We start from the raw sequence: 72,089 nt of genomic DNA on the forward strand, positions 1-72,089 counted from the left end.
GTTTTAAATACATTGTAGTATGAAGATGACATGATTTTATTAAATTCCTTTTTAAATGAAGAAAACCCGATTAAGCCTGTTTATTTGATGGCGAAAAAATTGAAGAGTCACAATGATGCGAGTGGCACAGAACTGGAGCTAAAGTAGTCAGGTGTATACAAACAATTGATTAATTTGCACGTTTCATTAATGTTTTAGATATGCTGTTTGGCTTAACTCCGTGGAATGATGCCATCCATTCGGTAGTTCTTTTCCCACATCGTACCTCTTTATATATGTAACCAGTATGTAATTGAAACTGGTCTGTATGCCTGGTTCTACCTTCCATATAAATACTACTCGATGCACCTCGTTTTTCAGTCACTATCTAACATACATAATGTATGTAATTAAAACTATTCGGAATCCCTCTATATACATCATGTACAGTGTATTTGTTTATATAGATTATTTGGTACTTATATATGTCTTACTTTACATAATAAAAAATCCAGTATGTTTTATGTCTTATCGTACATATGTATTGATTCTTCCAATACTTCTTTTCATTTGTTTTTGTTTGTTTTGTTTTTGTTTTGTTTTGTTTTTATTATTATTATTTTATTTTTTTTCTATCGTTCCTGGTACGTGGATTTTGATCTGAGGTAAAAACTCTAAATGTTCAAAATTCGTAATTCAAACCCAAAATTGATGTAATAGAACAAAATTGGAATTTAAAAAAGGAAGGGGGTTCCGAAGGATAAACATCCTCTGCTTTATCGAATGTGAGTAAGATTAATATTTTTAAATACTATATAACAACCAAATAATTTGATATCGCACTTAACTTCAAAATCATCATCTTCATTCCACATTTCAGAAAAATAAGCCATTTGAATAGCTCATTACAAACTGACGACGCTTCAGACATCTTCGACCAGATCTAACTTATAACACACATGCATCCTTATTTCGAATATACCATAATCATAACTATGATAATTAACTTTCCCTAACTATTCAGAAGATAAAAGTTAACTTCTTCAAGTTTTATTTGAATATTTAAACTATCCGTCAACATAGAGTTCAGGACATCAAAGCTACCATAAGTAAGAATTACCTCGATATAATACTTAAACTGTCCTTAGTACAGAGTTCTGGAGATCAAAGCTATCTTCAGTAAGTATAACTTCAGTGTAATACTTAAACTGTCCTCAACATAGAGTTCTGGACATCAAAGCTATCTTCAGTTAGTATGACTTCGGTGTAATACTTAAACTGTCCTTAGTACAGAGTTCTAGACAGCAAAACTATCTTCAGTAAGTATGACTTCGGTGTAATACTTAAACTCTCCTTAACACAGAGTTCTGGACATCAAAGCTATCTTCAGTAAGTATAACTTCGGTGTAATACTTAAACTCTCCTTAACACAGAGTTCTGGTAATCAAAACTACATTTTGTAAGTATTCTTGGATATATATTCAGATTAATGATCTCATTCTGGCTTTTTTATATTTTATATAAAACTACTGTGTATTTATTTTTTTAACGTAACTTGATTCTACATCTACATTTATATAAAAGGCAATAAGTTCATATACGTTTTGTAAGCATGAGCAGTTTTTCTCTTGTATTTTACACAGGCATCATTCAATAGTATCAGGTCATATATAAATCATGTATATTATGTGTATTCTTACAGTACCTCAAACCTTCACTAGTGCTTTGTGGATTAACAGAACATCCATTTTGATTGGCTGATTCACTTTCTCCTACATCAAGAGAAATAATATCGAGGTTCCAATTAAATTTTCTGTCCATTTACTTACACATGTACTTTATTTTTAGTTTAAACAAAGATGTAATATGACTGAACAAATCTCCATTGATCATGAATGTCTTATGTAAAGAAACAAAGGTGACTTTCTCAAGTGAACTTATATACTTGGAGAGTTTTACAATAAAAGATAAATGAATGGTGAAGCTGGATGGAATAAGATCTCTTTTATATTTATTTTATCTACACAATGGATATTTTTGGAACTGTTTCTTTTAATCAGTATTTCAAAAAGTACGAAGTATACACATTGAGGTCATATATGTATAATTGTAAATAACAAGTCGTTATTAGAAATTTATTTTTACATTCAGATGTATAACCCACAGACTCCTATACCGAAATTTTCTGGAATCAACACTGACGAAATGGAAAACAATATCACTTTCGTGACAGCGTACTTCTACATCGAGACGTTCCTAAAGGGTACACACAGCCGTGGAATACAACATTATCAGGCATGGGTAGAAGAATTCTCTAAACTTGAAAATGATTTGATTGTTTTTACAGATTCACATGAAATAGAAAATATAATATGGAGAGCGAGAAGCCATCTTCCTATGCACAAAACAAATATTTATTTCACAAACCAAGCGGATTTGTGGGCATTCAGCTTTTCAATTCAAATTAAAGAAATATTCGCGCAGCCAGGCTATCCAAAGCACCACCCAAACACAGTGATAGAACAGTACGCTTGTGCCATGCACGCCAAATACGAGTTGATAGAAAGGGTGATACGAGAGCGCATGTTTCGGACAAAGTATTTGGCGTGGATCGACATAGGCTACTTCCGCGTCAGATTTAAGAAACCGTTCCAACTCCAAATTCCGCCAGACTTCAAAGATGATCACATCGCATTTAGTCAGATGAATGCATTTCAGTCGCACAGTGCTTTTACAATCATTAGCGAAGATGCTGTTTGGGTAGCAGGCGGTATGTTTATAGGAAGACCGGAGTATTTAAAAATATTCGTTGAGGACTACAAGCGATTAGTTGAATTAATGATCGCGAGGCGTCTGATGGCTACAGACCAAAACTTGTTGTATATAATGTACACAAAAGCAGAACACGTGTTCCCGCGGGTACCCTTGCAGACATACAGCGCCCCTTGTAAATGTGACTGGTTCTATCTTGGAAACCATTGTCGTCATGTTTATCAGATGTCACAAGTAGTACGTCGTCGGAGGGCTGCAGGGAGAGGACAACTTCTTAGTGTTTATCAGCAGTATATTTAGTTTGTTAATCAACTAGTTTTGTCAGCATGTAGTATTATTGTCAACAGAATATGTAGTTGTTTTGTCAGCATGTAGTATTATTGTCAACAGAATATGTAGTTGTTTTGTCAGCAGTATATGTAGCTGTTTTGTCAGCAGTATATGTAGTTGTTTTGTCAGCAGTATATGTAATTGTTTTGTCAGCAGTATATGTAGCTGTTTTGTCAGCAGTATATGTAGTTGTTTTGTTAGCTGTATATAAGATTGTTTTGTCTGCAGTATATTTAATTGTTTTGTCAGCAGTAGATGTAGTTGTTTTGTCAGCAGTATATATTGTTGTTGTGTCAGCAGTATATGTAGTTGTTTTGTCAGCAGTATATGTAGTTGTTTTGTCAGCAGTATATGTAGTTTGTTAATCAGCATGTGGTATTGTTGTCAAGAGAATATGAAATTGTTTTGTCAGCAGTATATATAGTTGTTTTGTCAGCAGTATATATAGTTGTTTTGTCAGCAGTATATATAGCTGTTTTGTCAGCAGTATATGTAGTTGTTTTGTCAGCAGTATATGGAGTTGTTTTGTCAGCAGTATATGGAGTTGTTTTGTCAGCAGTGTATGTAGTTGTTTTGTCAGCAGTATATATAGTTGTTTTGTCAGCAGTATATGTAGTTGTTTTGTCAGCAGTATATATAGTTGTTTTGTCAGCAGTGTATGTAATTGTTTTGTCAGCAGTATATATAGTTGTTTTGTCAGCAGTATATGGAGTTGTTTTGTCAGCAGTATATGTAGTTGTTTTGTCAGCAGTATATGTAGTTGTTTTGTCAGCAGTATATGTAGTTGTTTTGTCAGCAGTATATGTAGTTGTTTTGTCAGCAGTATATGTAGTTGTTTTGTCAGCAGTATATATAGTTGTTTTGTCAGCAGTATATGTAGTTGTTTTGTCAGCAGTATATATAGTTGTTTTGTCAGCAGTATATGTAGTTGTTTTGTCAGCAGTATATGGAGTTGTTTTGTCAGCAGTATATGGAGTGGTTTGATATCAGTATATTTTATGACTTTGTTTTATTGACTTTTTCATAGGCACACATGAATGTACTTCGTCAAAAGAAATCCTTGAATTTATGCATAGATTTTTTCTAAAGTATGTACCAATGTTCACAAAAACAAACGGTGGTATAGTCTAGGATTACCTTTATTAATCTGATGTCCTACCAGGCACCTAACCTGCTTCATCACACGGTACAAGTCCTGGTAGTGTAGAGGACTGTAGTGCTTCATGCGTGTTCATTATTATATCACAGTGTTGGCTGTCTGGTCGGAATAACGTTAAAGAGAGTTCCATGGTAATCCGAAACAGTATTACCGCCGTTAACGTTACATACATGGTACATTTGTGTGCACAATTTGATTAATGTATTCGTCTTTTAATTGTTTTTGATAATAAATCTTTTAATATTATTAAACAATCGAGTGGTTTTGGATTCGTAGCAAACTGTTTTTTTTTTTTTTTTTTGGGGGGGGGGGGGGGGGAACGTTTTGTCATGTTTCCAAAAGAAAGTTACATACAATCTGGCTTTATCCTGAACGTAACTTAAACTTGAAGATATATATGTAACTGTTAGTAGACAACACTTTCGGTACTTTTCGGTACTTGTGTTCTGTATACACGTGTAATAGAACGTGCTTTTGCATTACTTCTCGTGCAATCGGAACTCCTCAGTGGGTATCTCATTATTTGCTCTGTTTACATAATTTCTTACATTTCGGGGTGCCAGTAAGTGATGCAGAAGTGAACACATTTGTGGTAAGTTTCGACATATGTCCGGTAATGCTGATATGGTTAAATAGCGTATGTGTGCTCCTCTAACATAGCTCTATACATGTAGACTATGTGTATCTTGTTATACGCTGGTGCTTGATAACAGCAAATCACTGCCGCAACAGAATGTGCGTCGTTCATATTTTCCATCAATGGTCGCAGACGGAACTGGTTAAGGAGGGACCATCTCAAAAGTGCATTGTACATGTATAATACTGTATGTTTATTATTCACTTCAGAACGTTACGACCGACTTAGAAAGATTGACAGCATTGCAGTCGAACTGATATCATAGAAGGTGACATTTAAATAACTATATATTTTAATATAAATAATATTAAAGTGAAAATTATACTAGCCTCATAAATGTATACTCCTAGCCTTGGTCGATGATTAACACAGTCTGACCCTAATCATTGTCACATTCATGAAAACATCATATGGAATTTCATAAGTAAATTGATTTCAAGTTGAAGACTTATGTATGTATAACTTTGAAATATTCGAAAGTTCTACGGCGATTCGAAATGGAATTAAGTCTATACCGCCTTATGATATTAATTGCTAATGAACAACCTAATGGAGAAATCTGGAAAAACACTTGTCTAGTTTAAATACATTTATGTTCACTTTTCATTAAATTATGCCTGTTTGGAACACAATACACTAACCAATGAAATACCTCCTGACGTCATAAACTAGTATCGATATTTCTTTGAAGATTTAAATCTTTACACTTAACAACGTCACTGTTTGTATTGATTGCTAAAGTCGCATTGTGATTAAGTAAAGGGTCTAGTAATTACAAATGAACGATGCTGCTTTCGAACCAAACTTTATTAAGTGTGATTGTATAAGAGACGTGTTAGAAATCTAGATGTAGTGTTACATTAAAGATCTAAATAAAGTACAATCTATTTTTGATCGTGTTCTCTTGGAAATGATTTGTTGCTGCTGTTGTCAATCACGTGACTATCTAATGTTTCTGGTATAATATGACTGTTCAATTGAACTCGCCGCTTTTCTAATGATGTGTATAAAGTAACTTTTTGGATTTTTACAAAAAATCTATTATCAATTTTCTGTGTCTGCATCTAAGTGTGTTTACGTTAAGGTTGGTACGTTCACAGGCACTCGAGGCCAGGACATTATTTTTTAAACATTGATTTTTGTTTTAGCACTCATAACTGACGTTATTTAAACGAAATATCAGCAGAATTCAAGTTTATGTGCCGGTTGACAAATCCGAGGTCCACGGTCATTAAAAATACACAAGGCAAGCAACTCCAGATTTTAAAAAATCGACCCCTCGCTTGGAAACTGGCTCAAAAAAAGTAGTTATGATAAGTTCCTTGTAAAACAATATGTATCCGTAGGTAGTGTGTATATTTACCTTTTATTTGGTGCATAACATTACAGGCAACGAGAAATTCACAATACGTACATGAGATTAACATCTCAATAATCGGAGATTATTATCGACCATGTAATTATCTTTGACGGAAGTAACATGCCATTTCAAGGGCGGTCACTCCGACTTTTTGGGAGAGGAGTTCCGGATAGCACTATACCAGTGAACAGGTAAGAAAGGTTCCGATGTCATTACGCGCGTAACTTCAAAATAAAAAAAATAGAAAAAAAAAATCATTTAATTTCCAATTTCTAAGTTAATATATTTCCCCCACGATATTTTTCATAAATTGCGCCCTTTTTTCATTATCTGCATGATTTTTTTTCTATTTTTTTTTTTGAAAAAAATTCTCATTACCGCCAGCTTGATTGAAAGTTGATGCATTCTGTATAATCCCTTACCATGATATTGTATCCGAGTTGGCAACACTTTCTAGTTGCCCAGCCATTATTTTTCCATCCCCGCAAATGTATTTGTAGAAATAAAAATATCTATTTTGAAGTTACGCGCGAAATGACATCGGAACCTTTCTTACCTGTTCACTGGTATAGTGCTATCCGGAACTCCTCTCCCAAAAAGTTGGAGTGACCGCCCTTGAAATGGCATGTTACTTCCGTCAAAGATAATTACATGGACGATAAAATCTCCGATTATTGAGATGTTAATCTCATGTACGTATTGTGAATTTCTCGTTGCCTGTAATGTTATGCACCAAATAAAAGGTAAATATACACACTACCTACGGATACATATTGTTTTACAAGGAACTTATCATAACTACTTTTTTTGAGCCAGTTTCCAATCACGTGATTTTTTAAAATCTGGAGTTGCTTGCCTTGTGTATTTTTAATGACCGTGGCGGATTTGTCAACCGGCACATAAACTTGAATTCTGCTGATATTTCGTTTAAATAACTTCATGAGTGCTAAAACAAAAATCAATGTTTAAAAAATAATATCCTGGCCTCGAGTGCCTGTGGGTACGTTAACTAGAACAATCACTCAAGTGACTCATACTTAAGGAATGCTTTACCATCGTACATTTGGAACCTACATTCACAGGCACTGCACGCCACCAGGATACTCTCGGTTGAAAGTATTCTCAAAATTAAGCATCAAGAAATTTAGTTAACTGGTTAGTGCTTCAAGACATTCACAAAACTTGTCGCGCTACAGCGAGTTATCAAACGCGCAGTTATTGTGACGTTGACGTTTTGTGTCCTTGGTTATATGTTGTGACATCATGGCATTGGTTGGCGTTAAAAGCTGTGTACTTGGAGCAATAAAGAAATTTTAATTTGATGCCAATATTTAGTTAAAATTTAAAGTCAAACAAATTCAGGAAAGTGAAAATGCTGTTACAGTATTTTTTTATTAACAGTGTTGCAAAGAGATACCTTTGTATTATACGTACCGATGGATTCCTTGTCATTGCGTACACTACATATATATAGATAGAGAGAGAGCAGAACTTAACAGTACACGCGTTTCCATCACTTTTATTAATACCTCCGTTCTGTCTCTAAAAAGGAAAATATTGAGTAAAACTGTACATTTGATAGCAGCATATGAAATGTACATGACTAATGACGCCAGGTGACCGTGCCTTCGGAGTCAACGTGTCTAAATAGTCTATGTCTAGAACATATGTGTTTATAGTGTATGATTTTGGTTTTGGTATCACCTCACGCATGTATACATTTTTTAAAGGATAGGATTTAAGTTTTTTCCTCATCGCACTTGATAGGATTTAGCTGCCCAAACTCTGGAACATGTGTGCGTTGTGCCAAAATTACATTTTAAGATGGCGAAATCCCAATCTTTAGTGCGTATTGCATAAGAACTTTAACGATCTGTGAAAATAACACATGATACCTCTCCAAGATATGTTTCTGCTAACAAGCAATTACATATATCTCACTGAAATTACCTACCCTATTTCGCCGAAAAAGAAAACTATTTTTTCCATTTTATTGTAGGTCACAACTAGGTCGAATCTGGCGGATACACGCCATACCTGTTTCTAAAAAGTCCAGGTAGGCATTAAAAAAAACATTTTTTTCATAATCATGTATCATCTTGTAAGCAAAATAAGTCAGTCTTTATCTGATTGATTTACTATCTCCATAGATACTACAAACACTCTCGTGATGTATTACTCATATGGTGGCGACAACGAGGAGGACGATCAGGAAGAGGAAGAGGAGGAAGAAAACGACGATGAAGAAGAAGAGGAAGAAGAGGAGTACGATTATGCTATTGAACTTTACAGGGCAATAGAGAAAGATGACAGGAACGCGTTACGCCAACTTCTTGACAATGGAGCCGACCCGGGGTTGAAGCCTTTCGAGGACAAGTCGAGGGCTCTCCTTCATATCTGTTGCGACAAGGGACACATAGAATGTGCTAAAATTTTACTGGATTATGAAGCTGCGATCGCTGTGACGGATGAATGGGGTATGACGTCACTGATGTATAGCACGGTGAGGCAGGACATGGGGATGACAAAAATGTTATTATCACGTGACTCAGAAATGGTGCATTGTCGTGACATTGAAGGAAAGTCAGCTTTGCACATGGCCATTGAAACAGGGCAACCTGAACTAGTGGAACTCCTACTGAACAATGGCGCAAACGTGAACGCTTCTACAGACAATGGAATCTCACCACTCATGGTACTGTGTATGGACTCGAACATTGAAAATAAAGTGAGGTTATTACGCATTCTCATTGATGCAGGTGCCGATGTTTCTCTGAGGGATTACAAGTGTAAGCGAACCGCTTTGCACGTACGTATATCACAGCGTCTCTAAAACGTTTGTCAATAATATGAACATCAATCAAGATGATGAATCTCAATCAAGATACTGATTCACTGGAAATAATGCATTGATCACGAACATGCTCAGAATGTGCGACAAACGTTTTGTGAAATACCCGACGATATATACGATATATTACTGAGAAAACATCTTTATCCTTTGTTACTTTCACTTTTCCCAATTAAAAATTAAATTGATTAGGAAATCAGACATCGCATACATGACTTCAGTACAATAAATGATGATTATTGCACGATATAGTCCTAGTGTATTGCAGCATATTTTACTATGAAATAAACGGTTAAATATCATAATGTTGTATTTGCCACACCCATTATCTATTGGACGAGTCACACCAAGAATAAGTAATATTGTAGATGTAATTTCTGTATCGTTGTATTACAGAATGCAGTCATCAACGGCAATTTCGAACTGTTTGAAATCCTATTATGTGCAGGCTCCGACCCAAACTTACTAGACGTGACAGGAAGGAGTCCATTGACAAACCTCATCTGTAGGCATGCGCGGATCACAGAGCGACAGCCTGACGTCAGTGATGACGTCTTGACCGCCGCCATTCAGTTAATACAGGCGGGAACAAATCTGAACAACAATTTGTGTGAATACAGCAACCCTCTGGTCAACGCAGCGTTCGTCAAGGCTTCGAAGTTGGTACGGGTTATCCTAGACTACGGAGCAGATCCAGATGTCACATGTGAGTAAATTAACTTCTTTGGGGGTTTTTATAGTTCAAGCATTACCATGGTGCAACATTTTCTAGAATGACATTTATGTTACCATGGTGCAAGATTTTCTAGAATGACATTTATGTATAATGATAGTTTGAACGGGTAGTGGATCTGACCTGATTGGGCATGTTATTTTTGATACAAAATCCAAAATGTTGTTTTGGAGTAAGATTTTTAAAAATGAGATGGGAGAAAGGTTCATCAATTTACGTGGTTGATCCACTGTTACGATGGAAATAGGATACACCTGGAGCGGTCCATTTGGACTAGGCCTACCTCTCGAAATACAAGGTGACCTTTGTCCACCGATCAAGACTGTCAACTGTCCCAGCTTTCCAAAAGGCAATTAACTAAACATTTTATCAAGGGCCGCACTCCACCTCTTTCACGTGACTGGTAACAAGAAATCACTTACAAATTCTTGTAAAGAAATGATAGTGAACAGTCTTCGAACTTTGTAATCTTAGCTGAAATTGTTGTCATTCCTGGTTGAACACATTTCTGAAATGCAAAATAACCCACCTTATAAAACCAGTGCACAGATGAGCAACAATAGAATGGTTGGAGTCAGTCTCTCTCTCTCTCTCTCTCTCTCTCTCTCTCTCTCTCTCTCTCTCTCTCTCTCTCTCTCTCTCTCTCTCTCTCTCTCTCTCTCTCTCTCTCTCTCTCTCTCTCTCTCTCTCTCTCTCTCTCTCTGTTTAACACATGCGGCTCTTAATGTCGTATGTGTTATGTACTTATTATGCTTCCTTTTTAATTCAGTTCGGAGTGGCACAACTGCCTTGCTGGTGTCGGTGCTGAAACGTGACTTGGCATGTATTCGAGCGTTACTTGAATGGAACTGTCGACTTGACATGAAGGGACGAGTCGCCTTCAACAAATATGACGAGCTGGAACTGGATCCGATGGAGTTAGCTATTGAAAAGGGATTCTGGGAGGTGGTAGTGATTCTAGTTTCTGCCGGATATAGAGTTAGTCGTCTGCCATACCTGAGACTTGATTTTACCGGAAACACTCCTAAATCACTATCGCTCAATTCGGAAATGTACACCTTCCTTCGGATACAGGCAAGCAATCCGCTGTTACTGTTTCATTCGGCAATACTTGCTGTTTTCAAAGCGTTAAATACAAACACTCATGGTAAGTTGAACGAACTCCCTCTTCCGGAAGCTATAAAAAGATTTATGCGTCAGGGTGAATTTTGTGAACTAGAAAATGGAGGGAATTCTAAGGATATCGATACGCTTAAATTATACTTTAAATCAATGGCATATGTGTAAATATTAAATTTGTTTCACATTTTTAATTTCGGAATCAAAAGTATTCTACATGTGTTATTTTGTTGTTTATTAACCTTTAACAAAACTTAATCTGAATTTAAACTTTATATTTTATCGTTTAGGTATTGGTGAAATGTATTACATAGACCTAAATGCTTTTGGAAAAAGGCATTATAAAATTACATCGGTTACGTCCTTTTTTTAAACACATATATGTATTGTATATTGTTTTGTAACCTTCATGTACATACATGTATGTAGATATATGTATCTGTACGTAATTCCGCGGCCAGTTAAATGTATTTTTATGTGTAGTTTCGTATTTTGCTCAATGAGATTTTCAGAAACTGTTGTTTTATATTTATTTGTCTATTATGGCCTCCTAATATTTCAGTGACAACATTTTTCACGTCATTCTTTATTATAAAAGTGTATTGTAGCTTTATTCATAAATCTAAATGACTATAATTTTAAGGACGCTCTTCCGGTAAATAAAAATACATAGATAAACTTGTATAATAGACACGATGATACAGTATCTTAGAATATTTTTTCTCGTGGGCTATTCGATTGCCAACTCCCAGTGAGTATTTCACGTGCCCAAAATGTGTTTAATCCATATCGACAGAATACCAAAACAAAACAAGAAACAAAACAAAAACAAAAACAATAAATAAAAAGAAAGCGAAAAAAGAGAAAAAAAAATAGAAAACAAAATAAGAACAAAGTAATTTTCCCGCCCGAATTTTTAGGTCCTGTTTGACTCTATGGAGTAAATCTGAAATGTTTCTGAACGAGGTTGTGATACCCGTTAGATATGTCATCACATGCATATTACACGAAGACAAAGACGTGGTCGTTTTTTAATCATCCTCATTTAAAGCAAGGCTTTGTTGATGATAGTGTAACTACTGATTTTAAATAAAACTTCATCAGTACATGCAGAGATACTCACTCTATGCAAGTGTACGTAGTATCTAACGGAAGGTTTAAAGCTGTAAGTGAAGTGATAGAATTTTTGTTAAAGGGATATTCCGGACAAGTTGTTATTTCTAGAAGGTCTTTTGTAGCTCTTAAGAATCATTCCTTGTAACTTTTTCAAGTATCGTCAACATCAAAATATCTTTCCTGTAGTCAGTTCGGATAATTAAGCTTTTTCAGAAAAAAAAACACCAAGGCTGTTTCAAAATTAGACCACCTAAAAATAGTACATTTACCACGTGACTGAATCCATTTAGTCACCGTTGTGTTGGTTCAGTTGTAAACCTGTTGTGACGCAATCATGGCCATTTAAAAGTCACCTAGCTTTATCAATATAGAATTCTACACATTAGATTATGGAGAATTGATTTTATGTCGGATAGAGGCGATTTTCCTTATAAATAAATACTTATGTAAAATATATAGTTTTCATAAAACAACATGCAACGAAATCAGAACTTTTCCCGAATATATCTTCAAAGTCCCGTTGGTCTAATATTCAAAAATGTGAAACTGATTTGTTTTTTAGAAGATGATGTGTTGGCAAAAAGAATTGGCTGTAAAAACAATTCTTTAAATTTTACAAAGAGAAATAATTTTTGCAAATTTGTAGTACACTTGTTCAATAGTCGACCAAAAAAAACAGTATTCTATCTAACATAACGTTTTATCGCCTCTCATAAGTCGATTCAGATTGGTGGTAGATACTTTTGATACGTACGCACGTGTTTTACTATGCTGTTACTGTACATGTAAATCGTATTGGTGATTTGTAAATTAAATATTTGATTTTAAACTTTGGTGTTTTTATTTTAATTTATGAAAATATATTGTGCATGTCTTATCTGTTCCATTTATATAATAAACTATGTTGAATACTTGTGTTGTGGCCCTCATTAATATACTGTCGCATTTCACATGGTTGTTTGACAAGCCACTGGAACTTAGTTATCACTCCAAACGAAAAAAATGACGATGGAAAAACATTCCATATGTAATGTAAATCTCATTTTTAAATTCAAAGAGTGGCAAACACAAATAAGATACAGAACGGATTTATCCGGGGCATGTTTGTTGTTAAAATAATAATAAACAACGGTATTAATAATTACTTGTCACAAGGTTATAATGTTGTTCAAACAAACTGATAATGTACGCTTACGTTTTACAAAATTACATTGTAATTCAGCTTAAAGTTACATTTACCTACATGATAATTCATTGGTGTATGTCAACTTCCCATTCTTTGTACTGATAAGTTAGGTTGGAGGAAGTAAATAAAAACCTACAGGATGTATGATATAACTGTTCCATCGGTATCCATTGTCTTTGAAATCTTACTGAAGACATATATCTGTAACGCGTGTCCAATGTTATACAGTGGTGATAAACGATACTCCATAGGTTACAAACACTATCACTTCCCCCTTGAACATTTCATATCAAACTTAATGTCCGACACCTTGTGGATCAGATAAGAAGTCAAGTTTGAGCATGTGATGTACATGAAACGAATCTCGAGGTCGTTTAAAATTATGTTGTACTGGCTTTGAAGTTGGGTGTCGCACCTTTGTGATCTTTTAAAAGCTTATCAGTCTGTGATTGTCAGTTTTTTGCTTTTTCAACTCCGTCTTAACCAATCAAATTCGTCCACCTGTGTCTTCCATTTTATCAGGAACTATTCCAGGAGTGCAGAATGCGAAAGTGATCGTAACTGCTGGAATATCGAGGATGGAAAATGAGTTGAAGACATCCTTGTTTAAGTAGTATTTGTCCACTCAAAGTCAATCTACGGTTTGACAAGAGACTAATTGCATTGTAATCAGAAAAATATAAATGTAATAATGTGAAATACATCGTAGGCCTATGCCGAGCCTGTGAGTATTTAGCGATCAGCTGATGTTTCAAGACTTATATAGATGAAATCTTTGTTAACTGTGAATCAGGGGCAGATTGAAACAGTGTATATTTTTCTATTTTGACGAGTGTTGTGATATGTATGTAAATGATGTGCCGATTTTATATAAATTTTCATAGTTTGTCTACTGTGCGTCGCCGCCATGTTGGTTCAGTTACTGCCAAACGCGCCATAGAATTCTAATTCCATAGTACACTAACGTAAGTGCCATAGACTATTATATAACTTCACATAATAATAGATTATATCATAATATAAAACACACATTGCGTACATACTTTCAGTCAGTTTAGTCTATTTCCAATGGTAAGGTTTCAACCGTTAACTGTATATTTTTAAAATACGATTCAGAAATGAAAATGAAGAATTAAAATGAGTTCCTGAGCAACGATAGAACAAATTTGCAACTTTTTCTGTACATTTTCCTTTTTAGCACTATGTTACAGAGCGGCCACAGAGCATGACTTAGATGAGTAATCCAGATGTTTTTCTTCCAAATCTCCTTTTATGATAATTTAGAGGCACTGGGAGTATGAAAAGCGGAGCAGTTCCAACAATTCAAGTTAGCGCTTTCTCCCCGGCATCTGATGACGTTTCAATACGCCGACTGGTTTAATATCGCTTTGTGAGTAGGAGTTATCTCCCTTGTATTCATAACGCGATATTTTTATCTTTTCCCGTAAATAATTAGTTACTAGGTAAGAATTACATATTTAAGAGTATAGGGATCTCTCGTATATTTATTATAAGATATTTGGATGTAATCTGGTAATAGTGAAATTGATGATTTGATCAATTTTCATATATCACTTGGTAAAATCTTTAAGTAAAGTGATTCTATTCATTATTGTTAAAAGATAAATGTGCATTTAAAATGCGGTACTTTAGCGACGTGTTATATACGTCTCTGGATACTAGAAATGTCTATGAAAAGAGACAACATAAAGTCGTTACATTAATCACCAATGCTCGAGATTGTTTTAATATGGCGTCATTAAAAGATCTCTTCTAAACCAATTATCATGTTATAAACTTTATTCTATTACTGCAAACCGTTATTGTTGCTTCACGACTAAATATTTATCCACAATACAAGTTTTTAAACACACTGATTCTTTATACAAGATATAGTCATGTACAGCAATATAGCCACCAATAAGATCAAATATTAATTATACAGACAGATATCTCACATCCACGATACTCCAGGGGTTACGATCTCTGCACCCCTGGAACACATCATGGCAAAATTGAAGGTTTCATGTGGGACACCTTGTGGACAAGACGAAAAGACTAGTTTGATCCTTTACTGTACAACAAGTGAATCTTGAAGTCGCATAACGGTATATGGTAATGACCTTGAAACTGGGTATCGCTCCTTTGTAACTACTTCTAAAGGAGCGCATCATGCTGTGATTGATCAGTGTTTGTTTTATCCTGGAACCAGTCATATAAGATCACTTCTGCCTTCAATTTTGCCATGACATGTTCCACGGGTGTAGGGAGCGAAAATGATCGTAACTCCTGGCGTATTGGGGATGACTGATATATCGTCATGCATCCTCTTATAATAGAAAGAGTAAAATATGCCTTTGTGTCTGGGATATCAAAATTATGTGTTTTTGCACTTGACTTCGGGCGTTGATTTTTTTTCTTTACCATAATTGGCTAATAAGACGGTATGTGATCAAACTACGACAATAAAGACTTAGGTGAGGAACCCTAAAGTAGAGAAGACAAGCAAGTTTCGTTTCAAACAACACACCAAAAGATACATTATTATGTTTTTAACACTACCAGACACCTACATGTATATTTTTGCACCATATTTAGGATATCAGGTCAGTTTGGCGATTTTTGTGATTCATAGTGACCGAACAAAGGACAGCCATCTTAGCTATATATAGCCACATATAGAAACATTACTTATATAAAATACGTATAGTGAACAGTATATATAGTATGGCGTGAACAGTATATATAGTATGGCGTGCTCGTCTAAAACTGATACAGGGTTCCATATTACCAAAGAACAGGCTCTAGTTTTCACAACCCCTATTTGTGGAGCTGCTACTGATAAACGGAAACAAATGTCTAGTCCAGTGTCTCCGGACATTATCGAGAACAAACGCCCTGATTTAGGAACACCGGGTTCTCACGTAACCGGTAATTCAAACATGGCTGGCAATAAACTTGAATCCCAAATTTCACCTGAATTTCTGCAAGAATTTGCCCAGATGCTTGCTCCTACCATAGCAACAATGGTGGCTAGTTTAATAGAAAACTCACTCACTCAGACAATCCAACCTATGATACAGAGTGCTGTGAGTACCGCCATTAATAATGATAGCCAACTCGACAGTATCGTCACTAAAAACGTCAGGGAAAAAGTGTCACCCCTCTTACAAACAATTGAAAAGCAAGCATCAGAATTAAAGGATCTGAAAACGGAAATGAATGATCTTCGCTCAGAGTTGGAAGAACAACAACAGTACTCCAGGCGCACTGCGCTTAAATTCCACAACGTCCCAGTACCCCACGGGGATCTTTCTGCTTTTGATACACATGAGGCAGTAATAAACATTGCTCGTGCTATCAAGGTAAACATAAATCGGGAGGACATTTCCAGGTCCCATGTTCTGGGTAAGGTCAAAAATGGTACGACGACTGTTATTGCGCGCTTTGTTCGCTACACAGACCGACACAAAATCTTCCAAAACAAAAAACAGTGTAAAAACCTAGACAACAACATCTTCATTACGGAGAGTCTCACAGGACACCGATCAGGACTTGTAAGCCGTCTCAACAAGCTACGCAAAGAAAAACACATTTATGCCCTGTGGACTATGGACGGCAGAATCTTTTATAAAACGAGTGAATTCTCCGACAAAATCATTATAAAATCTGCAGAATGTGTAAGAGCACTAGAGTTGAAACATCACCCAAGCTCCGTATAATAGATTCCGTGTTTTTTCCTAAAAATGGTCATGTATATATGTCTATGATAACATAGAGGTTGTATCTTATGAAAATTTTTAATATCACATATTACAAGTTTGTTATGCGTCTCATGATATATTAAAAAAAAAATTGTATGTGTCTAATGATATATCACAATTTTGGTATATGTCTAATGATATGTTATAAATTTGATATATGTCTAAAGAAATATTACAAATGATTTGAGTCTAACGGAATAGAACACAATTGGTATGCATTATATATATTACAAATATGGTATGTGATATATGGCATCTGACAAATTTGAGATGTGTCTAATGATATATTCTAAGTTTCGTCTGTGTCCAATGATGCATGTATATAACAAATTTTAGGATTTGTTTCATGATATCATATTGAAAAAGTTGGTGATATGTCTAATGACATATTACAAATTTAAATTACGGTAATATTTTATGTGTAATGAAATAATACACAAGATATATTAAAAATTTGATGTGTGACTAAAGGCATAAAACAATTTTTGATATGTGTCTAATGATATATTACAATTTTTGGTATGTGTCTAATGATATATTACAGATTTTGGTATGTGTCTAATGATATACAATGTATTACAATTTTTGGTATGTGTTTAATGATATACAATGTATTACAATTTTTGGTATGTGTTTAATGATATACAATGTATTACAATTTTTGGTATGTGTTTAATGATATACAATGTATTACAATTTTTGGTATGTATCTAATGATATGTTATAAAATTTATATATGTCTAAAGAAATATTACAAATGATTGAAGTCTGATGGAATAGAACACAATTGACATGTATTATGGTATACTACAAACATGGTATGTGAAAAATGGCATATAACAGATTTGATATGTGTCTAATGATACAATATAAATTTTCGTCTGTGTCTAAAGACAAAAAATAACCTTGGTATAAATTTAATGAAATAGTACACATTTGGTATGTATTATGATATATAGCAAACTTCGTATGTGACAAGTGGCATATGGCAAAGTTGATATGTGTCGAAAAATGTATTACAAATTTCCGTCTGAATTTAAATGGCTCTTAATATTTAATTCTAATAATGTGGTTTGTGTCTAATGATATATATAAAAAAAACCTTTGTATATGTCAAATGAAATACTACACACTTGCTATGGCCTTGGTGATATATTACAAAGTTGATGTGTGACTATCAGCATTATAACAAGTCTTGATATACGACTATAGGAATAAAACTAATTTGATATGTGTCAAGGGAAAACTTACAAGTTTTGATATGTGCCTAACGATTTATTGCACATTCTGGTATGTGTCAAGTGATATATTATAAATTAGATATATGTCCTAATAAGATATTACAAATTTAGTATGAGTATGCGACTAATTGCACATGGCAAATGTGATATTTGTCTGATGATATATTACAATTATTGGTCTGTGTCTGATGATATATTACAATTATTGGTCTGTGTCTGATGGTATATTACAAATATTGGCCTGTGTCTGATGATATATTACAAATATTGGTCTGTATCTGATGATATATTACAGATTATTGGTCTGTGACTGATGATATATTACAAATATTGGTCTGTGTCTGATGATACATTACAATTATTGGTCTGTGTCTGATGATATATTACAAACTTTGGTCTGTGTCTAGTGATATATTATACACTTTTACTTGTCCTGTACATATTGTTATGATGTTATATCTGAAAGTGTTTATCTAAATGTAATTATCTAAGTTCTCCATCACGCAACGTGCCATACACAGATATACTCTTGTGAAAACCATGTTTTCTCTTTACGATTTTTTACGTCATTTTCCTTTATTTTCTATCTTGTATCTTTTCTGTTCTTTTCTTTTCCTTGTAAGAATTACTACTGGGTGTATTGGCTATATAACCATGGTAGATGGACCTGATGGCTACTCTATTGTCTACTCTATTGTTTATGTAATTTTTGATGATGATGGGTAATGATTTAATGCAGTATAGAGTAGCTATTGGTTGCTTCTACCAACGGATACACGGTATAAATACTACATTACATTTCTTCATTTTTATTTCTATCAGTAAACTGTTTACAAGATGTAGGTCTAGCTTAATGAGTATCATTACTTCTTTATTATTAGCCATTCACGCTACTCTGTCTGCCATTACTAATAACTCTTGCTTTCTATTAATTTTACAACTTCTCATCCTGTCATGTAACGATGTCCATCCTAACCCCGGCCCTATCGAGAAAACCGACATTTCTATCTTTCATCTAAATATTCGAAGTCTGAAAAACAAATTATCATTTCTAGAAAATATAGCATTAGATTATGATATTGTCTGTGTCACCGAGACTCACCTTGATAACTCCACCGTAGACGCTGATATACTCCTTAGTGATTATGATGTATACCGTAAAGATCGTGGGTCTCCGGGTGGGGGGATAGCTGTTTACGCTTCCAGGCTCTTGTGCACCCGTCACAGAGCTGATTTGGAATTCCGGGTGGGTGAAATTATTTGGACAGAACTCCAGTTTTCAGAGCAAAAATATCTTCTTTGTACTGTGTATAGACCTCCTAATTGTGATCGTTCCTTCTGGTATTACTTCCGACACTCAATTGAAACGGCTTTTAATGAAACTTCACACGTAGTAATCGTTGGTGATATCAACGTTGACCTCTTAACTATTAATAATAATCATGTATTTGTTGATATCCTTGACTCCTTTAATCTATCGAATATCGTTCAAAGACCGACACGTGTAGGACGTACAAGCTCGACCTTACTTGACCCGATTATTCTGTCTGACACGTGCAGTTTTAGCTGCACCGACGTAATAGATATAGACAGTGACATCTCTGACCATAGCGCGACAACGGTTGAATTGACAGTTAGGACTAGTATTAGGAAGACTTATGAAAGAACTATAAGATGCTACAATGACGCAAATTATAACTTATTTAATAATAAATTAAACGATACGGACTGGGTAGACTTATTTGCGACTGCTAACTCTCCTGACGATATGTGTGAAATTTTTACAACGCGATACCTAGACATAGCTAGGGAATGTATACCGACTCGGACGGTGACCGTTAGACCTAATGACAAACCCTGGTTTGACTCAAATTTAAGACGTGAAATTTGGAAAAGGAATAGACTGTTGAAATTGTATAAATCAAACCGCTCCAACAACAACTTATCTAACTTTCGGAAACAACGTAATCATGTGAATAACTTGAAGAAACGAACAAAAGAATTTTTTTATGCTGATATAAATGGAATTTTAGATCGATACTCGAATTCAAATCCTAGAAATTTTTGGAAAATTGTACGTAAATTAGTTAAATCTTCAGACGAATCAAACATTATACCCCCTATTAGAAATACTCATGGCAACATTGAAATGACCGATGATGGCAAAGCTAATATTTTAAATGATTACTTTGTTTCCATTTCTACTATAGACGACATTAATATAGAATCTCCGACGGTAGAATTACGGACAGACTCGACAATATCAGATATACATTTTGAATTGAGGGACGTAATTGACATACTTAAATCTTTAAATGTGAATAAAGCTGTTGGTATAGACACAATCAGTCATAATATGTTAAAAAATACAGCAGTATCAGTAGCTTTCCCACTATCTCTCATCTTTAGATCCTCTCTGGAAACTGGGGTTTTTCCTAAAATGTGGAAACATGCATTAGTGATACCATTATTCAAAAAAGGGGACAAACACAATTTTGCTAATTACAGGCCAATTTCATTATTAAGCACTGTTGGTAAAGTTTTTGAAAGATTAGTTGTAAAATACCTTAATAACTATTTACTAGAAAATTCACTGATATACAAGTTCCAATCTGGTTTTCAACCTGGTCACTCGACAGTACATCAACTTATCGAAATTTATCATACTTTATGCGAAAATCTAGAAAAAATGCAACCTACATGTTTAGTTTTTTGCGATATATCGAAAGCGTTTGATCGTGTGTGGCACAGGGGTCTGGAAGTGAAACTAGCAAATTATGGTATTCGGGGTAAACTTTTAAATTGGCTTGTTAATTATATAAGTGAAAGAAAACAGCAAGTTTGCGTGGGTAACTCTAAATCCTCTATTAAATCTTCTAATGCGGGTGTTCCACAAGGCTCAGTACTTGGTCCCCTATTATTTATTTTATATATTAATGATTTAACCGATAATCTTCAGAGTTTCTCAAAATTATTTGCCGATGACACTTCTTTATTATACTCGAACCCATCCCCTTACAACGTTGAAACTGTAATAAATGATGATTTAGAACAAATTCAAAATTGGGCGAGAAAGTGGCTAGTAAAGTTTAATCCAACTAAAACAGAAGCATTACTTATCCATAATTCCGAATTAGACTACGCGATAGATATAAAATTTGATAATGTTAGTGTGAATTTTGTAGATAATCATAAGCATTTGGGGGTAACATTTGACCAGAATTGTAAATGGACAAGTCATATTGAGGACATTTGTAAAAAAGTATCTAAGCAGATTAGTATCTTGCGAAAACTTAAATTTATTCTAGGTAGACAAACATTGTATAGAATATATAATTCTTATATTATTCCACTATTAGAATATTGCTGTGAGGTATGGGATGGATGTACTCTCGGTGACGCAGACAAATTAGAAAAACTTCAATTAGAGGCTGCTCGTGTGATTACGGGGTTACCATCTTATACGAGCAGAGATTCCTTATATTCTGAATGTGGGTTAGAACCACTTTGCTTTAGACGCTCTAGAAGGAAATTGCAGCTTTTTTATAAAATCAAAAATAACTTAACACCTGATTATTTATCCACTCTTCTTCCCCCCTTAGTCTCAGAAAATTCACCCTATAACCTTCGAAATGCCAATAATTACTCCATACCAAACTACCGTCTACAACTCACAAAATCTTCTTTCTTTCCCTCTACTATTCATCTTTGGAATCAGTTAGACCACGATATCCGACAAAGTGAAACATATTCGGTCTTTAAACACTCTCTCCGTAAAAACACAGACATTCGAATTCCGCCCTATTTTCTTATTGGTGATAGAAAAACTAACATCCTGCATGCCAGATTACGTAACAGATCCAGTACTTTAAATAATGACTTGTTTCATGCTAACTTAATTAATTATAAACACTGTCAATGTGGACACTATATCGAAGATGCTCATCACTTCTTTTTTGTATGTAATAATTATGCCTACCAACGCCTACAACTTTATCGTGAGCTTAATGATTTCATTCCACTGGACCTCCACCTTCTATTATTTGGAAACTCCGAGCTGACTAACCAGGAAAACGAAACTATATGCCAATCCACCCAAAGATTTATTATAAATACAAACCGGTTTTAAATTATACTCTATAGTAAATTATAATCGTTCCTTCCCAACTCGGGTGACAATCGGTTGAGATATGTTATTTCCAGAAGGATCAGCATGGACCAAGGAGAAGGACATCGGTGGCACGGTTTTTGATAGACATTGACAAGTTGAACGCTAGGAAGAGTGGAATAGTATAAAGAATGTGATTGTCACCTGGGTTGGGTTAGACCCCCCCCCCCCCCCCCCCCCCCCTCTCTCTCTCTCTGTCTCTCTCTCTCTCTCTGTATATATAATTGTATCTTGTAAATTTCGAATAGGTCATCTTTTGCATTTATATGTGTCTGTTATTTATCATGGAACGGGCTTTATATAAGTTTGTAAACTTGTGCCCAATCCATTTGTATATACAATTTATGCAATAAAATATGTTTAAATCAATGTGTCTGTGATATGCATATAGGTCTTTGTAACTACCCAGCATTATCAAAAAACACACTTACATTTCCGGAAGTCAAACCTGTCATTTGATAACAAGTGTTAACACGTGGGATAATGACATGTTTGTGTTTCTATAGACTTCCGGAAACGAAATTATATTTTTGAGAAACGCTCCTATCAGTCATCCTAAAGAGGGCGCCACCATTTGAAGGGTATTTTCCGAGGATGAAACTGGTTGTTTTCGGATCAACAGGTGGTTCGGGGTTAGAGGTCATCAAAGAGGCCCTCTTAAGGAACCATAATGTGCTGGCGATAGCAAGGAATCCCGGAAAAGTCACTATACAACATGCTAATTTGAAGGTTGTTATTATGTTACTCTTAAGCAGAAGGATGTCAACATAGGAAACGCTAGGGTACATGGTAGACTAAATTCGGTGAAGTAGGAGGTCGACGTTCAGCACTGACGAAAAAATCAATGTCTTTTGTATTGGTTTTTGATTTGCTATTTTTTTAATGATGATGCAACCCCTTGGGTATTGATGGTGAGAGCAGAGATTATTATCATCATTATCATTTCCTTTCCTTTTTGTTTTGTTTGTCTGTTTGTTTGTTTTTCTATTTGTGCTGTCATTCTTTCCGGATATTTTGTCCCTCTGGTTCCCGTCCTACTAGTCCTGAGTACTTCCGGTTTATAAACACATCGATGTTATGTGCGACATGGATATCGCTCCTGCAGATAGTTTTGGGTAATTAATAGATGAAAGCAAATGTCGTATCATAAAGTAACGTTAGAAATTAGGTTATGTTATAATGACAATGCTTCTTCGCCAAAGAGTTAATTTGCAAGTTACCAAATTTCTGCTGTCATGTAATTATTAGGTAATAGTGATGCAATGCATTATGCGTACGTTTTGTACAGTTGTATTTCCAGTTTCTATGATCTCAAGGCGAGTCATTATCTCCAATAAACTGAATATCAAAGATAAGTTGTGTGCACAGTATTCGTACTTTCAGTTGTTTTTATTATAAAAGATATCACCATCAATAATATCATAACATATTCCAAATATATATCTAAACATTTTTGTAAATCGAATTCATAGAAATGAACTGATTCGTCGTTAAGGTAATTAATGATGGCCTCTTATAAGCAGTTCATGCGGTAGACCGAAACTTTCTGTCTCGGAAATGATAATTTGATGTCAATATTCACATTCATTTTTGCTGTTGCTGATATTTATTTTCTATGACTGCTCATTTTAAAGCTTTCAAATGAGCAGTCAGTAAGGGAAAATCTTAGAAGGAAAGTAAAAAATATCTTAAAGTAGTGAAATTCAAGACTTGCACTCTTCAGGCACTCTTAACACATTGGTATGGGTGCACTGTAAGGAAAGGGGGAACACTGATGTGAGATGCAGCAATATCTGATTTCAATATTTGAAAAGTACATGAATTAAGAGGAAGAATATGCATATTGATAGGTTGTTGGTTCAGATTTTGCCAAATGTATAGTTTTTATGTAACAAATCTAACTTGCCGTAAGTACACACAACTTACAATTGATTGTAAAAAATTTTACTGACAATAATTTAATAAAGTACTTAAGTTATCAAAGATCTATGCACCACACATCTAATGACCCTTCATCCAAAATTTTATGTTATGTTAAGATTTCCATTGATCCCTTGTTTCAACATTTTGATTTCGGAGCTGAGCAGGAAAATAAAATGTCCGACAGTCAGCCACAATGGACTTTGGCTATAAAAGTTTGTTATTGGTTTTTCTTCTTAAGAGCTTGATGGATCTTTCTCAGATTTTATGAAAGGGTTCCTCTTAGTCCTTAGTTGTGCCCTTTTGATATTCGGCATCAAAATTCCTCTGCAATATCTTTGTTATTTATTTCAAATGTCACATTATGGCGATCAATTACATTTTATATATGGTTTAATACAGGAGATTTTATACATGTTGAGGCTACATCATTTTCATTTCACTTTATGAGTAAAGGAAACTGCTACATGTGAAACAGTATTGCCAACCTTTCAGAATGAAATATCAGGTCATGAACAGCTAAAAACAAGGGTGAAAGGGTCGAAACAAGGATCATGTTTGGTACGACCTGTTTTTAATTTTTTTTTCAGGAAAACGTGGAGTATAAGATATGCCGAATTAAACAAACCACTTCATATAAGTATTTATATACAGAAGCTTTATTCATCACATATTTATTATACTTTTTCTTCACAATTCTTGGAGCTGCAACTGGCAGCTTTGGTTGGGTGTACAGACATTGCCTAATTCCAATCTATAAGCCTTCCATCCTAAATTTCTGTAACATACATCATTCTCTTAACAAATAGCAGTTTTGTGCAACTTTGTTTTAAAAAGATAAAGAAATCTGAGACATTTACAACATTTAAGAAACCTATCAAATGCAGCACATTGTTTTTGTTCTGCTACACCTGGTCCTAATTACATTTTCAAAATAAAGAAATGGAAGTGAATACTTCTTGTGGAAATGTAAAAAATGTTTTGTGAATATTGTCCCAATTTGGCAATGACCTGCTAATGTTGCATGGGCTGCTGTTTTCTCACAAGAGATAGGTAGCAACAATTTTATAAACTACATATGGACATAGTTTAATACAAGGGCTGATTGATAAGTTGGTATACCTTGCTTCGAAGAAATTGAGCAGGTTTGTCCTTTTCCAGCTCTACTATGCCTGAACTTTGGCTGTTGTGACCACAGAAATGGTCTAAAACACTCATGATATTGTTGTGACTGACAGGGGAGTTACAGACATATATAGCCAGTACAGTTGAGATTTCACAGGAAAGAGTACATTCCATTTTAGGGAAGATCTTCCAATGAGAAAGCTCTGGTTAGGTAAGAAGACTTCTGACATCTGATCAGAAGCACACCAGACATACTATGTCACATGCTTATCTGAACCTTTTATAGGCAAATCTTGCTAATTTTCTGAAGAGGTTTTTGACTATGGATGAAACATGGGTCCATCATTTTACCCCAAAGGCCAAACAACAGTCTAAACAATGGACGATGAGATGCTGATGGTATTTTAATGGTAGATTATCTGTTAAAGGGACGAACAATAAATGGCACATATTATGTATCATTTCTTAGGTAATTTACAGAAAATATTAAACTCAAACACTACAGAAAACTCAGTAAAGGTGTATTGTTCCACCAGACAATGCCCCTGTTTACAAGTCTGTCATTGCCATGGCTGTCATTAATCACTGGCTTTGAATTGATTGAGCATCTGCCTTATTCCCCTGATCTTGCTCCATCAGACTTTCATCTATTTTCAAAATTGAAAAAGGCCATTTCCAGCACCCTATTTACAGAACTTACTGAAAGGCAAGAAAAGGACTTCCTTAAAAGTGGCATTGAGGCCCTTAAACATTGCTGGCAAAAGAGTATAGATACTGAAGGGGATTATGTTGGAAAATAATGCAATATGTCCACCAAAAATCACACCCTTAAGCAGGAGGTTCAGTATATCTCAATCTAGTGTAATAAAGACTTTTGTAGACAGATAAATTCTGATTCCCAAAACAATTTTACATAAACTTGATCCTATCTTATGTCTTTGTGTTGCTGACTTTAGCAGCCTCTGACAGTGATTGCTTACAATAATACATATCTACATCTCCAGAACATATTGAACAAGCAATTAAATCACAGACAAAAGATGATTTGAACAGAAAACTACCCATCTTTTATGCAAGAATAGTCTGTCTGTCTCCCTCCTCTGATCACAGCATGTAAATGATTCTGCTTGAGTGAGACTGCAGATATTTGTGTGAATGGGATAAATAAAGGTAAATCTAGCGGTATTCCAGAGCTAATCTTGAATGAAAATCATAGGTAATTTGGTAATCCAAACAGATGAGTCAGTGATGGTAGTCTAAATACCAGTTGACCTTGTGAATACATGTGAGTTAGCAATACTGTGAAAGAAAGACTATGTTTTCATCTTTGAAAGTAAATATTTATGAAAGCATAGAATGGTGTGTGTAAATATATTTTCTGAAATCATGTGATAGATTTTGAGAGGTTAAGGTTGACAAGTATCATGGGATGATTTACAATTGTCATAATGATCTCATTGAAAAACATTTTACTTCCATGTGTGATATGAAGTTTGATGATGATGTTTGATGCTTGGTAGTGTACCTGGTAGTTCTATTGTTGACCTTGCTCTCAGTTTGAGAATGTGACATTATTGACATAGATTAATAAGGATTTGCATGACAGATTTTCCTACTTCCATCAAATGGGACTTTTAATTAAGATTCTGGTGGTTTGTGAGTATTTTTTGTTCTTAAGTTTAATTATATCATCTGTGAAAATGAGATTTTAATTTGAATAATCAATTGCTCCCGTTTCTTTTTTTTGAAGGTTGCACAAGCGAAATTGTTTGAGCCACGTGACCTTGAAGGACCAATCAGAGAAAGTGATGCTGTTGTTTCCTGTCTTGGCTGTAATGCCGGATTCCTTGGCAGAAAGCCGACAACATTCTATACAGATTCCATGTCGTCATTGACGACAGCCATGAGAGCAGCGAATAAAACACGACTTGTGTGTATGTCGTCGTGGTGTACACATCGTATGTATATTAGAATATGGACACCTACATTTATTGCAAAACTATAATGTGATGTGTGGTTTACATTTTGAATGGTTCGGATGCTATTATATTTTATTTGGAATTCAAATAACAATGTATTTCAATGATCTTTCACTTTGTATATTTCATTTCAATAAGACTGTAAATATTCTGATTAACAGTAACAGTGATCTCTTGATCATTTCCATAAACATATTTCTTCTTTAAAAATTCATAAATATGTGGATTAAAGTGCAATTGCAACTCAAATCAACAATGATGAAGTTGTAAAGTTTTTCTTCAGAGAAACATTTAAGACATGAATGTACTACTAAGATGTCGCAGGGTATATTGTAATAAGAAGGTATTTTTCTTTTCATTGTTTCCATTGTTTATGGTCACTAGAACATGGACACTAGGTAAATTCTTTTATGTCAACTGTCGCTAAATACAGTGGATATCATAATAAATCATGATTAATTATTTTGTTTTTAGCGGGCATAAGGACTCACTGGTTCTCTGAGTGGGTTATGCGGCCATTTGTCATAGGAAACCTACTCAAAAATCTTTCAGAGATGGAGAATGACCTTAAGCACAACTACTTGGATCTGGATTTTACCGTGGTTAAAGCACCAGGCCTGATAAACACAAAGAGCTCAGGTAATCAAAAGGAACATGATGATAGTACTAGATACCTGAAAAAGGCTTTAATTCTTTTCTTAGTGAACAAGGAGACAATCATATATCATTAAGCCTATTTGTTTTACGTCCTCAAATCTTTTATTAGTGAACAAGGAGACAATCATATATCATTAAGCCTATTTGTTTTACGTCCTCAAATCTTTTATTAGTGAACAAGGAGACAATAATATATCATCCAGCCTATTTGTTTTACGCCCTCAAATCTTTTCTTATTGAACAAGGAGACAATCATATACTGTCCAGCCTATTTGATTATAGAAAAAGGTACTTGTATGTACTCGGTTTTATACACAATGTCACAGCTTATTCTTCATAACATCGCAGCAATAGGAAATGTGTTGACTTAACGAGGAAATGATTTGTTTCTTTCCAGTTAACCTCAGGTACTTAATACTATTAACCAAATTAGATTATATTAATAGTTACATGTACAGCACTTATAAGAAAAAGAGATTTGTATGTTTCTTCCATCTGTTTTTTTTCATGTCTGTCAAATAATTTTGGTCAAAATAAGGTATTTACAGTAATGTATGAAAATAGAAATCAAGATATCACAGCTTTGGTTCTTACAAAGATACTTTCAAATGGATAACAAGTGATTAACAGAAATGTGTTATTTTTTAGGAAAGACCATAAAAACAGAGGAGGACCAGTTTGTGACAGGATCCCCAATGATAATTCCTAGACGGGACGTTGCCATTTTCATGCTTAATTGTATAGAAAAAAATAAGTGGACAAAAAAGGTTGTCTCGATAGGGTTGTGATACAGTACTTCAGAGACCTGTTTAACGTTTTATTCAAATCACATTGTTTACCAATATTTCAATGAGAAGATGTTCATAGTAGTATAGGAGGTACTTTCATGCACTTCATGATTGTAATCGCATGTTCTGTGCTCCATGTAATAATTAACCATGTTAAATAAATATTTCAAGACATTTAATTACCATCTATTTGTCTATCCTTTTGTTCTATAATAAATGTATGTGAGTTGTGGTCCCAATACAGAATTAGATACGTACTGGATCATAAAGGAGGACCCATCCATTCTTGGTACCAGAAAAGGAAAGTCAATTACATTTAGTCAGTTTATGGAACTGATTTTACATCACTCAATAGTTATGAAACTTTGAATTATGTAATCACCACATCAAGTGTTGGTCAAGCTATCTCCAAGTATGGTCATACCTTGGTCATAAGACCAAGTTGTAAACACTCTATGACCAAATTTGGTCAAGAATTAGATGAGGATCAGAGCCAGTGCTAAAAAAAGATCAGTTAGTGTTATTGCTGGGAGAACTCCGAATAGTCTCTCCTCAATTCTCCTTTGGAAACCAAATTTGTTAAATGTGAACTCTATTTTAAAACTTATTGCTTCACCTGTTGTGGAAAAGATGCTAGAAGTCTTGAAGTACATGGATGATGTAACCACTTCCGGTGTCTAATACACTGTAAACCTGGAACATGGATTGCTTCATGATTTGAAGTATTTTTAAACACCTGAAGTGATTTATTTTTTTAATCATTTTTCATTTTTCAAGATTTTACATGTTGAACAGGACAAATACACTCACACCCTCTCACACATCCAAACACAGGTGCACATATAGTCATTGCGTGTCAAACAAGAACACTCCATTCAAAAGAATCATCAACATCATCATCAACATTTAACAATGCATGTGATTATTATTATTATTATTATTATTATTATTATTATTATCACCATACATGATAATCCTCATATATCACAATCAATATTATTATGTTACACACTAAATAATGCATCATCATCATCATCATCCTCAAAAACATGATAATCTTCCTCATCATCCATTTCAACATATATATCACAATCAATATTACTATCATGATTATTGTACATACTAAATAATGCATCATCATCATCATCCACATTCAACAATTCATCATCATCATCATCAAATCAAGATTCATACTTTCATAACCATTATGAAACCTTATGATTCATAAATATCACAGTAAACTTTTGTTTGAAATGCACCCATGCACACGTGCATAAACACACACACAACCATAAATTGACATCAACATACAGAAATGAAATAGAACATTATTAGGGATAAGAAATTTAAAGAGAAAGAAATTGAAGAGAAGGAAGAAAAAGTAAAGTGGATTGTTGGGTGAGATGGTAAAATAGGTTAGAGTAATTTAATCTTTTAATGTTTTTCTTTCTTTATATCTGATTACTCGGTATGGTCAAGGACTGTTATGTATATAATTATAAAAACTTATAAAAAAAAAAGAAAAAAAGAAAAACTAGTAATGCGATGGGTAATAGATCAAAGTGTGTAGATCAAAACTGTATTAATTTTTCCCATTTTTTCCATTCATTCTCAAAGGGCCGGTTTCCAAAACGGCCCCTTCTTTGATTCAAATTTCCTGTTGGTGGTGCATTGCCCATGCCGTTGTGGTCACAAATCTATAAAGTATAAAGATTTAGGCCACTTGGTTTGTTTTTTATGGCTCCTCAAAGTTGTACCTTTCAGAAGCTGTCCAAGTGTTGATAAAATGTGCATGTTATGTAAAATATTAATGAAAATCTAATCAAACGATAGTCACCGTAAAGAATACATTCATAGCACGATTGTGACAAAAAATCATGTTTCCATCGCGCCATTTGGTTGTTTTATGGAAGAAACAATCTCAAAAATGCCATTTTCGATGATAACATTTTAGACACAAAAACTGTGTTTTTTAGAGAATACACCCTTTTATGGGCGTTGGATGCAAACCAATTTTTATGCTATTAAATAGTACGTAATATGCTATTGATGAGAGGAAAAATCATCAAAATGTAAGTGGTGGAACATTTTCAAATGTTGGGTTGAATTAGCCTATGGTTGAATTGCCGATTTTCGACTTTCTTAAGATAATTAACAAAAAAAACGAGAGTATTTGCTCGGTATGTTGAGAATATGTACAGAGATATGAAAAAAAGTGAGAGAAACACTTTTTCATAAAAGAATCCAAGATGGCTACTTCACAAGTCCCCGTGGTTGAAGACATTGGCTGACAAATAGACAGAACAACAAACAAAACGTGTTCCTTATGATTTTGGTTGGTTTTCGCATTTACGGGAGTGTTCATAGCTCACGGGCGATTGTATAATACCTATATTTATAAGTTTGGTTAGTCACATGGTAACGGGGATCTTTCATATCGAGCCCCAAACATACTTTCGACATATGCACTACGTTGCCGCATGGAAAACTATTTCAAGTTTTGTCGGAATTTCTTTACCTGTGGTTGTAATGGTCGAGGGTTTTCCAGCGTCCTGTAATACCCAAGGTAGTACAAGATACTGGAGATGTGCGCACACATTCCCATCGTTCTCTCTCCAACTGGGCATTGGCAGTAGTAGTCCTTTATTGGGGCCTCAACATCGGGTGAACCGATGAACCGTATCCAAACGTTATATTTCGTTTGGCTTTTGTGTCGAGAATGTATTTGACATCGGAGAAGGTCTGGGGAGTGCTGGTAAAGCCACACCTCATAGTCTCCGTCATCACTTAAATGTTCGGCGATGTAACTAGGAGCCAGAGCTATCTGATACGTTCCACACGTAATGGTTCTCAAGTAATCAAGATCGAGACGGGGAAACAGTACGGAAGATGCATCCATCTTAACAAACTCGGACCTTGCCCGTCTAGATTGATCCGGATCTATCTTGACTCTCTGAGCTAAACCATTCGGTGTTGTCAAACGGTCCTTCATACGTTCAGCCATTAGCCTATCTTTGGCATCTCTCTCTGGAGATCTCTGGTAGATCGGTCCTCTAATACCATTCAGACAGGCTGTGACGGTTCGAAGTAAAGCCTCAATGACATTGATAAAGCTGTTAGACACCAATTGCGTTCGGAAAAACGTCCAGTGTTTCAGACGACCATGATAGGATTCCACAATCCACCTCGATTTGGTGATAGTTCTGTCAAGATTTGCTTGGACGTCAGAATGTTGACTTTGACCGGGTTTCAGGTATGACGGCATGCTAGCATTGAGGCCAGAGGCTTCGAGAACTGGTAGGACATCTCTAAAACCTCGGTCAACGACAACGTTGTCGTCTGGTTGTAGCCAAGTAACTAGCTTGTCCATGACTTTTTTTTTGTAATTGTAGCATCATTTTCGCTGCCAGTGAATGGTCCTACGGTGTCCAGAATGTAGCCATCTGGTAAGGCGATGCTCATGAATTTGACATAGTTTCTCTTCTTCTGGCCACAGTAGAACATTCTCTGGAGCTTGTGGTTGGAGCTTTTCTGGATATAAATATAGGTGCCATCTAATATGGCAGTGGCTTTATCTCCAAAAATGCTTCTGAAAAGACAGTATTGTGCCCGAGCAATTGTTCTCTTGTCAAGTGATCCGGACCTAGAAATTGTGGGACTATCGATGTGTCTAATGCCTGTACTATGGAGTGGGAAGTTTTGGACACACTTGACTTGGAAATTCCAAAAAGAGAAGAACACTGACTCCAGGAAATGTCGGTTTTCAGTTTTACCCAGAACAGTAATAGAGCATCGTGTGTAGTCTTGGTATATATACCAGATGAAAGATATGGGGAACAGTGCGAGTGGATTTCGAGGAACTGATCTTTGGACCAACCTGTCCAGGCCATGCATGCCGAGTCATCAAGAGAAGAAAAGCTTATTGTAAACGCAGACTGGTTCTGTGAAAGGACGTGCGACACCTCTAGGAGGTCATTAATGATTTCGGACGATTTTGATGGTAACTGAGATTCCAAGGAACCTCTACCATCAAGGACAACCTCTGTAGATGGATCTAAGTCGTTACCAATAAGGTGAATGGAGCAGGCGCGGGATGAGGTGGGACACCACAGTTTGTGTGAATAGATCAGATGATGTCTTGCACGTTTTGGTAAGACTGATGATTTTGTTCCATTTTTTGGAAAGGTAACAAGACAGAGACAGCATTTTTTGTGTGAAGATGATCTATTCAAAAGATCATGAAGGGTCAGCAACGGCAGGATATGGGACGGGGAGTCGTATTCTTCCTCTATTTCCTGGTTCTGCTCGGGTTCAGGTTCAGGCTGATTTTTGTTCCGAAGATACTTCATGTAGCACTTCTGGCAAATAAATGCTTGTTCCTTTGCTGACATCAATCCTTGTTGCACCAGCGTATCTAGGAGCCATTTATATTGTGGACTATTTACATTGCGTGCACTTCTGTTCTTATTGCCACTATGTTTCTTGAAGTATACTTGACACTCTTCTCCAACACATTTACCCTCCATCTTGAAACAATAACGATTGGTTTATGAAGCGTCGATAAAGTAACAAAATAGCAAGCCACCGATGATTGCTGTAAACAGCTAATACTTAGTAGTTTGGTACAATTATGCGAAAATGTGTGATAAATAATGAACAACTAATTACACAAAATAACAAGACAATATAATAAATCACATTCAATACCTCCAAGAAGCGCAGAATTGATTGATTACTTAGAACAAAATAAAGTATTTCATACGGATAATCTATCTATTCGATGTGGCGTGGTCGGCAGGCACAAAGAAAGTGAGACAAGTCAGAGTCCCAACCCTGACAGAGCCACAACGCTTTGGAGATGGGACAATAAAACAAGGAAATTGAGACAAGAATAGCTAGCGTCGAGTGAATGATTTCGTAAACGTATAGACAAAGACAAGGATAAATGTACAAGGCCACACGATCAGAAAATTCATAAGAGGACAGCTTGAGATAGAACAGTATTCATGTATCAGGGTGTCCTCAGTGTAAATCTTTATATCGATACTATTTATTTAGTCGTTACACATCATAAAACTGTCATGAAAATATCTGCTCTGATATTCAATATAAAAGTTTGTATATAATAAGCTATATGATAGGGTTTCAGACAAGGTTGTTTCTCATTTCCCCTTTTCTTTCAATTGACAACCACATTCAGGCGGCGATATGAGGACGTTCCACCACATGGAATTAGCTGATTTTTGGTACATATATGAAACAAGTAAAGCTCTATCCGATTTTCTGATGGAAATTTGCATCCAAAACTAAATAACGGGAGAAAATTGCAAATTTATGGCATTTTTCTTCATAATTGTGTCTCTGCAAGTGCATTTTCATCCGAGAATATTTTCTTTTTATGTTTTATGAATAAACACGATGTTTTGGAAATATTTATCAAAAGAAATGTATACTATGTTGCGAATTACAATTTCGAGATAACCTTCTTTTATTTACGAACTTATGTCTTTGATGCTGAAATTGACAACTTTATAAAAATACATTTTCATTGAAATTATGAAATCTGGGTGTCGGAAAGGTGTAAAATTATTTTTCGGATTAGAAAAAAACAGTAGTTGAGCTAGATAAGAAATTATACGGGGGCAGGCTCCTATGGAGAATTAACATTACTGGAAACAGGCCCTTTACGTTTTACTTTATCATCCTTATCATTAGCGATATATTTTTGTATCATATAATTATCTTTGATTGTATTAATTAGTGCATGCAAGTTTAGTGAACGGTGTAAGCATCTCATTTTATAAATATACTGTTTAATAATAATTATAATCTCATTGTCTACTCTGTTACTCGGAAGGAAGTTTTGATGTAGGAGACCAAAAATGAAAGTTTGCTTGTTTACTGAGAAAGGGATAAATAGAGCTTCTAACAAAATATCAAGACTCTGTAATAGTCTTTGTACTTCCTGACATTCCCACAGCAGATGAATGATTGTTTCGCGCTCGGAGTTACACAACACACAAAGAGGGGAGATAACTAATCTAATTTTAAAAAGAAGGGAATTTGTTGCTAATGCATGGTGGATTACCCTATACTGGAACCACTGGAACTTTGTATTTTTTGTTACATGGAATGGCATTAAATAGTACTTATCCCAAGTTTGTTTATCTATATTATCAAATATACTATTCCATTTTTTGGTACCCGATGGTAACACGTTACATTTAATTAGAGTATTATAAAACCTTTTTGACCCTTTTTTGTCTTGAAGAAAGATACGTAAGGTGATTGGTATGCAAGGATAGATTATAGAGGGGTTAGAGATAGTATCTGATGCAATAAATTTTTTGACTGCACAGACAAGACCCTGGTATTGTAAAAAATTTGTATTTATTTGATATTTTCGAATAAATTCTTCCATTCCATAGAAAACACATCTGTTGGTATCTTTGAATAAATTAGCTATAATAGTTATATTCTTCTTAAACCAACTCTCATAAAATACTGTTTTACCTCCTATCTTTATTTTATTGTTATATATATATTACTCTGAAATAGCTTATCCTCATATTTTGTGTTAAGTGTACCCCAAGCTTTGAAAACATCACACCAAAATTTGTTTTTGCACTTTTTTATGCATAAATGAATATAATTATTACCATAGTTTGCAAGAAGGTCAGTGTCAATATAGGTTTTTAGAATTATCTGCCATTTCTCAGTACTGCGATAGAGTCTCCTTATCCAAGTCAGTTTCAATGCATTTATAAAAGCTACAAGATTGACCATCTTAAGACCACCATTAGCATAGTTTTGCATAATTGTATCCCGTTTGATTTTATCTGGTCTTCCATCCCATAGAAAGTCAAAAAGTAGAGAGCTGAGTTTGAACAGAAACTTCTCATCTGGATTAGGTAATGAAATAAAGAGATGATTAAATTGTGATATAAGCAACGACTTTATAATGTTTATTTTTCCTATTGGAGTTAATGATCTTCTATTCCATATTTTTATTAGCAATTTCAGTTTAGTGAGTTTTTTTATCAAAGTTTAGTTTCGGTATTTCATGTAAATTCACACTAAAATCAATTCCTAATAATGTAAATCTTTCTTTGCCCCACTGTAGGTTAAGTTCAGGTAAAAGTTTATCCTCACTAAATTTTTTACTTCCAATCCATATTACCTGAGTTTTATCAATATTCATTTTTAATCCAGAAGTGAAGTGATTTATATTGTAAGAGCATGCCAAGACCACTTCGTATATGTATGTGAACCTAACACATGTTGTCATGGTAACATACATAATCTAAACAAATGTACAGTAATGGAAACAGTTGGTCAATATGAACCATAACACATCATTTCTAAAATAATATCAAAATATTAGTAAAATCTCGTATTTTATATTTAGCAAAATATGAATATGAGCTATATCCCAAACCTTATCGTCATTATGCCCGAAGACTTCAGACAAATTACATGTTTACACGGCAGAAATACATGTTGCCATAAGTGAATATATCTAGTTACTATGTATAAAAGATTATATAAAAATTATATTATTAGATCTTATATGTTTTACAAGTTCAACATGTTTGGTCTGGTACCTTGATAAATCATCACTTTTATGGATCACTCATCCTTGTTAGAAATGGTATATAAACCCTTTCTATATGTCGATACTGAGTCGGTCTCCAGATACATACCCTCTGGTACATATTTCAACTACACCAATAAACAAGAGCATAACACTTAGGGACTTTCCTTTCATCATGATTCAACAAATATTTTATTCTAGATGATAAATGGAAAATATCATTTACCAATGTCTCATAAAACCAGATTCAAGAGAAAGACCTCCAGATAGAAACATTTAGATAAAGAATATGGCCACATAAAATATACCACAAACAGAAATGAAAAAACAGAGAAAAGAAGAATAAATATTTATTGTAAAAGACTGAGTCATCAATTAAAAATCAGTAAAAGATTATATAAAACATGTATATTATTTCTAATCATGTTCTCTTAGCAATAAATCTTACTGCAAGTCTGTTTATTTCCAATAAACACAATTTCCAATAAACAGAGAAAATGATCATTTTCCTGCTACAGAATAACGGTATTGTTCACTACAGGATCTTTGTGCTATTGCACAATGCATTGCCATTGGCTGGATTAGTTCACCAGCCTTGTCAGAAACTTTAAACTCTACAACATTACTTCAATAGTGAGCATGGATTTTACACACGGAGACAATATTTGTCACGTTTTTATACGCCCGTCTTATGGTATGGCGCTATCCGTCCGTCCGTCCGCCGTCCGTCGTAAACTTTTATTTGTCCGGAGATCTCCTCCTACATTTTTCAGCCGATGTTTATGAAACTTGGTAGGCTGAATCACCATGATATGAAGTTGTGTTTTCCAGAACGGGGTTTTGATTTGGTGATTTGAACAAGAGTTATGGCCTTTTGTTTATTTCACTATAGAAATCTTGTCCGGAGATCTCCTCCATTATTTTTTCAGCCGATCTTTATTAAACTTGCACTCCTAAAAGCATTTGCCACTGAACTAGGTTGGGAAACATTATCTGCTGAAAAAAAACAGACACAAACATATACTAATGTACAAAATCATGCATGGATAAACACCACAATACTTTTTAAATTCCCTTATCTAACAATGAAAATGAAATTCCTGTCCCTCAGACACATGACACCTAACCCATCGTTACGTGAGGCTCATATTTACGTCTCACAATCAACACTACTGCTTGTGTTTTGTGATAGCATGATTCGCTTGGTGTAAGATACAGCGTAAGATATATTTAAGATGCATTTTGTATTTGTGTTAGCATGGTAACCCAGCTCGGAGACTGCAGCTTGTTATTTGTTGTACATATCTTATAAACAAAAAACAATATAGAAAAGAAATGTTGTCAAATGGTCATTTATTAAATGACAGGAATATTTCAAATACAACCATAATATCAATCACTGTTGTTATATAATATATAGATCTGAATGACATTAACTTCAGTCTATATGTACAACAAAAAGGTGGGGTACAAATTATCGGCACCGATGAGGGGCGCAAGATACATATACATGGAGGGATACATGATATGTAGGAAAATGCACCTCATCTCCCCAGCCAAAATAAGATATAGCGTAAGATATATTTAAGATGCATTTTGTATTTATTTGGCCATGCAGTTTGAGTAAATCTCTCTATCTAAAAATAACATGTATATAATTATTTTGAGCCATCTTGAAATGTATATATGTATTTTTTTTTTCTTCCAAGGGAAAGGAAAGGGCGTTAATAACGTTATTGTAACTTGTGTCCAACCTTTTGTTAACGGCAATAAACTATGTTTAAACAAAAATAAACAAAATCAACACTACAAATTCTGAACTCTTAATTCCCCTACAACATTAAAACATTTGTACAAAGACATAGTTTCTGAAAACAAATCTTTAAACCAGAACGTAATAGGAAAGCTAATATGATTCTCTGTCAACTAAGAAACACTTGTAGTAATCTACGTTATGATTTATACAGTGATCGTCTTGCTAACATTCCGGGTTGTTCCTGTTCGGTAGAATATGAAAGTGTTTAAAGTGATCTCGTTATCACGACTTATGTTATCTCGTTATCACGACTTATGTTATCTCGTTATCACGATTTATGTTATCTCGTTATCACGACTTATGTTATCTCGTTATTACGACTTATGTTATCTCGTTATCACGACTTATGTTATCTCGTTGTCACGATTTATGTTATCTCGTTATTACGACTTATATTATCTCGTTGTCACGATTTATGTTATCTCGTTATTACGACTTATGTTATCTCGTTGTTACGACTTAAGTTTTCTCTTTATTGTTGTTTATCTTGTTACTGCTAGATGTTATATCGTTATAACGAGCTAGCAAGTTATCTCTATTTCGAATATATAATTTATAGATGTAATGTATATATATAATGTAATAAATAGATGTAATGTATGTCTGCATGTCTGTATGTGTGATGGAGGCAACATGTTGTATTTTCCTTCATACGATAGCGTGGCTCTCACGGCGGTTATATAATGATACCTCACTTTAAAACACTATGCAAAGGGACCCAACAACACAGTACACTATGTTTAACATGCATAAGCCCAATCGACCATGACACGGATATTACAATTATATTTCCTCACAAGTAACGCTTTATATCCAGCGATCAACCAGATGTACACCTGTGACACGACTGACTGAGTGCAACAAAACCCTCCATGCGGCAGCAAACTTTCCAGACTCTCCGCGTCTAGGAAGACAGAGATAATGAGATTTCGGGTTGTAAGATGCCAAGTCTAGGAAGACAGAGGATAAAGAGATTCCGCGTAGAAATATGCGGTTATTATAAAAAAAAAGTTATTTTAATAAACGTATGAAGTGATGCTTGTGGATATAAAGAATTCTCGATACTTCAGGGGTTACAATCTATTTTGCTCTCTGCACCCCTGGACCATGTCATGGCAAAATTGAAGGTTTCCTTTGCGACACAATGTAGACAAGACGAAAAAACTAGTTTGATCCTTTGATATGCATCAGACGAATCTCGAGGTCACAACGGTATATTGTAATGGTTTGAAGTTGGGTGTCACTCGCTTATAATCTTCCAAAGGAGCATATCAGCCTGTGATTGGTCAGTTTTTCTCCTGGTACCAATCCACTTGCTTCGCTTGTGCCTTCCATTTAGCCATGACATGTTCCGGGGGTGCAGCGAGCGAAAGTGATTGTAACCCCTGAAGTATCATCTATGATACCGTGTCTAGGATGAAAATGATTTCACAGCCGTTTTGATGATAATTTGTATTTCGTTTGAAGATATGAAGGATAGAAACCCGTAGAAAGATATGGTGTTGTCAAGTATTTCCCAACGAATGTGTAATTTTGATGGAGTGTATATTATACAATATTTAAAAAAAATGACTTTTTCAATATAGAGAGTATGGTGTTTGTAGGTATAATAGACAAGGCTTTTAAGTAACGTTATGTAAACTGTCAAACTGAACACGATTGTCTCATGCATGCCGAGGGAGCTTTCAAAAATATGGATGTCAACATTTTTTTATTTTATTTTTTTTTTTTTTTTCGCAATATTGTACGAGACTCTACTCACTTCATACTTTACCTGTTCCAGTAGAATACTCGTGTTGGTATAAACAGAAATTTTATATTGAAAATTGGACACCAACACGTATTCATACAGAGTATCGGAGAGATCACCTCTTGGAATTCCTCGTGAAAAATATGTATAAAAAGCTAAAACAATGTTCAGAGGTCAGTTTTACTACAACATTGACACTTGAAAGACTTGTATGTGTAGTTTTAAAATTGACTAGAAGGACCTCGACAGTCTCGCGGAGAGAAGGTGGACATGACACATCAACTAAGTGGTAATATACATACATGTATTGGAATTGGTGAAAATAGAATTTAGAATGTAGGCACATTGTGAAAGGTCCGACAACCTACAGAGGTTAATTGCTGCCGTTAAACAATTAATTAATTAAAGGAGAAACGATATACTTATCTATAGTATATATTATTGTGTTCAATAAAAGAAAAACAATCACTAAGATAGGCTTCGTGCTTTTACGCGAATGTCATGGGTTCGATTTCCGTGGGTAGTTAGTTTTCCTCTGATAATTTGCCTTATGTTTTCCTCGTAAAGGCAAAACCCACATATATATAAATATTAAAACATTACTACGTAAACAGATTGAAAAGACATGTCAACACACTTCATTTTGTTTGTTAAATTCTTTATAGAAACAATGTAATTAGGAATGTGTTTCTTTAATTTCGTCAATATTGTTAAAAACGTCCTTAATACAGTTATCCGGGGTGACGGAAAGTATGAGACACTTGAACAGGAAGTAAATCCAAAAATAAATCATTTTTCGGTCATGGTATTTAAATTTACATTATGTTACCATGCAGTCACAATGATGATTAACATATAGTATTCTTTTCAGCTGATTATATGGTATTGAATATGTTTGGCAACCTCGTTTCCCGGTAACAAAAATATACTTCAAACTCTATCGCCCTTTCCAAACACTGACCAACACGGCTGTGTAATCTGACAACACGTGTATTTTTGTTTTGTGTTTGATGTGAAGCGATCAAATGTAAAATGAAATTATGTAGGTGTTACACATATATAACACTTCTGTGAACAGTGCCCAAGTGGGGCTTTTCTAAGTGTCTATATCTATCTATTTATCAACAGGAAATTACAGCTTTATTGTTTACATGTTGTTAAATGCCTGTATAGGAAGGTTGGTAATATTTTAAAATTTAAAAGTTACAATAATATACCTCAGATTCTAATGCTTGATTGAAAGGGCAGGGGATGAAAGTGGGAACTTGTTAACGATGATATTTTTTGCTGTTTGCCAGCTCTTCAGGGGAATGCTATATATATAACAATTAGAAAAGTTACCTTGTGATTCTGATGGACTAAAGTATTATACATACAATACGTACATTATACCTGACATGTATCTAGAGGATAATTGTCTGATATATTTGGGCGGTACATTTATAATAGCCACCAGTATACTATCTAAGGGACAATTATCTGAAATATCAGCAGAAATACAGTTCTGATTGCCATAAGAATACTATCTAACGGACAATGGTCTTAAGTATAAAGCGCATCTGTGTCTCATAAATACCACACTTCTTTTTACAAGAACATGCCATGGCTAAGACTTGACCCAGATTTGATTCTCGTTGTACCTATTCACGGATTTCATGCTTCCTGTTCTCCCTCGCTTTTGTCGATATGGTGCCTTAAGTAGTTTTAGTTTTAATAACGGTTCTGCTCAAAATTGTCATTTTCCATCTATTTTCTCGGATGATAACTTGATGAAAATTTTGTGCATTTACAAATATATTTAGTTAAAAGAATACGCAAAGAAAATTGAAAGCCCAAGAGAATAAAAAGCAAAACATATTTTCAATGAACCTCTTTAAATTGCAGTTTTAAAATTCATGTATACGTACTAACATATTTACGTCGCTTCTTTTCAATATTTACACATTTCAATTATTTCCTTTAATGAAACGATGTTTAATGTTATAAAAATCAGCATCCCGTCAGGAATGATATCTTACTGGGGTACCGAATCGCTCTCTTACAGAAATCAAATATGAGACCTTTATATACAAACAATAGTCAGGGTTATGTGTGTGGATGTGTAAGGGATGATGTGTTTATTTGTGTGTAGGAATAGATTTAAGATTATTTACTATTTGGAGGTATGTTTCTCAATAGTACATTGATGAACTATGACATAAATAAAAGACGCATCTATATGTTTGTCTCAAAACTTATCATGAAGTCGTTGACAAATATGTGTTTTTCCATTGTTGTCCACCTTGTTTACATTCGGGAATGTGATATTGCTCTCTTGCATTGATCAATATTTACAATTATCATAGGATTGATCAATATTATATTTATCGTAAAATATCTTTATTAATGTTTTAATCTTTAGTAATCTGTATAAATCAAATAGAGAGACAAAGGATATTGATAATTCAGACTTCTTTTAGCATACAACTAGCACTAGCCCTAAAAACAAGGGAATAAGAAAAGTCCTGGTTCAGATGGGTTTGGGGCAGAATTTTACAACTTTTTGTTTGTTGTGATTTAGACATTCTTCTTTCAAGATCAGATAACTGTGAATATGAAAATGGGAAACTCAGATTTTCAATGTCAAGGTATTATTACATGTTTGCCAAAACAGGAAAGCCATAGAAGGTACCTAAAAAATTGGAGACCAATATCATTACTGAATGTAGATTACAAAATAGCAGCAGCAGCTGTAACCAATAGGATTAAGCCACTGTCACCTAATATTATTAGTAGTACACAAACTGGGTTTATTGAGGGTAGGTTTATTGGGGGAAAATACAAGGCAGCCGTATGATATAATGCAACTTTTAGAAGAAAATACAAGCCTAGTCCGTATTCATGAAACCATTCTCATGCTCAAGAGTAGAATTGTGCTCAAGCACACTTTTTTATAATTCACCTAAATCATATAAAATAAAACAAATGTCAACTTTAAACCTTAAATATAGCTTTGATTTGAAGTCCTTTAAAAATTGTATGTAAATCTTCGGCAAAATAAGCCTTATTTATTAATTTTAACTTAAACAAGATATCAGATTTGAGCACAAAACTAATGCTTGAGCATGAGAACGGTTTCATGAATATTGGCCCAATACTACTCTACATAATCGATTTTGAAAAAACCATTTGACTCAATAGAATGGAATTTCATTGATAAAGCCTTGGAAAGTTTCAACTTTGGAGAATCAATCAGAAAATGGTTTAAAGTGTTATACAATAATTCAAAAAGCTGCATAATCAATAATGGTCATATGTCAAACTTCTTCAGTCTTCATCGCAGCCGTCGCCAAGACGACCCATTGTCCCCATATATCTTTATCATAGGCGTAGAAATCTTATCTCTGGCTCTGAAGACACATCCTGAGGTTAATTCTCTATAGATATGTGATAAAGTTTCCTATTAGGCCAATATGCTAATGATGCGTATCTTTTGCTAGAATACTCAAGTCAATCTTTGTATCCAGTTTAAAATTAATGTTATAACATCTAGTATCTATTGGTTGGGCAGTAAAAAATTTTCTGAACAAAGAATTTGTAAAGATCTAAACTTGTCATGGTATACAAGGAACTTCAGACTATTAGGAATAAATTTTTCATTGAACTTTGATGATATGGAAAGACTGATCTACTCTAGCAAGCTAAAAGACACTGAACGTAAAATGAAATTGTGGCAAACAAGAGATCTTTCTTTACACGGCAGAATAACTGTGGTAAAATCAATTATCATTCCTACATATGTACATACATTTAACTCTGTTCCAACTCCATCATCAAGCATTATAACTCACTTAAATAGCATACTGTACAAGTTTATTTGGAATTACAAAGTGGAAAAAATTAAAAAGGACACCTTGATTGGTTTGCTAGAAAATGGAGGCCTTAAAATGACACATATCGGTTCTTTTATCAAATATTTAAAATTGAAATGGTTAAAGAGATTAAATGAACTTACACCTTAGAAAACTTTAGTTCAAGAAATCTTAACGATGGATCCAAACTTTGCTGTTTGACTGAAATCAGAGTTGCTAGAAAATATAGGGAAAGATATCAAAAACAAGTTCTGGAAAGATGTAATTTTTGCTCTAGCAGAAATTCAAAATGAGTCACAAAGCCAAGAAGAATACTTAGATGAATAGAATAATTAGTCTGCTACATTACAACAAAATTCACTTGGAAATCAGATGGAAACAGTTTGGGTTTGATAAAATTAACGATCTTTTTCAAAAAGGCACATTAAAACAATGGCAAGATATTAAAGATATTCCAGACTTAGGCTTTCCGCAGTTTTATTCACTTTTAAATAAGATTAAACCAAAATGGAAAGACGAATATGAAGAAGGAGTTCTCAGGGGGAAACATAGAAATGTTTGAAACTGCTAGTGTAATCTATAGAATAAAAACTTCTTTGAGCTTAAAATTTCTTTACGAAATATATACTGAGAAAAAGTTTGTACAGCCAGGAAAAGTTAACAATAAAATTAGACCCAATTGAAAGCTTTAAATTTGACACTTATACATGTGTTTTTCCATATACTAAATAAACCAAACTACAGGCTTTTCAATATAAGATCCATCACATAATTTTACCAACTAAATCTTTTCTATTTAAAATCGGCCCAGAACGAGATAATTCATGTTCATTCTGTAACAGGAAAGAAGATACAATGGAACACGTCCTGTACAATTGTTTTTATACAAATGAATTGTTACAGGAATTCACTATATGGTATACTGAAAAGGACAATATTCAAAATCATTTTATTCTGAGTACCACTGAGGCAATATTTGGTAAAGCAACATTCAGTGGAAGATTAAACCATTTCGTGTTAATGTTGAGATATCATATTTTTATCTGTAAATATAAAAAAAAATTGCAAACATTTCAATCAAGTAAATTGTATTTCACTCAGGTTCTGAAAGTAGAAAAATATATTGCTGAAAAGAATAATTTAGAAAAAAAACTTTCACGAAAAGTACTTCCCCTTTATGTTAGTTCTCAGCATTGTGTACCTGTAATACCCCTAAAAAGTGGGAACATTTGGCATTTGTTCTTAATAATATTATCAATTTCTCCATATAGCATAATAATTTCTATAAGTTTCATGTCAACAGGTTACACAATGTGACCAAAATAATAATAAGTTTTATGGTCATAAGTGTGTGCTAATGCCCAAGACTGGAAACTAATCCGATCCATTTGCAGTCAAAACGATTTGTAAGGTAAAAAATAAAAATGTTATTTATGTTAGAGTATGAAAGTTTCCGAATTTGTATGGTTAAGAGAATATATAAATAGCATGTAAACAATGTATGACGCAAGTAATGAAAGGTAAGAGTTGCATGTAAATGTTTTATGTAACTTGATATACCTGTCTATAAAGTGATCATTGTAAACAAAACAAGACATGTAGGGCAAATGTGTGACAAAGCAGAACGAATAGATGAAACACGAAGATTGAGTGTGGTGAGTGTGTGTATAGGTGTTTGTGTATGTGTGTGCTGTCTAAGTGTATGTGGTGAGAGGAAGCCCTTCCGTGTGGGGGACATTATTGTACAGAGTCTGACCCCAGGGCCCCAACCCTGACAGAGCTCTATGTAATTAAGTTCTGGGGCATTAACAATATTTATCATAGGATTGATCAATATTACATTTATCACAGGACTGATCAATATTACATTTATCATAGGATTGATCAATATTTCGTTTATCATAGAATTTATCAATATTTCCTTTATCTTAGGATTGATCAATATTACTTTTATCATAGGATTTATCAATATTATATTTATCTTCGGATTGATCAATATTACATTTATCATAGGATTTATCAATATTTCCTTTATCTTAGGATTGATCAATATTACATTTATCATAGGATTTATCAATATTTCCTTTATCATAGGATTTATCAATATTATATTTATCTTCGGATTTATCAATATTTTTATATAATTATATTTATAACTCGGTGATAAATGGATATATAATAAGATAAGCGACCACACACAGACTTTGACATCTATATGACGACCAGAACACAGTTGTCAAAGCCGATCCAAGGAATCAATCGAAACATGAAACAATTCGCATAGCAATCGATTCATATATCCACACTTTCTTTCGGGAGGATATAATGCTGAACCTGTTTAATTCACTACAGAATGAACAATTTTGTTTTGCTTACCGCCAGGCGGACAACAGGGCTGTTACGTATATAGTACAATGCAACATTAGAGTGATAGAGAATGGCTGCTCAATCACAACAAGTCAGACGTTATCGGAATCGCACAGTATTCTCTGTAAAATATATTCATGACATCTTAAATTAACGCATGATTATTCTGCCCTATCCTCAATAATTGCAATATGCAGAGTAACGTCAAAGCTTTTGGAGTGGCCTTTCGTGAGGTTCCATCAACGATAAAGAAACCCTTTTTAGTACATGGAGTAGCACACTGTATGGAAGACTGTACAAAACTCACACGGACGATTGGCACCTTAAAATACAGAGTTACGAAGTGTTGACCCAAATAATCAATTAAATTGACTATATAGCTGTTTCATCCTTCTATGATTAGCCAGTAATGCTTAGAGCCCGGCTTTAGAAACCAAGAAGGCGACTGCGCAACGAACGAGCAAAGAAAGGTCAATGTACAAATCGCGAGGTCCTCAAGCCCCATCATTCAAATTCATAATTGATATATGATCACGTTTTGAAAAAAGACAAAAAAAAAGGAAATTAAAAAAAACCTTTAATCACACGTGTGTTTTCTGAAACGCACTACTATTCTATTCAATTAAAACGTGGCATGCACGTTACAGAAATTCTTGGGAACTGATAGTCCACGAGCAGTGCCTACGACATGCAATTCTACTGAAGACACAGAAATGTATAACATCTTATGATAAAATTTTAAAGTATAGAGGATGCGCCAGGAAGAATTCTATTTGTGTTGCTTCGATATTTGCCTGCAAACATTTGTCATGCCATAAATCACATTTGACGACAATTCAATGAGTATATCTACACTTCATACACATCTTGATGCCTTTTGAGAATAATCACTTGATTTAAAAAGAATGCTTTATTAACTATCTACATCATTCACTGTCGAAATAGTAATAAAGGGTAAAGGTCAATGACGGTGTAATGGTTATCATTCTTCGCACCTTAAATCACTTTTTTTCGGACATTACCAAGCAAATGAAAACATTAGCAAATGTCAAACCTTTAATGACATAAGATCTTCCATCAGCATTTTTTTTATTGAATTATGAAGTTACGATGGTCGTTCAAGGTTTCTCCGGGGATTTACGCGTCATACAGAGCTGACTTGATGATAGAACCTTTTGATTTGATAATAAGTTTCCGCAAAACGAGAATTCCGTATGAGGCTCGAACTACAAGTGGTAGACTCACTGCATGAGTATACAGTAAATGTTGCTAATTCGGTGGTTCAAATGCTCGCGATGGTACGAAAACTTTTATATGAAAAGCATGGAGCGTCATTATTCTCTATCAATTTTATCTTTTTAGTATCTAGTTTGACGATCGTAATGTACCGCGAAATTAAGAAAATATGATCCCGGCGATAATTACCGGCTATACGTTAAGACTTAAATTTTGTCTGTCTTGTATTTAATGCAGAATGTTTTATTTCCTGTTCATAAGTGTCCGGTTTTATTTGTTTCTTTTTTTAAGTTTTTTTTTTTTAGTCAAATGTTGAGTTATTTACATAAGCAACATATGGATACCTCACAACAACGTCAGTGCTAGATAGTGTAATAGAGGTAAAGTATTAAAAAAATAAGGAGCCCTCTAGGTAGTGATATCCCCCTCCTTCAAAGCGGATACATCGCGGGAGTTATCGTTATTCACCCAAACAATGTTCCTGCTTCTGATATACTCACACATGAGTGGGAATCTCCTTACTGAGAAAAAAAATCCTTATCTATATCATCGTAAAGTTTGATATTTAAGCAATGTCATAAATGCGTTATACTATAGCTTTATACTTTAATATTGATACTTCCTTTAATCGGGCGCAATTTAGAATGTTGAGTTTCATTTTATCGTTGGATCCTTCGCGTTGATTCACATGGCTACTGTATTTGATATACAAACAATGCTATAAGCCAAGATTTAAATTATCGATAGATCACGACATACTATATAAATCATTGTCGATACAAAGCAGGGAGACATGCTCATCATTAATTCATGAACGTAGGAAGGCAGATGATGTAACCGTGGTGTTTTTGTGAAAGGAAGGAAATAGCAAAGGAGATGTAGGTCGGGGAAAACAATATATTCTAATTACATACCAGGTGTGAGTTGCTGTAGATAAGTTATTTTTTGTGAGGTATTGATTTGTTCACGAGAAAACTAAACCACGTGGGACTGTTACATCTTCAACAAAAGATATTCGCTTGCAATAATAATACCTTTGAGTTCAGAAAATAGGCCCTCTGTATTTTCCCACGTTTCTTATCTATAAACCTTTAAGAAAATAGCATATATGTAATCCATCCTTGGAACATGCCATGATTTAAAAATCAACATCTTAAAAATACACGAACGTTTATTTTGATATTGAGTGTAATTTGTAGTGTGGTGCCTGTGATTGATAAAAGTTGTTAACAACAGTTTCTGTGTATTACCAGTAACGGAAACTTAATATCAATTTCCTTTTTTGTCTCAATAAATCTTTTACCTGATCGATTGAGCTTTTACAGTGTATCACCAGGCGATTAGACACATAGGTTGCAAATTCTACAAGGTACATCATCCATTTGATAACTTTTCCTAAAAATGCGTAGAATTCCTGGTCGATGTTAAACATGTTAAATATGTGTTTATATTGCCTCTTTAACAAAGCAAGTGTATCAACAACATGAAATGGCAAAATAGGTAAGTTTGTTTGGGTTTTATGTCTTTTTCAAGTCCAATGTCATTTGAACATGGTGTCCAAGTATGGCTGGACCACGCATTGAAGCTTTTAAATGTCATAAATTCATCATATCAGCATGCCATCGTACCCTTACACAGTTTGTTTTGGTCTGCGGACAGGACTAACGCCCTGCTTCGCTTGGAGCGACTCTCCACTGATATCGGAATGTGACACTCCTTACTTCTATGGTGAGCTTCGTCAAAGAAGCAGAAGATGCTCACTCTTTCTTAACACTTGGTCTTTTTCTCCTTTTTTCGAGTTTACGAGTAAATCTTTCTTTTGTTTATGTTTTGCTTTAGTTTTATTGAGTTTTAGGTCAGAATTTGATGGTGTTGGTATCTAACTTATCATAATTGTATGGTCGAGTACCACACACCAATGCTATACATTTTGATTCTTTATTTGGCTCTCCTGTTCCTAATGATATATTTGTATTGAAGTGTTCTATTCATTCGTGTGTCTTGTACGGAGATTTTGCAAAAGATGTTGAACTCCTACCAAACAGCTGATATGAAATGTAAATCAACATTAAACTGTGACCAACCAGTTGACTTGTATTTTACTCCTAAGAGATACCGGTACACTAATTGAGACAGTGATGGTATTCTTTTTCAAGTTAGCTATTTGCCTTCATCTGTTTAGCTAGGGGATAGTTTGCGTTTTATGCACATACTGGAGATAAGATAATGACTTTTGGTTAAAACTACAAAGCTCATTATCTAATCTCTAGTATATGCATAAAACAAGCAAATCATTCCCATCCCCAAGCGAAAGTTTAGTGATCGAATGTCGCGAATATATACCACAGTGTCTATTCAAATCCTTAGTGAGTTCCACCAAATCCCTTGTTACTCCCAAGCACATCAGTTGTCCTCAGCAAAATCACGTCAATACGCAGACGCATAATCTCCTGGTTTACAACCAAGTTTATGATCATCATATCCGTTTATACGATTCTGCAGACATCTATAATATGACATTAAACAAGGCGAGTGCAATACGACAGCTCCAGCTTCGTTTGTATTCCCGACGCTATCTAGCTCTGGCATTTTTTTGCATAATCTGCTTAGCCAACCCTCAGATTTATGGATACAAGATTTCGACAACACGTTTATAAAAATGTTAAATGACTACTTCTGTGTCGCATCGTATCGGTATATCTGCCTCGCAGTAACGACCCCGTCACCCATACACTCGTAAGGAAGTTACATGGCAGTCGGAGAAAACAGGGTGATGTTAAATAGCCTTTAAGGAAATATTTCACTTCCGCAAATGTTCGATAGTGACGAAAGAATTCATTGTTGTATATAGAGTCGTCTGCTGGAAGCTCGATTAGCGGGAATGCACTGTCGACAGCTTAGTGGTGAGTACTTATTTGAATTCAATATAATTTAAGATGCTTTTTCATGAAACCATTAATGTATAGAAGTTTATCATTCTCGTTCAGTATTCAATTTAAAAACTACATATATCCACAAATTCAAACTACTTGAAAAATTAACTTTCATATATTCAAATGTATCAATTTATTCGGTAAATTGAAATCTTCATATAACAACCAACACTTTATGTACGTTCACTTCCACAAATTTTAATGTTTTTTGTTGTAATGGATAAACAGGGAAGATAATGTTTACTCTTAATTTAAATTTTATTGTGCATTTTCACATCCATCTTAGATACCTGTTCATATCCTAGCAAGAATGACTATCGTCACTAAACTGAATTCGTTTTCTGTTTTTTTTTTTATCTATCCACTTATAATACTACCTTGAAAATAATTGTTTTTATTGTCTTTTCTTTAATTTAATTGTACATTTAAGATTAAAGCTTTGTTTACACAATATCCCACCAAAACATAATTGATTGTACATCAAGTGATAGTGTTTCTTACTTTATGACATAATCAGGTAACACTTAAGTAAGGACAATGGAATATGCAATGCATTTATCCCTTTGGGTATCTAAAAAAAAGAATGTATTGTGTTTAAACGTCTGGGGGAAATTTCCTTTTTTCCACGAAAACATGCACTTTTTATTGAATCTGAGATATTTACACCCACAAAAGTTTCGGATTCACAACATTTTGAAACAACGAAAAGTTGCGATGTAGTTAATCGATGAAAATACTCATTCTGTTCACACCGATAATCTTTTACACCATTTCAATCAATCTAAAGTTTTAACAATACTACATGCTTAAACTGAAACAAAATCAGACCCTTAGCACTTACAGTATCCTCAACTAATTAGTAAATAATTAAGTCTAGATGTAAACAGAACTCATTCTGGTCACTTCTAACCTTAACGTTATATATCACAACTACAGCAACTGACCATTCCCTACAAACTGAAATTAAGATAATACTAACCAGACAATAACGTTACGTAAATCATCCCTACCCAGGATTGTACAAAAGATACACGAGTGAATAGCTCATTTTGATACAAAGGATTAGATATATGAGTGCCAAATAATTAATTACTATATCATACAGCTGTACTGTCATATTGACAAGAACTTACTGTGCCTCTGTATTGGCTGAAGTTAGTAAAAAGCTTATCAAGACAGATCCTAAAAACTTTGCAAAATCATTTAATTCCACATTCATATACATATGTGTATTGATAACGTCTCGTCTTTAAATATTCACGGACACGAAAATTCTCAATTGAGAACGTGATATTACATTCTCCTTTGTGCTTTTTCATAGGCCTTCATGTAGATCTTACTTTTGTTTATTTGTTGAACTAGGTTGGTTGAAATTGAGTATTATGATTGTAGGACTGGTCAGTGATGCTTAGGGCCTAAATATTTAAACATAAGAGGTAACGGGGGAAAATTCAAAATGATCGAAAAAAATGTCGAAATCTTTATGCGGAGATGAACTAGCCAACTAAAGTCGAGACACGATCACGTATGCTACGATTTCTATTGATGTTGCACTGTTTACCGGATACTTTATCATATTGCATCGCTTTGATCCATTTTTAATAAAAGGAAATTTCGACTTCCCTCCCGAGTCTTTTTTAACAGTTAAAAAAGAAGGATTTCTTCAGCGCCCATCATTTGTGATTGTAAAGAATGCCATGGATTTTCTGTTTTGTATAGCTTTTTATATATGAGATGGATGGTTAAAACAATTCAAATGAAATGTAATAAAACAATTAGTACATTTTTATTGGTTTGATATGAAAATTTATGGAGTACAAAAAGAATTATCGACCGAGACCGGAATTCTTTTTGTACTCCACAAATTCTCGAACCAATAATAGAGAAATAATAGATCACTTTATGACAAAGTTTCGAACAAAAGGTCTAAAATGCCCATTGAATTGAGGTTATATCAGTTCAATATGAAGGGCAATTATATTTTGACTGTGCATATGACTATGGATATGTTTGAGACGGAAAGTGACCGAGACGAGATTTAGTTATACGGAAAGTCTGGTTGTAACCAGCCACGGAGGTTTATAATCGGTGTTCTAGCGGTGATCCCGTGATTATTTGCTACAGTAGACGAATAAATTCCAATGATAGCGAACAGCACTACATTTACTGTGTTAAGTATGTGTGTCATTCAGACCTCCTCCTTCACAACGATCGATAAACAACGACGCGTCTGAATGTCACAAGTGCCTTCGAGAAAAATAGGTGGTACATAGGAACACCATTGTCGTCAGGATTTTAAATCTTGTAATATTAGACAAGCAAACAGTTTTTCACTATGCATTTTTTGTGTGTAAATCTATTTTCCTGCAACGCACCAAATTTAATTCGTCACGATGTTATTTTTACTGAGAAATGCCATTAAGCCGTGCAAGTGTGGGTATAGAACTGACATGCTATTTGGCCTCCCTTGGGTTGATTACTCCTTTGTCGTTTGTGCAGGAGACATTTGATAACCCAATGTATGTTGTTTAACAATTCAAGCTAAATAAAACTCGTAATCAAGATGGAGAACCAACACTGACCTTCTATGCGCGTTGAATTTTCAATATTTCATTTCCAGTATTATAGTCTCTAGCCTTCTGTTCTGTCAATTCATAGTGTTACGTCCTCTGATCAGATTACATGAAAGTATTTCGATGTGTGTTTCTCCGGGACCACTGTACCATTACGACTCCTGTTCATACAAGGTAATCAACACCATCCTTATTTAACGTTGTCTGTCATTCGTATTGCCAATGACCTTAAATTTTATGTTATGTATTGTTAGCATTATTTGAAATTCTCTTTTAAGGTTGTAAAACCTTTACATACCACATTAAACCCCCAATATACCAGTCATTTGGCAACTTTACATGATTCAGAAAGTTTCTGAGAAAACATCAACTTGATAATTATACGAAGACAACATTATAACATACTAAGGCTGATTGGTGGTGTCTATTACGAAACACTTGATGAGCATATCGAAACAAATAGAAATGAATGAAAGCGGACCAAACTGTAAATACAAAATGATGTTATACACAGTTTCGAATGCCGCCACGTAACAACCACGTGACCAATCTGCATACTTAACATAGAATGGTTAAGTGTAATGTCGTAAGTGCTACGCTCTTTTCATGATTTCATACCTCATAGTGCGGATATATAGTCACTGGGCAATAATTGTAAATGGAGGCATGTTTACGAAGAGGTTATTTATTTATCTGTTTGTTTATTGATTAATTGATTTATTTAACGGGTTTTAGTCCACTAAAACGGTCTTTAGGCCTTTCAGCGGGCAAGAAAAGACAGGAAAAGTAATAAAGAGGGAAAAGAATGAAGTGCTGGGAGCGAGTGGGATACAGAAATGAGCGGGGCCGTCTACACTACTTGACCTAAAACTATGATTTTGCTGACGACACCTTGGTCTAACGATACCCCTACCCTAATACTTACTAGGCGCTTTGCAACAAGAGGACCGCTCTAGGACAGAGAGGACAAGGAACAGGACCATACATTAAATACATTTCGATATGTTGGTAGTATTTTGGAACACCGTCAAAATTTCGTAATAAATAATCCCTAATGCTAACCGAACCCTGATCTGTGGGGCGGCGTTATCACGCCTGCTCTTTTTTGAAAAACCACAGAGGTTTCTTTATCGTGTGAGTTGGACATTCTCACACGGGCCACCACTTTAAGTCCCATCCGACGGACTTTTTTTTTTTTTCTGTGCCCATACATGTATAAGTCATCTTTCCGTTTCCGTCTGACATTCTATATACTGTTCGTTTTATCAATGTCCATACGTTCTGCAGTTCACACCGTTTCTTGCTTCACGTAGCTATTCACTTTCCAATATCTAAATGTTAAAAGCTTTGTGAATGTGGGGTTAACATTAGGGGAGGTTTAAGGTGTTAGTGAGTGTTTACAAGGTGGTTTCTGACATGTTACGAGGTTACATAATGTGTGTTATGGGATAATTCACGTCTCTGATTCTGAAAAAAGGTTGACTTGGCCTTGTAATGTATCGCTTTAATTGTTAGTGAGACCATAAAATGAACTAGGATAGCGTTTGTTTTCTCAAAATGTTTTTTGTGTATATCTGTTTACAGAATGCCACGACATAATAGGTTGGATATCGCGGAATATATAAAAGATGGTGTCATGAAGTTCGTGGCCAAAACTCATTAGTTCTATATTCCCGTGTGAAAGTATTACAAGACTGTTTTAATACTGGACTGTAAACATGTTCCGGCTAAACTTTTAAATAAATCCATTCCTCTTTTATTCCACAAAGTGACTAATAAAAGTTTCATTTTGGTTGGGTTTTTTTTTTATTATTTTATTTCGCGGTCGGTAAGTTAGTTCTATTTCTCTCATAGATAAGATATGTATGTATTTGGAGTCTGAGGCTACGAGTATGATATTTATTCTGCCAATGTTCACAGACTCGTAAAAGTGCGATATAAGAAACAATATAGTGAAGAAATGAACATAGCCCTATCACAAATACATGTAGCTCACGTACATTTAAACTTGAAAAGGAGTAAAATCGATATGTAGGGCAATGTCTTACCTACGGGACCTGAATTATCCGATCCATATCTCCTTATCACTACTTGCTAGAACACATAGAACAGAAGATAACTGAGTTTATATTTCCCCTAATCCAATTTTGAGTTATACAGAAGTACAAATGCAGAACTTGACATGCCAACTTCAAAGGCGAATTACTACCATTAATCTGTGAGTTCTGGATTGCTATCAAGCGGTTTCATAGTCCAGAAATATTGTACTTTCAGAAAAACATAGTTAGAAATTGTCCCTTTTTGGTATCAATATCGGAAAATCTGGCACCCAGCACAAGGAGTAACAGTGTCACTCTGTTTCCCTCTCATCATATGTATTGGCTACCAGGGGCGCAGCAAGCCCAGCAGAAATGTGTAAGCCCAGGCGACGGGTCATGAATTTCATGATTTCAAAGATGTTTTGAATCGTTTTCTGAGACAGTTTTTTTTTAAATTATTTAACAACAAACTTTAACCCCTGATATCTATTTTCAACCTTACTTTTGTAATTTTGACATAACAAGTCCTAGTTTAACACATAATGAAATACTTTCGTGTGTCTAGTAATCAATTGCTGATTAATGTATGAAGTTTATAGTCTACTTAGTATTTAGTGCTGGTCTAATTATGCAATAACGTTAACAACAATGTACTTTAGTATAATAATTTCACCGGCAAGTTATAATCAACAATGAAATTGCCAGTAGTCAAATTTCAAAAAGTCGACACTCCAATCAACGTGTTGAAAATACTAACTTGTCAACATAATCATAATCCAAACTTAAATTAAATAACACTAGGACTAAGCGTGATCAAAAAGAATATTTTTGTAAATCTTTGTCAATCCAAGTAATGAATTAAAGTTTGAATTATTGGTAATAAGTGAATGAAGGTATACAACAACTGGGGGGGGGCGGGGGGGGGAGGTTATGGTGATAGGGGGGGATGATCAGCGAGGGAGGGGGGCAAGCATAATCAGTCATCATCCTTATATAGTTAATGTAGGATTTTTCGAATCTCTGAACATTATCAAGGCATTGTAATAGCATGTCCATACGCGTGTTTCTGTATGTGATTAATGCAGGCAGTAAGGACCTCGTATATCCGGGCACTTTGGGAACTCTTTTATCCGAATAATGATGAAATATGCAGATATGTGTATTTTTAATCTGAACGTCATTTATCAGTAGAAATAAGACAAATGACAGAAGACTTTCCGCGTGATACAAAGATCCGCCTGAAATCGTCCCAGACCGATCAGTCTAATCGTTTTCTCGATTGTATATATGTATTGATTAAACCAAGAAATACAATTTATCAGCTGCCTGCACGAGTTTGGGTTTCTACGTCCTCCCTTATATAAATCTTCACTATTTGTAATTACCACACACACACTAGAGTAATATATCTGGTAACAGAGACTGCCACCGTGCACTCCTCTAACCAATCACACTAGTATGCAAGTAAATGCCAGCTGAATCTTTGAAAGCCTGTGTTATCTTCAGTCTTTCTGTATATCTGTTTCCATGTACAGTGAAACGGTGGTTCGACAAATGTCCCCTAGTTTCGGGATAGGTTTAAATGCATATTTTTATTGACCGTTTTGTTTTCCTGTTGTAAGTAGTCCATAACGTGGCCTATATACAAACAGTACAAATACTTAACAGTACAGACAGCACTTTCATATCACAGCTCAAAATTAGACGGGTACTTTCATATGTTTTTTTTTATTGCTGTGATTTTATATTAGATATATATTTTTCCATAAAAAACTGATAATTTTTTGTTTCTGATGAAGGTTTTTCTTTAATAGAGCACTGCTCGCATAAATCAAAACCTAGACACCCTAATACAGGCATTTACATCGCATACACAGGAATGCACAGTAACGTACATGGAACATGACTTTGGACTTACAACACAAACAGAGAAGAAGTACCACACATCAAACTTGATGGTCATGGATTTTAAGACATTTTTACTTAAACTGTTAACTTTTGACCACTGTGACCTTGAAAGAAGGGCAGTATAGCAATTTAATGACACTTCGTTTTAGGTTCATGTTAAAGTTGACCTTCGAAATAGACACAGTATATTGCAAGAAAAATGCATCGCTAGTTTAAAAAAATAAGAAAATACCAACATGGCAACATAATCACAATTCAAATTCAAATTTCATAGCACTAATACAAAATATGAACAAAAGAAACGGAGACTCTTGAAAAAATACAAGGACAATAAGACCAGGTGTCCCGGTAGAGTAAGTGTCTTCGACGACACCCGCCATGTAAACCTTGGTCAATACTAATAGCAAATGTCACATTCTCAAATGACAACAGACAAATTAAAGAGCATTAAATGCATCCAGCTTCAAAACTATATCGATGTTCAGATATTGTATTTTACTCTCAATTTTAACATATTTATCTCTATGACCGTGAAACTAAGTCAAGGTCATAAATGCTAAATTTTCTGTAGCACTCCGCCCATGGAACCTAATTCCAAAATATCGGAACTAATTTCTAGTTATAGCTAGTTATTTACGAATTAACATTAAAACCTTCACAGCTTTCAAAGTTGTTTTTCAACTTATCGGTATGTCTAGCCCGAAAAGAAAAAGACAGCTGTTTAAGGATGTTTTCATTCAATATATAGCTTTAGTGTTTCTTACGCTGTTCATGTTCTTGTCTTTTGTTGTACTTTTTGTTTAAATCGCAATAGATATCTCCTTCCAGTTGACTTTAGTCCCGGATGTTTGCCCTAATGTACATGCCACATTTTTATTCATTCTAACTGTGGCTTGGTACACACACACACACACACACACACACACACACACACATATATATATATATATAATTTAAAAAGATAAAAACTTTGTGTATTGTATATACAGAGAAAATTAATCACTTAACATGACAAACAAAACGTAGTGATATATTTGATATCTCTCTCTCTCTCTCTCTCTCTCTCTCTCTCTCTCTCTCTCTCTCTCTCTCTCTCTCTCTCTCTCTCTCTCTCTCTCGCTCTCTCTCTCTCTCTCTCTATATATATATATATATATATGTTGTATACCTTGTTCAGGTGATACATTTATTTGATAACGACATTATGACGTCATACATAATATACAATAGAATATATATATTAAATTTCGCAGTTGGTTGATGTTCAAGGGCTTGATCCCATTATCCCGACAAGGACATGTAAAATTACATGGATCTCATTGAGAAATATGAGAAATATTCTATTTCTTTGTGCGGTATGAAGCTGGACGTATTCATGTTCATTAGTTTGCCTGTAGATTCCGTTGTTGTATACCTTGTTCTCATTTGATAACGGGACAGGATTGACAAGGACTTACATGGCAGGTGTCGTCGGTGAAGTAGAAAACGTTTACTCTTTCGGAATACACGGTCTTATTCCCTTCGTAATTATCAGAAGATTCAGTGTAAATTTTCCTTATTTCCAATATTTTGCTCTAATTTGATTTAACTTGAGTTTGCATTATAATTATGTTGACATGGTAATATTTTATACCCATGTTTTATGGACAAATATTGTTGCTGATAAGTGGGACGTAATTGTACTTTAGGGAAGACCTTTCTCGTTCAAGTACTCTACATTTGATTTATGGATCATATGAGCTTCGTGAAGTTAGAGCTAATTATACCATGAACAATTTGTTAAGTGTGACAGGCTGTGTTTCATCAATTTGTGTAATTGAGAAGACATTGAAAATGTTGTCGGAAACATTTTCAAGAAGTTCTATTTAGTGAGTATGCAAGAATTTTTTTTTTGCGAGTAACATTACATTTTTGTTCACAAAAAGACTGTTACGAATCAGACGCATATTGGTTTTATATCGAGGTGTTTGTTTATTAATAGCATGGACTAGCTATTGATTATCAGAAAATTACTAAATACTTTGTACTAGATCTGACTTCCCCAAATAGCAATTTCTGACACAGCGAAGCACAACTGTAAGATAGTTATATATAACTTTCTTAATACAACAACAGGTAACCATTCAAGAATTCAAACTGGTTATTTAAAAATAACAATACTAATAAGAGATACCTATATATAGCCTAATGTCATTGCAAGGTCACGTCACACGTGTCCTATTTAATGAACGCTCCAATTTCTAATATACAATGGAATGCTTCTATGCAATTTGACCATTACTATTAAAAGAAAACTCAAAAAGAACATATGTACATGACTCATATATTATTATTTTTCTACATTATTTCAAACTGAAAGTCATTCATCGCAATCCAAACTCCAGTTTGTCAGATTTTGACAATAACTTATTATCTTCCTCTTATCGTCACTTCTACATGTACCAGGTAATATGATAACATAATATGTGTAGGCAGATACTCTACCTCTATAACTAATATATATCAGGTGTTTAATCAATTTGATCCATATAATGTGATTGTATATGCCATTTTAGAACAAAACATCTGGCACAAACTATGCCTAGTTCTATGAAGTTGGCACATTGAAGTCCATGCACCTTAAAAGATATCAAAACAAGATTGTGAAAGGATGATCTTTTTCAAATATCTATGAAATTATAGTATCTTTGGTGTAGAAGTACATCATCAGTTTCTGATTACTCAGCCTACATATATGAGATTGGCACATTGATATTTGTAACATATCTATAATTTACCAATGGACGAATTAACGTTCAATAATGAAAAAAAAAACTGCTGCTAAATATTTTTAAGTTGCCTTCAATGTTATTTTGATAGATTTTCGAAGATCACATAACCATGTCATTACCGCATTCGCAATAAATATGTCTAAGAATTTCAGATAATTCGAAAACACTAGGATGTTTTGTTGTACGTGTGTACAATTACGCTTACATGCCATTAACAATATATGACGTAACGTCGATCAGTGCACGGCTATTACGGTGCACGGTAGCGACTATCTTCACAGTAATGTTATGAGGTAATCAATATGATATGCTTCAAAATATATACTTACGTCTCATTTATTCTGGAAAATCATGACTTTCGACAGGATAAGCTGTTGTGATGACTGTTTTATCCTCTTTTCCCGCAGGGTATCAATTTTGGGTACTCGCACCTTGTTTGATACTGGAAGTGACAGCATCTCATATTCACCGTTCTATTAATAAACACACGCGCTCTTAAAGCCCAACCAACAAACGAATAGGAGTTCTTGATCAATCTTTGTCAAAATAGAATACATTTAGGAATTTGTAAACGGTAAATATGAATGAATATGAAATTAAAGCATTTAAAATTGGTATCATTTTGGGTAGCATCACGTTATCAGAACGAATCATTAAACAGTTCCATATTGGCACTTAGCCATCATTCATCTAGAAAAATCTGACCATCGTTAAATCGTGCAGAAATTTGACCCATGTGTAGCGGTCTGCTTTTTATTTCTTGTGAAGGACTTCTTGACAAAAAGTGTGGGGTCAGTTAGACATTTCAACAAGCTCGAGGTGACTGATTTGTGATATTGTTGTAAATAACATCAACATGACCTGATTTACAGATCAAGAGTATTTTTTACACTGTTCAATAGAGAAACTTTATACTGTGCACATCAGCTGAAAGGATGTAAATATTGCTTTAGAAGCCTTGTGTGTTAAACCATCTTTTATGGAAATTCAGTGAGACTATTGATAAAACAACTACGGGGCTTGAATGATTTTCTGTAAGGTGGAACTTTCTCACAAATGTATTTATTGCCTTCAAAATGGATTCGAAAGCATTTCTGAACCCTTTTACAAATTCTTCTCTTTTTTAACACATCATATCCGTCAAGCATACTGTAAGCATTATAATTGTAACGATTATAGGTGTAACGATTACAGGTATAACGATTATAGTGTAACGATTACAGTGTAATGATTATAGGTGTAACGATTACAGGTGTAACGATTATAGTGTAATGATTATAGGTGTAACGATTATAGTGTAACGATTATAGTGTAATGATTATAGGTGTAACGATTATAGTGTAACGATTACAGGTATAACGATTATAGTGTAATGATTATAGGTGTAACGATTATAGTGTAACGATTACAGTGTAACGATTATAGGTGTAACGATTATAGTGTAACGATTACATGATTATAGTGTAACGATTATAGGTGTTACGATTACAGGTGTAACGATTATAGTGTAACGATTACAGGTGTAACGATTATAGTGTAACGATTATAGTGTAACGATTATAGGTGTAACGATAATAGTGTAACGATAATAGTGTAACGATTACAGGTGTAACGAGTATACGTGAAAAGATTATAGGTGAAAGGATTAAAGTATAACGATTACAGGTGTAACGATTATAGTGTAACGTTTACAGGTGTTACGATTATAGTGTAACGATTATAGGTGTAACGATTATAGTGTAACGATTACAGGTGTAACGATTATAGTGTAACCTTTACAGGTGTAACGATTATAGGTGTAAGGATTACAGGTGTAACGATTATAGTGTAACCTTTACAGATGTAACGATTACAGGTGTAAGGATTACAGGTGTAACGTTTATAGGTGTAACGATTATAGTTGTAACGATTATAGGTGTAACGATTATAGTTGTAACGATTATAGGTGTAATGATTATAGGTGTAACGATTATAGTGTAATGATTATAGGTGTAACGATTATAGGTGTAACGATTACAGGTGTAACGATTATAGGTGTAATGATTATAGGTGTAACGATTATAGTTGTAACCTTTACAGATGTAACGATTATAGTTGTAACGATTATAGGTGTAATGATTATAGGTGTAACGATTACAGGTGTAACTATTACAGGTGTAACGATTATAGTTGTAACGATTATAGGTGCAACGATTACAGGTGTAACGATTATAGGTGTAATGATTATAGGTGTAACGATTATAGTTGTAACGTTTACAGGTGTAACGATTATAGTTGTAACGATTATAGGTGTAATGATTATAGGTGTAACGATTACAGGTGTAACGATTACAGGTGTAACGATTATAGTTGTAACGATTATAGGTGCAACGATTACAGGTGTAACGATTATAGGTGTAATGATTATAGGTGTAACGATTACATGTGTAACGATTATAGGTATAACGATTATAGTGTAACGTTTACAGGTGCAACGATTACAGGTGTAACGATTATAGGTGTAATGATTATAGGTGTAACGATTATAGTTGTAACGATTACTTATTCGTTTTTTTCATTATTTACAAACAATAAAAGTAGTTTTAAATGAATGAATAAACGTTTTAATTCAATTTTCGACCAATACGACACATGTAAAGTGCTCATTACTTATTCCAATCCTTCATTACTTATTCGATTTTCTCATAAATTATTCGATTTATTATCATTTATAAATAATGTAGATAGTATGAAATGAAGAATTAGACGATTTCATTCTATTTTCGACCTGTTTATCGGAGATACTGTACTCATTATGTATTAGAATCTGATATTTCTTTAGAATCTATTGTCAAAATGAACGGTGAAATACGTATCAATTATTATATCCATAACTTATTCATACTTTCATTTCTTATTCTGAAACTGGTATTACTGAGTTGAATTCTCACTTTTCTTACTCTTTACCCTTTGTCCACTTTCCTGTCCATACTTGGTTACTCAGTAAAACAAATCATTTGGTATTTCTATTACTTATTGGAGTTTTATATGTCCAAATCAATGTTCACTTCCTGCTCGAATCCTTTACAATGAATAATTTTCTTATTTTCTTTTATTTTAATATATCAGTTTGCTGTATCTTGTACGTTTATTTTGACTGTAATCCAAAGTTTATTTACTGACTGGCATTACTGACAATATAGATGAAAACGTTAATGAATTATTAGTACTCCTAATAATCCTATTAGTCCATGTTTCTATCATTTCGCAGCAATTTAGCTACAAAAAACATGATATAAGATTAAATGAAAACTTTAGAAAATCTCGTCAGGTCATGTGAATACGGTCCATACAAAATGGCTGCAAGATGATTGGCAAATATATAATTGAATTATGAAATGTTTTAATGAGTAATGCCCTTCTGTATTGTCCGGTATGTAGAATAAATATTATTAATGTTCCCCTCCACTCGGGTGTACCAATGTAAAGAAGATTTCAATTCGATACCATTGTGATTTTTATGTGTTTAAATGCATACAGCTGTCTATCCTATGCAAATCTAAGCTTAAACGGTATTAAAAGTGACACTAGTCAATATACCTATGTCTACATGGCGGTTCATCGATGAAGCATAAGACGCTTACTTTTCCGGAACACCTTATCTGATTTGCCGTTTTATTTTTCCAGGGAGTGCCAAGTTTATCTTGCATTTGGTTCAATTTTGCCATTGTTTGAGTTTGTATTACGAATTCATGTAGGGATATGCATTTCTGCTTCACCAGCCGAAATGGAAACCAAGGGTACTGTAGCTCTGACAAAATCCAACGGTCAGAAACCGTCAGTCCTTCGTCCAAAGCAACGTTATCACAGCAAGTGTATTTGTTCTAAATTAGGGAATTGCAGTACATTTTGTAGGTCCTATCTATTCTTTAAATGGATCAAATTAAGGTTTGAACGGTTTCATTTCTTATTGTGTATGAAATATAACAGAATGCAATTTCAAATGGACAAAGCAAAATTTATTACTACAATCAATGACTAGTTGCTAGGGTTTAATTTAGCCCGTAGACATAGATCAGATTAACGGGTGTGCATCCCGCGACGCACTTTCTGGAATACTTTTGTAACGACCCTACAAGTCCGTCATAGTATAACCATCCTCGGGTAGTTGACCTTACACAGGCGCTAAAGTGTCCAGACCTGTGCATGGTAACCCCAACCAGCTGGAAAACCTCCCCTGATGGCCAAACGAGACTCTCAGAAAAACTTTCCACATCGTTTTCGAAGTATCCAATGCGAACCAGGTCCGCTATTGATAGCACGAGTAAAGGTGGTTTATCATCACGGAAACTTCGTATGACAGATCTCATTCCTGAACACCTGCAAATGACAAAGTAAATATGACAAGGTGATATCAACTTACATCAACTTCACTGGGACGGAGTATTCGTTGTACCAGGAGAAACACCATGTCATCGGGCAGATGACCCCTTTTTTCATGCCTGTGCCTGAACCATTCGTTAGTTAATCAAAGGCGAGCGAGGTACCAGAGCGCCTTAAAACTACAGAATACTGTAAAATTCAGCTGATTTAATGCTTTGTTTCCTTAACAATACTCTGTATTATTACACTTTATTGCAAAATGATATAACTAAGATATATACAAGAGGCCAACAGGAGCTGTATCGCTCACCTTGAACTCAGTAGCCTTATCCCCAACATCTATATATTACGTTCTATGTGTCCAATGTTGAGTGTTGTAATTGGATGTTGAATACCCCTATAGAGGATTCTAGTAAGTTTAGTTTTGAAGACGAGACGAGCTAAGAATCGAGTACTTTGAGATACTATATCAGAACAAATTTGGTGGCAATCTAACATGCTGTGAATGAGAAGCAATAGAGAGCTGCATGATATATTTCAACTAATTTACCCTATGTGGTTCTGCACCTTAGTCATAGGGGTCGAATCCATAATCGGAATGGAATCATTTATTACCTGACCACATATATTCAAAACCCAACAATATTGGAAGTGGGACACTTGCATGCTTTTCACTTTTACTATTGATCGTCCACTTAATCATGACGTCATTGAAGGGCGGGTGTCATTCTGCTGCATTATTACTGCTGTTTGTTAACATAGCACATCGGTTATAATAACAGTTTGTGAGTTACGTAAACGGTACATATTTTATGAAAGAAACTTGGTGTATACTTTTTCCGATAAAAAGGTATTATTGCAGTTTTAGATGTTTAGCTATACAGCAGCAGACTCACAGCTACATGTATCTGTGAACGGTCTCCGTATACCACGCGGCATTATAAACTATAAGGAATCAGTGAAAATACACGATAAATGATGTTTTCATCTCTTTTTTATAACTGAAATAGAACAACATTGACGAGCAATCGTATGCAAGTTGATTTAGAAGGTGCTGTATTATCCCGAAGTATGGAGAACGACTGGAATCTAGCTAGTTAATTGAGGGAAGCGGAGGAAATCTGATGAAACACACAAAAACTCTTTATAAGTAGGACTTTATTCCTCGGTTTCTTGTGGAAATGTACCGTATCGTCGGACTAATATATAAGTCTGTGACCGTATAATATGAACTGCAGATGTTTCGTTCTTGGTACACATCTTCGTCATCGAAGTCGCTGATTAAAATGCCCGAAAGTCACAAAATGGCGACAATGAAATTTGTTTGGATTACATTTTCACCTACAAATGTTAATATGTGGTCACATATGCTATCTTCCTGGGTACAGGTGGTACGTAATATTTTTTACACATGAGTAGACTGCCCCAAGGGCAAAGATCCATTCACTGACGTCGTTGCATAATCCCAGACAATAGGCCGGGTATACGTAGGACGCATAGACATATTGTATATTAATTAGCGAAACTTGTAAACTTTACAAATAATGCAGTTATTATAACTAAAACTTCTCTGTGATTAACAGTTAAACATATACCACTCTACTTAAATTAGTGTCATTACAGTAAAACACGTTTATAACGAACCTCAAGGGACCAAGAAATTTAGTTCGTTATACACATAGTTCGTTATACACATACAACGAATTTTGGGAAACAGTCACGCATAATTCGTTATAGGAATTGAACACGCTATAGAAATAAAGGAGCCTTATTTCATGATTATATATATATACATGTATAGTATGTCCAAATAAACAGCAATTCACATTGCTTCCGAAATACTCGAATAGTTACTTGAAAAAATGACAAATGACAGATTGCTTTTTGTTACTGTCTGAGATCTTGTTACGGGTCTTACTGAACATTTTCATCAGGTTGGAAAGTCAGGATTATGTAAAGATTCTTTATACACAACCAGGAATTTTAATATGTGACGTTTCGGTGACCAGTACGATCCGTACGCTGTCACCTTCTTCAGACAAATGACCAGTAAAGCATGTACACAAAGGTGTGATATGTGTACGAGTTGTAGAATAGCGTCGATTTCGGACATGCTGACAAGTACCGAAATGACTGTTATTAAAATTCCTGGTTGTGTATAAAGAATCTTTACATAATTGTTACGGGTCTTTTGTGCTATCATTCGGCGATCCAGAGTTTTAATCCAATCCGTAAAAATGTTAGATGTCATACAACAGATAGAGATTCCACACCCTTAAAATATTTCAATTTTTTAAAATTGTACCCAGTGTTGTTGTTGGAATTTCGAAGCTATCTGCGATATCCTTTTAAGTCTTTTCATCATCGTCTACTTCACAAATAGTTTGGTATTTGATTTCAATTGTCAACGCCTTCCGCTTACGAGACGGCGACGACAGAACAAAAAGCAAATATTTTATATCGATAAGATCAGTTCAGTAACTCAAAACTCAAAAAGCAATAGAACTGTGACCGGGTTTTGTACGGGAATTTTGAAGACTGAAGTATAAAAGAGATTTCTTTAAAGTTTCCAATAGTCTTTATTCTGGAGTGCTGCGTTCAGAGTGACGCAATAAAATATACACTTTAAATTACAATTTCGAATATACCTAAAATGCTAATAAATGTACATACATAAATGCATAACGCTTAGATGATATCGAACATAGATCTAGGATCGTTTTGCATGCGACCCTTAGGCTAATACAAAGGTTACACGATCACTCCGATCACCAGCCAGTGGCTCGTTCTCGGGCGAACAACTGTGTAGTAATGATTGATAGTAATTAAAACATTATTTCGAATCATATACTCCCTTATAATTCAAAACGAGTATTTCTTGAGTTGTAAAAATAACACATTTGTATGTTTTCTTATAGTCGCGGCAATTGATCCGTAAGTAAAAGAAGTACATATAAAATTAAAACCAATTCCGGACATGATCGAGATTTCCGAATAGAGTGAGATAAAAATGTTAGAAATTATATATGGGAATAGAAACGGAACAATCAAATTAAAAATACAATTTTAAATTTGACTTTCTTGATAATAAAACATTTACAATAACTCAAAAATCAATAATTATTTACATTATAATATATCAAAAATCAATAATTATTTACATATCATACTGCATAAGTAGACTACAATCTATTTCGACTTGAGACTTCATAATAAGAAATATATGATTTTGCTAGAAAAATATCACAAGTAAACTTGACTCACCTGAAGTATAAAAGAGATTTCTTTTTTTTTTTTTTTTTGAGCTTAACGTCCTTGTTCCGGTTATAACCGAGCCTAGGACACTAAGGGGGAGGGGGCTGGTAGGGCCGAGGCATTAGGGTGTGCAATTTCGCTTTTTAGTAATCACCAAACAGGTCTAATATAGGGAGGATAGATCTGACTAAATCTATACCCTAACGTCTAAAAAAAAAAAAAAAAAAACTGGGGAAATTTTGGACTGTCACAGAAACGCCTAGTCCTACTCTAGTCTCACTTTATATTTCCCTAATATAAACCTATGCTCTGTGGCGGCTAGCAGTTAGCCTTCTCTTTTTCGAAAACCAGCAGAGGTTCTTTAACGTGCACGGCGTGACTCACTGTACACCGGGCCCCCGTTTAACGTCCCTTCCGAAGGACAAGAAGTTTTAGAAGATAGCGGGAGAGAGTGTATGGGAAAGTCGGAAATTGGAAAATAGGTTTAGCTTGTTAGCTGGTGTAGGTTTGTTATTTGTAGATGGGATTACTAGCCACCATTTGACAAGGTTAGTCATGCTGGTCTAGAGTGGATTTTAAAAGTGGGGAACTGTGTTATTAAGTTCAGTTATGAGAGTGGATGTGATGGGGTGATGTAAAGAATGTGCTAGAATTGGGTTAGCGTAAATTTTTGGGATTAGTGAGAATAAATGTGAATTATTATACAAACGATGTCGTTCGGGAGACTGTAGATTACTGTGTATAATCGTCTACATGTCTACCCTACTAGAACAGGGATTTGTATATTAAAAGGTGGAAGGTAGAGTGGAAGAGATTTTGTAAAGGTTGTTGGCTTTGGGTCTCGGCCCAGTGTATGTTTTATTTATGTAGGTGATGTTTTTGTGTATGTATGTGGTGTTGTGGGTATGGTTTTAAAAAAAAAGAAAAAAAAGGGGGGGGATCTTACTGTTTTTCTACAATGTCCCCTGCTAAGGGATGTGGTGTGTGTTATTGGCATGTATTAAAGGGTATTGTTGGTATGTGTGAGGTGGTGAAATTATAGTCCTGTGTCCAGTGTTGAATACATCTCCCTGTAAAGTCAATTACAGAGGGCTGTGTATCCTGGTTTCCCTACCTACCATAGGTTACTGACCACCCATTGGGGACATGTAGATTCGAATACGTCCACTGTTTATCCAGTTATAGTAAGCTTTGGTTGTACGAATTAAGAATTTTAAGAATTGGTCAAAGGTTTGATTACCTTTATACCTATATGAATAATTGGTTATAAACTGAACATAATAAAACATCAGTAGAAAATTATTATGTAAAATTGGCAAGTATAAGGACATCTTGCTAACTCAGTCTTATGTGGGAATTTCTCTTAAGCCTGGTGGTAGGATGAAATTATGAGAGCATTCTAAATAGTCTAATGGCCTTAACTGTTTCTGACCTTCCAAACAATATGTAACAGTTTCTGACCTTCACAACAATATATGTATAGATGATCAGATTTTAGGGTTCTAGTAATTCTTCAAATAAGATTATAATAAGAAAAGTCATACAGGCTACATATAAATTAATTCCATACATACATATACACAGTTATTTGATGTAAAAAATGACTTAATCATTAGTGCCATCAAAAAAAAAATAAAGAAGTCATAAAATGCTTTTTTTTCTTACCAGCATTTTGCTTAAGTTTTCTTTTACGGCCCATCAGCAAACAAGTTGAGATCACAGGGATTAATGATGCACACATACCAATTCTATACTATCATATATGTTATTATTCAGGGTGTAGAATTTTGTATTATATGTACCCAAATTTAAAGATGAATGTCATACTAATCAAACTGTTCTCTCTGTATCTAAACTTGTGACTTTCATTTGTACTTCCTACACAGAAAGAATGATGGATGGTCAACAGTGTGAAAACAGCGAAATAAAATTTAATTTACAATTTATATGTCGTAGCTACCAATAATGGCAAGACACCACGGAAGAGCAAACGCTAATTTTTGAGCTTAGATTCATTTTGAGTCCGATCAGAGACAAACGTTTTATATCTATAATGATATTCAGGATAGAAAATCAAAGGATAAGAACATACCATGTAACACATGAAGTATTAACACTGAACCGTGCGCCTCGTTATTTGTAGGAAATCTATATTTGCATAAACGCAGAAATAAACGCAAGCTTGAAACTCATCTAATGAAAAAAATATCAAAATGTTTAATCCATTAATGAAAGTGTCTGTCACATCAAAATCAAAGTCTGAGCAGAAGGATGAAGCTTCGGAAAAACCAAAATCGTCATAGAAGGCCAAAAATCCTACAGGAGTATCATTCGCAAAGGCCGAAGTATGCGCAGCAGACATTTTTGAATCTAACTTCTCTCTGTACGTTAACAGGCAAGGTATGCACCTCAGAAAAATATTCGCCGTTCGGTCAAGCATGACCTTATTTCTACTGATCAATTAATTACTCAAGTTAACAGCCTTATGCTTACACAGATGATTTGGAATCGGATATCTATGCAGAAAATTTAAAAAACGCATTCACATACCTTTCGCTCAAAACAGGTGCGACCTCTGCCGAGCGGTTCATTCATTTATGAAAAAAGCCGAGGTTTTCCGATCCAGAAAAAGGGCGCGAATAAAGTGGGGGGAGTGGATGGAACTTTGTGTGATTTGCGGCTGCGTCCGCTTTTTTCGCTTTTTTGATTGGCTGTCCGCCGATCCGAAATTTGTGAGTTGCAAAATTAAAAATAGTTAGTTTTACGTCATCTTGGCCGAATCTAACGATTGGAGTGTCAATTTCGTGTGTTGCACCTCAGAAGTCGAAAAATCCGCACAACTAACAGACAGACAGGCAATCTACCTCACAAGTACCTCCGAGTGAGAGCGGACGGACGGACACGGACGGACGTACACGAAAGCTCATTTCAGGGGAACACACTCCATCAACTTTGCTGAAAGGTAAAATGAAATCCTACAGACTATCAATAGTTGTTTTTAATGAGACGATTTCATGATAGCCGGGCCTACTGTTTAGATCGGTTTATACAGAAAGAGAATTGTGTTTGAGTTCATGTGCATGTACAATCAAATCCGGGAAGTCTGCGCGTCCGGTAAATTTGCGAATTGATACAACATCCAAGATTTAAATGTGTGCTTTTTGGTCGTTTTGTGATTTTATGGTTTTCAATTGTATAACAGAACTTCATTGTGATTGTTGATTTACGAATTCAAAATAAGTCATTTAAACTGACAGACCTTCAACCGAAAATATTAGGCCAAAATAAAACAAAATAAAAATATAATTGGTTTGACATAACCCGTCCGACCCAGAAAACAATGCGCCGACTCTAAGAATTTTATTGTGAAAAACACAACGGATTATTTTTAATGATTTCACCGGTCAGGATATTTCTGTATACCCAGAAGTTGCTTCACACGTTTAAAAATCTGCATCTCTCAAACGCTTTGAATTTCTTTGTAACCATATCTGATATTTGCTGGGACTATTTTGGCTTTAGGCGCGTATTAGCGTCTAAAGCATACAGCTATAGCAGTTTTCTGCAAATCTGTAATACAGGTTCTGATGAGGCTTAGTGCAAATTGTTTTGTTTAGAATGCAAACGGTTTTTTTTATAATAACAGTTTAAAACAATCCCAATAAGTTATAATACACATCGGGTTGCAAAATAAACCTCACTTGCGGCGGAGGGAGGGGATGCGCGTCCTGCAGCGGATGCTGTCCACTTCTACTTTAATACATGTGCCCATATTGAGGACAGCAAATTTAAATGTTTGTGTGGTGGTGGTGGTATCTGTTTAATGTCCGATAAGGGCTGAAAAGTTGACATTTTCAGAGGGAAAAATGGCCGCAAATCAATAAATGTCGTTCTCACGACATTTGTAGGTGGAAAGAACGAACTTTCTAGGTCGCTAATTTGCCGATTTTAATTTCGTTTTTTTTCACTCTACTTTTGTCGTTTTTTCGTGTCGAAATAAAGAAATGGCTCAAATCATAGAGGCATAAAAAGAAAGACCAATCAAATTGAAGCATTTTGTAGGAAAAGAGACAAACATAAACACCAGTGTGAACATATATATTATGGCTTCTCTCGTAAATTTCCTAACTCATTCATATTAAAATACAAAATGTCAGATAACAACACATTTTTAACTCAACATACACAATTTAGGTACCATTGTCATCGTTAGATTATAAAAACAACACATATAGAAATCCAGTTCATTTACATTAATTAAATTCGTAACAAAAATCAAAGTAAAGGTAAGAAAAAATGTACTCCAAATGTTTCTCCTACGATACATGCAGATATTGCTATACTCAGTTTTTTTTTATCTGACCCGTTAGATCCGAATGATATATACTTACCGGGATTCGTCAGTTAGGGGGTATGGGTTAGGGTACAAATTAACGTTAGGAAAATCCTAAGTAACGAGGAAATCGAATAAGTAATGAGAAAGTCGAATAAGTAATGAAGGTTTCGAATAAGTAATCAGCATTCTACATGTGTTGTATAGGTCGAATAAAGGAATTCAAACGTTTATTCATTCGTTTAAAACTACTTTTATCGTGTGTATGTAATGTAAAAATTGAATAATTAATGAAGAAATCGAATAAGTAATGAGGAAATCGAATAAGTAATAAAGGTTTCGAATAAGTAATCAGCATTCTACGTGTGTTGTATAGGTCGAAGAAAGGAATTAAAACATTTATGCATTCATTTATAA

The 72,089-nt window shown here is 34.5% G+C and overlaps 3 protein-coding genes across 3 annotated transcripts; all 3 read left to right on the forward strand.

Moving 5' to 3' along the window:
* The first annotated feature begins 2,184 nt into the window (after nucleotides 1-2,184).
* LOC132554724 (uncharacterized) lies at nucleotides 2,185-3,051 on the forward strand. The gene has a single exon (XM_060219035.1). The coding sequence runs from the start codon at nucleotides 2,185-2,187 to the stop codon at nucleotides 3,049-3,051; it is 867 nt and encodes a 288-aa protein (XP_060075018.1).
* A 1,743-nt stretch (nucleotides 3,052-4,794) lies between these two features.
* LOC132554719 (uncharacterized) lies at nucleotides 4,795-29,046 on the forward strand. Its single transcript, XM_060219031.1, has 4 exons — nucleotides 4,795-4,832; nucleotides 27,211-27,418; nucleotides 27,914-28,078; nucleotides 28,745-29,046. The coding sequence occupies exons 2-4, from the start codon at nucleotides 27,343-27,345 to the stop codon at nucleotides 28,882-28,884; spliced, it is 381 nt and encodes a 126-aa protein (XP_060075014.1). The 5' UTR covers nucleotides 4,795-4,832; nucleotides 27,211-27,342; the 3' UTR covers nucleotides 28,885-29,046.
* Nucleotides 8,260-12,885, forward strand: LOC132554718 (serine/threonine-protein phosphatase 6 regulatory ankyrin repeat subunit C-like). The gene is made up of 4 exons (XM_060219030.1): nucleotides 8,260-8,293; nucleotides 8,388-9,046; nucleotides 9,485-9,794; nucleotides 10,591-12,885. The coding sequence occupies exons 2-4, from the start codon at nucleotides 8,408-8,410 to the stop codon at nucleotides 11,106-11,108; spliced, it is 1,467 nt and encodes a 488-aa protein (XP_060075013.1). The 5' UTR covers nucleotides 8,260-8,293; nucleotides 8,388-8,407; the 3' UTR covers nucleotides 11,109-12,885.
* Nucleotides 29,047-72,089: the final 43,043 nt, after the last annotated feature.

This window comes from Ylistrum balloti, unplaced genomic scaffold (genome assembly GCF_031769215.1).
Source record: "Ylistrum balloti isolate Yb309-2 unplaced genomic scaffold, AGI_CSIRO_Ybal_v1 Utg370434, whole genome shotgun sequence".
In the NCBI taxonomy this organism is placed as follows: domain Eukaryota; kingdom Metazoa; phylum Mollusca; class Bivalvia; order Pectinida; family Pectinidae; genus Ylistrum; species Ylistrum balloti.

Bases quoted from the DNA above. Each gene is read 5' to 3' on its own strand.
- LOC132554724 (XM_060219035.1), top strand. From the start codon at position 2,185: ATGGAAAACAATATCACTTTCGTGACAGCGTACTTCTACATCGAGACG.
- LOC132554718 (XM_060219030.1), top strand. From the start codon at position 8,408: ATGTATTACTCATATGGTGGCGACAACGAGGAGGACGATCAGGAAGAG. The intron at 9,047-9,484 runs GTACGTATATCA...GTTGTATTACAG, and splicing joins GTAAGCGAACCGCTTTGCAC to AATGCAGTCATCAACGGCAA. The intron at 9,795-10,590 runs GTGAGTAAATTA...TTTTTAATTCAG, and splicing joins AGCAGATCCAGATGTCACAT to TTCGGAGTGGCACAACTGCC.
- LOC132554719 (XM_060219031.1), top strand. From the start codon at position 27,343: ATGTCGTCATTGACGACAGCCATGAGAGCAGCGAATAAAACACGACTT. The intron at 27,419-27,913 runs GTATGTATATTA...TTTTGTTTTTAG, and splicing joins GTCGTCGTGGTGTACACATC to CGGGCATAAGGACTCACTGG. The intron at 28,079-28,744 runs GTAATCAAAAGG...GTTATTTTTTAG, and splicing joins GATAAACACAAAGAGCTCAG to GAAAGACCATAAAAACAGAG.